Genomic DNA, 66,809 nt, shown 5'->3' on the forward strand with positions numbered 1-66,809 from the left:
AAAGACATTTATCTGACCTTCTTACAATAAAATAAAAAGGGCAAAAAAATTAGGTAACTATATCCTTATTAATCCCCAATATAAAGAGTCCTGACATATATCTAAGTATATTGGCAATACATTAACATCAGCAATGAAAAAGTAAAATGCAAACACACGTTTTCAAGTATACAATTTGTTTTTATTTACAATACCCTATAAAAATGTAAATTTAGAAACTTTTATTTTCATTAATTAGAACCAAACAAAAAGATAAAGCACAGGAAGGAAGAAATAGTAATCAAGTGTTCACTTGATCGGTTGTGAGGGGAAGGAGGGAAAGGCGCATGGTGGAAGTGGTCAGTAGGTGGCGTCACTGGGCTACAGAACAGAAGGAAGAGGAAAACGGACAGCTGGTTAGAACAGAGTCTGCTGTTGTACAATACATGTATGTGCAAAATGTTTATTCTCTTTAAGTATCATAGCCTGTCCCCCTGACTACATTCAAAAAGGTGAGAACAGCAGAGAGTAGATCAGGGTGGGAATATAAAACTCAAGGTTTTTATTTTCAGGACTATAATCACTAGGCAGCAAAACTCCTTATCCTGGTTGATTGCTGAATGGCAGAAGGGTAAATAAGTTTAAGAAAAGAAAATGGCAGGCTGCCCCTGCTGAGATTCAAACCCAGGCCCCTGGCTGCCTGTGTGAATGGGGCATGGGTGAGACTGAGCAGCTGGGTTGGTAGAGACTGAAGAGCAGAGCTGGCCAAGCGTAGCTTCCATGACTACGTTTGGGGGAGGGGGGGTTTCCTGCTTGATAATAAACAAAAAGGGGAAGAGAGAAGTACAAGCATGGCTTACTGAAGTCATCGCGGAAGACAGTGCCAGTGTTCAGAGTTACACTGCAGAAGCAGGCTGTTCGTGAGGACCCTCTTGGGTACTGTAAAATGCACTTGAGGGGACAGGCTCAAGCACGCCGTTTGTTCTACCAGGAACAGGCTTAACCGGGTGCTGTTTCCATTAAGGGGGTGGGGGAGGCAGAACAAAGGAAACAGGTGGGAGGAGCGAAAGGACTTCTCAGCCTAGAGCTGGGCATCAGCTGATGAATTCTGCCTTCATCAGATATGCTGTATACCCTGTATTTCTATGAAAACAAGTAGAACTCACCAAATTACAAGATGGAATAGAAACATTAAAAATATATCAGCTGGTTTGTATTTAGAAGGAGGTATATGTCAACTAAATATTTTTCAGTCTAAAGCTCATTCCTTAAGGACCCACTGGAGACCATGTAAAAGTATGCATAGGGTGATAGGGTGTGTGCATGTGTGTGTGTGTGTAAATGTGTATCTATATCTTGACTTCTACTTAATTGGCTCTCCTATAGTCATATTAATATGGGACAATAAAAGACTTCAGTGGGATGAGGGAAGAAATCCACTGGAAGGCTACGATCTACTTGAATTGGAGTAGTGGTGGTAGGATAAAGGGAGATCTTATATTTGTGTCTCTAGGGCAAAGAAAACGCAAAATTAAGAATTGAGTAAAGGCAGGACATGCAGAAGTGTTAACACAGAAGGTAAAGAAGAAACCAGCAGAAGTATCACCTGGCCAAATTTCATACAGCAGTGGGGAAACACCTGGCATCTGGAGACAACCCCCCCAACACAGGAATTGCTCCTACAGACTTTGCTTTGGGGAATAAGCTACCTTCCCTCCCTTATTAAAAACACTCCATTGGTGATGGCAGCAGTGCAGGTGGCAGCCAAAAGGAGGTACAGGACACAGCTGGAGATCATTTATCGTATCCCCTGAACCAGCCTGGGGATATAAAGAGAGAGAAATAAGCTTGTGTAAATAAAACAGCAATCTTCTGCATTAAAGTTACATCTTCATGAGAATTCCCAAAATAAAATGCCCAAGGTATTTCTCTCCTTTCAACATTATGTCCGCTTCTCTAAGGGCACTGTTATACAAGTTCTTTGAATCAGCAGAGGCACAGTATTTAATCCAAGTCTTCCACCTTTGCCATCCAAGTCAGTTCATCCTCCCCCGTGACTTTCCAAGTGCTACCTTCAGCAAAACATGGACTGCTCCGTTTAAACTTACTGCAGTTTTGTCTCTAGCAAGTTCAGTTTTTGCCGGTCAACATAGCGAGAGAAAAGGGACACTAGGTTGGTGGGTATAGAGATTGGCTTGGCCAGGGCGGCTTGGGGAATCTGCAGAAGTTCTCGGGTTGCCATGAACATCATCTCTGTCCTGGTAAGGAAAAACCCCAAACAATAAGCAAACCAAAGCAAAGCTAAGGTTACCTAAAAGCAGGACAGAAATATAGTTAATACTAACCACTGGCTATTTTGCGTAGATTCTGTAGCAAGGTCTGAATTCTGTAGGTCTTCCCCACGGCTCAGTAGGACAAGGAGCAGTGACAGGCCAAACTGAAAGAGAAAAAGGGAATGCAGCCACCTCACTTCAGGAGATGGAATCCTGGCACTGGCTGGGAAGCAGATAGTCTCACTGCTGTACATTTCTGCGAAGCCTGGAGGAGATCGGACAGCCCTAGTCCTGTTCATAGTTTCTTTTTTTTTTCTTTTTTTGGTCATGGGGCTTGGGCGTTGTCCCTGCACTCTTCAGCTCAAGGTAAGTGCTCTACCGCTTGAGTTACAGCACCACTTCTGGTTTTCTAGTGGTTTATTGGAGATAAGAGTCTCACAGACTTTCCTGCCTGGCCTGGCTTTGAACCGTGATCCTCAGATCTCAGCCTCCTGAGTAGCTAGGATTACAGGCGTGAGCCACCGGTGCCTGGCTAGTGTCTTTCTTTAAGCTTGGCTTCTGGCACAGTAGCAACTAAGCACAGCCAGTGGAACTCAAAAGACAGAGCCCAATATTCCTCTGTACCCAACCTGAGGTGCAAAGATGTTTTTATCTCTCTGCCTGAGATCTGGTTTTTCTCCCATTTCCTAGAACCAAAATGATAGGAAAGCAGAAGTTCATAGAAAAACAAACTTTAAAAGCTCCAAGCATTATTTTCACTTCTACTGTATACACTGTGGCCCTTTTAACAAATACCCATTACGTATTAGGCCTTACCAAAACAAAACATAACAACCCCCCCTCCCCCCCACTCCCACCTGTTTCCATAGCAGCCACCATTTTGGTCTGTAATTCAAATTCAGAGGCCTCACAAAGTTCAGGGATGCGAAAGGCATGCTCACCTTGTTCTGAAGCACAGCAGTGAGGTGAGGGTTGGAGGGTGCTGGTGCGGCTGCACTTTGAGGTAGGTTCATTAGCTGTTGCAGAAGGCTGGTGACAGTCACTGATGGAAGATGATAGAGGAGGAGAGAAAAGGGACTCAATAAACATGGCAGCACCTACAAGAAACACATAAAAACATTATGTTTTGTCTGGAAGGACGCTCAGTGGTATGCTCAACTGGGGCAAGATTTTAGAAGGAAAAAGTCTAGCAGATATGACTAGGGTCTCAACAATGGATTCAAAGGCATCTAACGGAAAACATTTTTACCTCAGTTTGCATTGGGAACTTCATGACTTGTGAACCAAGAGTTTAATATCAAAGACATACCAAGGTTCATAGTTAAACACCAATGTTAGCTCATACAAACATTTAAATGTCTATGAGCAAAGCACTATGGCTCAAATCAAAAGGTAAGCAGAACACGCTCCCAGGAAGCCACAGTGCAGCAGGGAAGACATAGCTGCAGTGGCAATTTCAATAAATTGTGAGAAGCACTCAAGTTCTGCTGCTACAGAAGTATTTTTGTTTTTTTTTTTTTTGGTCTGGTCGTGGGGCCTGAACTCTGGGCCTGGGCACTGTCCCTCAGCTCTTCAGCTCAAGGCTAGTGCTCTACCACTTGACCCACAGTGCCACTTCCAGCTTTTTTTTTTTTTTTCTGCTTATGTGGTGCTGAGGAATCGAACCCAGGGCTTCATGCATGCAAGGCAAGCGCTCTACCACTGAGCCACCTTCCCAGCCCTACAGAAGTAATTTTTAGAACCACTTGCATCTTATTTTCTCTTCATAGGAGCTCAGCAAAATAAGGAAGGATTAGGGAAGCTAAGAGATGGGAAATTCAGTGTTCAGAACGATACAGCTAATAGCTGTAAAGAGGAACTAATGATCTTAGCTTCTTGCCATCTGGCCCAAATTAGAAAGTCAATACTTTCTAATAAAAGCAGGCTATAAACACATAAGAATCTAAAGTACTTCACAGGCTACTCAATGTCTATGTTAAAAAATTAGTGGAATTATTAACTGAAATGTTGTCCAAGGATAGATACGTTACTTTTTGTGGTTCACCTCTTTAAGTTTTACCCTTGGCTATCTTCAATAGCCAAATAATCAACATTCTAATCTTACTGAATCTGTTTCTCTTGTGTATTGTATCATCCAATAATTGGATGATTAACATATCTCTCACAACATCACGCCTAACTTAATTAACAATACTTTCTTACTATTCCAAGTTCGAATTTCTTCATGTTTCAAAAATATCTTTTAGCCCATGTTTTGTTCATATCATAATTCAAACAAGATACATAGATTGCATTTGGTTGATACAATTTTAAAAACCACAATAGGTCTCCTGTCACTGTCCATTTCCTCTTCTCATGCCATTTATTTGTTGAAGAAACTATAGGCCATGTAGATCTGGCTGTCCCTGCTGCCAATAGGTTCTGCTGATAGTTGGAATAGTTAGAATTACATGTTTGATTACACTGGTTCAATAGGGAAGGGGTACGGAAAGGGCATGAAAGAAATCCTGATGGCTAGAGCTGCATGCTTTCTATTCCAAGAAGCACATAGTGCTTGGGTGTCCTGCTTGTACTGTGTTAATACTGCAACACTGGGTTCAGGTGTCAGTTTGCCCCAAACATTCTAATACTTTTCATCCACGTTTTACTTAAAAGCGTTTGGCAGCTAGGAATGACTGCTGTCTAGATTGCTTGTTTTTCTATGAAGACTTAAGAAGTGATTGTCTAATTTTATATCATTTCTTTTTCACTTGTTAGATAAAAATGATAAAGAAAAAAAAGAAAAAAAGATAAATAACGTATATTAAGAACTGATTAAGTGAAATTCATTTCAGTCTACTAGTAACTATGGTTTTTTTTTTGTTGTTGTTGTTGTTGGTTGTGGGGCTTGAACTCTGGGTCTGGGCGCTGTCCTTGAGCATTTCAGCCCAAGGTTAGCGCTCTACCACTTGAGCCACAGTGCCACTTCTGGTCTTTTGAGTGGTTTATTGGAGTAAGAGTTTCACAGACTTTCATGCCCGGGCTGGCTTTGAACCGTAATCCTCAGATCTCAGCCCCCTGAGTAGCTAGGATTACAGGCGTGTGCCACTGGTGCCCGGCTATAGTTTTTCTAATATAAATTATGATTTTACTTTTGGCCAGCCATCCTTTCAAGTTGGACTGTGCATCACAGCACTTACAATCTGCTAGCCTCCTCACTATTGGATACAAGACACTGCAGGATTATCTTGTACATTTCAAACCGCAGACTTGGAACTATCTATTACTTTAAGAATAGGGTTTTTAGAGATGTGATCTATTAACTCTATAATGCACATGACTAAACATGGACACTCTGAGATTTTTACCTGTTTCTCAGGAAAGTTCCACAAAGGCATGATTTTAATTCTAGCTCCTGCAACTGGCACTAAAGTAGTGCCAGGTACACTGAAGTACTTCATTAGTGTCTGCTGAATAGATAAAGCTCTCCCAAACCAGCCTTCCATTGTTGAGTTCCTGGGCTATTATGAGGACAGTGTGCCTGATGCCTCATTGTCTACAGTGTGTCTGCTGTAAAGTAGCTGGAACTTTTTAATCTGGTCTTCCATTTTCTAGGAAAAACCTTGTAGTCTTAAATTGTCCACCAAGCCATTTCATTATTGGAATGTTTCGTCTTGCCACAGAAAAAAATTTTTTCTAATGGTAACATCTAAGCACACTACTAAGTGTAAATGATGAGACCTAAATACCTACTATCTACATCTCATTTATTTCTGTAGATAGTAAATTTCAAAGATCTTAGAAGGAATAGTTTCCAACCCTTTCATGGTATACCACTTACAAGATACACTATCATCATTTGTTTCCTGCAGTAAATACCCACACAATAATTATTCAACTTGTAATCAACTTAAGTTCTTTTATTATTCTGAATCTTAGAAATTAGTTCTTTGTCTTAATTCTTTAATGTGATTAACTTACTAATACCATTCTAAATTTTGTTAATCTTTCAAGAGCTATTACATGGATAAACAGAAGAGTCTAATGAAAATTCAAACCTGATAGACTTATGTTCTAAAGTTTCAAGTCAGGTTTAAATCATGATAAAAATTATTTAAAAGCACTGGTCTGACTTCTTTGGGAGTCTATTCTATCACACTTAATATTGGCTAATATTGAGCTACTAGTAACAGCCCAACAATGATACTTCCAGAAGTTTTCAAATTTCTTTTCAAAGCATCCAACCCACCTACGGACCTGTTAAAACATACCAAAATTCTGATTTGGCTGCTATAAATTCTCAGGCAGAATTTTTAGGTAGGCTAATTATCTGCTTCCCAAGTAAACTGCACGCAGAACACATTTTCACAAGTAAGACAGAATTACTGATTTGTCTGTTTGGTCAAATATGGAATTAAAAAACAGCCTAGAGTACTTAAAAGTTTTGCATTAACGAATCCGATCATATTTGCCAAAGAGGACAAACAACATGGAAGGAAGGAGAGGAACAACAAAGGTGTGCAAGACACCTCCCAAGGCAGGTCACCTCATCTTGCGCATCCTTCTTGATAAGGAAAGGGAGGTTCCTGGCAGTTGTCATGAGAATGTCAGCTGCTTGCTCTGTGGACAGAAAAGGGAGAATGCGGGCAACCATTCTCTTCCCTTTTCGGATACACATGATCTGTACAAAGTGGTCATCGCTTGGCCTGCAAGGGAAGAAAAATGCCAAATTGTGTCAACAGCAGCACTTTAGGAGATCCTCATTTTTCCCCGTCTTAGATGTTACTGAATGAATACACTGTACTCATTTTCACTCTGCAAATATCTGCAGCAGAAAATACTGAGAATGATTTCTCCAACATTAATTGAACAAAAGGTAAAATTTCAAGTTTCACCAATGTAGAGAATCATCATTTCACAAATTATATGTGAAGGAAACATGGTTTAACTACATGCATGATTTTCCATTATTATTTTACTACTATTATTATTTTTTTGTGCTAGTCCTGGCTTGAACTCAGAGTCTGGGTGCTGTCCCTGAGTGTTTTTGTTCAAGGTAAGCACTGTATCACTTGAGCTCCACTTCTTCCACTGTTGAAATTTAAATAACTATATGAATAGCATATGGTTAATAAAGCAATCTGAGGGGCTGGGAAGGTGGCTCAGTGGTAGAGCGCTTGCCTTGCATGACTGAGGCCCTGGGTTCGATTCCTCAGCACCACATAAGTAAAAAGAAAAAAGCCAGAAGTGGCGCTGTGGTTCAAGTGGTAGAGTGCTAGCCTTGAGCTGAAGAGCTGAGGGACAGCGCCCAAGCCCAGAGTTCAGGCCCCATGACCGGACCCAAAAAAAAAAAAAAACAACAAAAAACAAAAAAAAATAAAGCAATCTGAAAAAAAGTAATCGAAAATAAAAAAAAATTTCAGTGTGGACTTTCTAAGTTTTAACATATTAAGGCAAAGACCTATCCTTTCTACTGTGTCTTATGTATTTTTTACTCCTTAAAAAATGTGCCCATGGGGGGCTGGGAAGGTGGCTCAGTGGTAAAGCGCTTGCCTTGCATGCCAGAGGCCCTGAGTTCGATTCCTCAGCACCACATAAGCAAAAAGAAAAAAGCCGGAAGTGGTGCTGTGGCTCAAGTTGTAGAGCACTAGCCTTGAGCTGAAGAGCTGAGGGACAGTGCCCAGGCCCAGAGTTCAGGCCCCACCACCGGACCCCAAAAAAACAACAACAACAAAAAAAGTGCCCAGGACTGGGTAAGGTAAGCCTCTAATCCTAGCTACTTGGGAGGCAGAAACCATGGGATTATGATTAGAGGTTAGGCAGGTAAAAAGTCTGAGACTCCATCTTAACCAATGGCTGGGTGAAGTGGCATTTATCATCCCAATTAATGAGGGAAGAATAATGGCTGGGCCTAGTGGCATATACCTGTCACCTAAAGACATGTTTACACAAACAGGATGACTGCAGTCAAGGCTAACACAGGCATAAATTGAGACCTTATCTAAAAAATAACCAATAGGATAGGTGCTAGCCTTTCTGAGTTTACACCTGTTGAACTCAAGAGCTCTGCTGCTCTCCTTCCACTATTCTTACTCTATCCTGGTGCTCTTACCACTTGAGTTGTACCCCCAGCCCAGCTTTTTGCTGGTTAGTTGGGGATGAAGTCTTCAAGACTTTTCTACATGGATTGATTTTGAACCTTGATCCTCCAGGCCTAGCCTCCAGAGTAGCCAGGATTACAGGTGTAATCATAAAGCATGGGGTGCAGGGGTTAATCTAATTTAAATACTGTATAATACATGTGTGAAATATTACCATGAAAGTTCTTTGAATAATCAGCATGCAGTAGAAAAAATGCAAACCATGCCCCAAAGAAGAATGGATACTAGTGCCAGTGTGAAGGAGGATAAATACTTTTATGTGTATCTATGTCAACAGAATAATAGAGTTTGTTGAGATTGGTTTGGGAAAAGAGGGAAGAAAAGGTACTAGAGAGGTTGACGCTGATAAAGGTAAATTATGTGCGTATACTGATATGTCAAACTTTTTTTTTTTCCCCCTTGGGTCTGGTCATGGGCCTGAACTCTGGGTCTGGGTGCTGTCCCTCAGCTCTTCAGCTCAAGGCTAGCTCTCTACCACTTGAGCCACAGCGCCACTTCCGGCTTTTTTTCTGCTTATGTGGTGCTGAGGAATTGAACCCAGGGCCTCATACATGCAAGGCAAGCACTCTACCACTGAGCCACCTTCCCAGCCCTCAAACTTCTTTTGGTCAGTTATGGGTCTTGAACTCAGGGCCTGGGTGCTGTCCCTGAGCTTTTTTCACTCAAGGCTAGAATTCTACTACTTTGAGCCACAGCACACTTCCTTGGATATGTCAAAATTTAACCTCCTTTGTACAACTAATTGATGCTAATAAAAAATGTGGGGGAAAAAAATCATAAACCAGAACAATCTTTAGGATCAAAACCAGATATCTAAAATGTTCTCACACCATCTCTATGGCACCCTGCACAATTTCTGGTAGATAATAAATATGTATTTGTTGAATAAATGATCTGTCAAAATAGAGCCTTTTCCCTGGTAGCCGGAAAGGATTATTAAATGTTTTATCTGAAGAAGCAGATATCCAAGTTTTTAGCCAAAAAGATTCTGAGCACCCAGGAGCTGGTGGCTCACGTTTGTAAGCCTAGCTACTCAGGAGGTTGAGATCTGAGGATCTTGGTTCAAAGCCAACCTAGGCAGGAAAAACTTTGAGACTCTTAAAACTAGAAGTGGTCCTATGACTCAAAGTGGTACAGTGCTAGCCTTGAACAGAGAAGCTCAGGGACCCCTTGACAGATTAAAGAGAGAGAGAGCAGGTGGGGTTAACTGAACCCAGGGCTTCATACATGCTAGGGAAGCACTACCACTAAGCCACATTCCCAGTCCTGCTCACCTCTCTTGTCCAGGCAATTTGCCCCTCAAGTTGTCATACATGCTACAAATTTTGTGCTTCCTTTCTTCAATCAGGACAGGCCGTTCTTCTTCTAGACTTAGGAGATAGCGCCTTTCATAATCCTCCACGTCAAGGAGTAAACTATAGGTCTATGGATGAGACAAAGCAGTCACAGCATGCTAGTTCAGGACCATAGGATATCAGATAAACAACCTTACACTTTAGATTATCTGGTCAAGATGTAAGAATTGAAATCTCATACAAAACCTGAGAAGGGGAGGGGAGATGCTCTTCAAAATGCAGATGAAACATTGTGAACGTATACAACTGTTCCAACATCATTCCTGGTCCCTCCCTGACCTCTAAATTAGCAGTAAAGATAATGAAATGATAGTACTTTCCAATGTTTTCAGCAGACACTAGACTGCAATAGAAACCTTTTATTGCCACTGGTCATCCTTTGTACCAACAAAAATGTTAATAGTTAACTTTACTACAGGGTATCAGTCACTGACTTAAGCACTGTGCATATATTCACTATCTGAATATACAACCCAATGAAGATACTACTATAATCACTCCACAAAGGTTACATAACTTGCGCCCAAGTCACTGCTTCAGGCAGAAATGGAAAAAGTATGCGCTGCATCCTGGACAATCTGTCCTCTGAACCACTATGTTCCACGGTCTTGCAATGTGATTATATATACTTTATAAACAATTTGTTTCTATATATTATTTCATTTTCCTTATACCAAGTGAGTGCCCAATAAATATCTGAAGTGAAAACCACAGGCAGACATATATATATGTATATATATATATACACACATGATGTGTGTATGTTTGTGAATACTTGTGTTTGTGTGTCCTTAACTCAGGATCTGGGTACTGTCCTTGACCATTTTTTTTCCCTCAAGGTTAGCACACTACCACTTGAGCCACAACTCTACTTCCAGGTTTTTGATAGTTAATTATAGGTAAGAGTCTGAAGTGGCTAAATATAGTAAGAGTCTGAAGGACTTTCCTGCTCAGGCTGGCTTCGAACCATGATACTCAGATCGCAGCCTCTTGAGTCCAGCTCAGAACAATGCAATTTTTATTCTAATTTTTCTGAGAATTTGGTAAGTGACCTACCCAAAGGTACTCAACTTAATAACTGGGTAAGTCTGGACAAAACCCAGTACTTCCAATTTCAACTGTGGTGTTCTCTCCATGATGCTACTGGCCAAGTATACTGAGATTGTTTCCATTGCGCTCTGGTAATTTAGGCACTTAAGAATATATTCTTAGCCAGGCGCTGGTGGCTCATGTTACTCAGGAGGCAGAGATCTGAGGATCCTGGTTCAAAGCCAGCCCCCGCAGGTAAGTCCATGAGACTCTTATCTCTAATAAACTACTCAGAAAAAGCTAGAAGTGGTGCTGTGGCTCAAGTAGTAGAGTGTTAGCCTTGAGCAGAGAGGCTCAGGGACAGAGGTCAAGCCATGAGTTCAAGCCACAAGATGAACAAAAAAAGAATATATTCTTTATTACAATCACAGAACACTGAGGGGAGGGTTTAAATATGAACAAAGTATATCATATATATTTATGAGAAGAGTATAATGAAATTTCACTGAAACTGTTAAGAAGGGGGGAAGAGGGACAGGTTAAGAGACAGTTAACACAGATGGAGTGAATTTGATCAGTGATCAAAATACATTCATGTATGCATGTAAACATCGCAATGAAACCCCTTTATATAATTAATGTCAATAAAAATTAAATACTGATTGCTCATTTTACTTTTTGTTTATACATATGGCAGTTTCCTATTTAAAACTATAGCAAAAAACTCTTAAAACGTACTTTTTCAATTATGACAAGGGTTTTCCTTCTTTTGTCTCGAACCTGTTTTTCTTTTGTCTCCTAAAAAAAAAAGACAATATCCAGTATAAATTCATTTCTGCTAAGAACAATTTACCCAGTATGTACCTATAATTTCACTTATGAAAATACTGTGACAAGAAAATCTTGACTCTCTTGATAATTAATAACGTAAAAAAGAGTTTGGACAAAGGTCCTAGAGTTGACTGAATCAGATCACACTAATGTCACAGGTAAAAGGTAATTATAGAATTCATAGAAGATGAAGATAGAGGAAAATTTGAAAAAAACGTAGTAAACAGTATTTTAAATAGCAAACTGGAGTGAATAGGTTCTGTCTATAGCTAGAGGTACCTGGTTAGATTTTTGCCCTCTAGTCCACAAAGCCTGATATCATCCCAGTGTCACAAAGAACTGGTGATAACCCAGATGTTCTTAAATACACAACTCTGATACTTACATCATCCTCACTCCGGGATGTCACAACAGCATCAATCATTTTTCGAGGATTGTTCACACTAGAGACAGTAAGCTTTCCCAAAGAGCCCTCAAACTGCACTGCAAGGACAAAATAATTTCAATAAAAAACTCAGCAGTATAAGCAGGAAACACTCAAAATTTGTTGTTTTGCTTCGTTCTTTACTCCTGGTTTAACAATTTATTGCAAAATAAAGTTTTTACATATAATTTAAAATAACACTTGTACTCCTCCCCCGCCCAACAAGGTCTTGCTTTGTATCCTAGGCTGGCTAGAAACTTGCAATCTCCTTGCCTCTACCTCCAGTGTGCTGTGGTTGCAAGCATGCTCCATGGTGCCTTCTTATCAGAATCTACCTTTTCTACTTTTTTCCTTAGTTTTTGGTGCTGGTCCTAGGGCTTGAACTCAGGGCCTGGCGTCTGTCCCTGAACTTTTTTGCTCAAGGCCAGCATTCTACCACTTGAACCACAGCTCCACTTCCAGCCTTTTTTTTTTTTTTTTAAGTGGTTAATTAGAAATAAAGCTTTTGGACTTTTTGCTCTGGCTAGCTTTAAACCACAACCTTTAGATCTCAGCCTCCTGAATACTTAGGATTACAGGCCTGAGCTACCAGCACCCAGCTTATTTATTTTTGTTACAATAGTTATCAAAAGAAAGATCTAAGTTGAAATCCCTTTGTACAACTACTTAAGGATAAAATAAATAAAAAAAAAAATCTGAAGTGTTTCGTCTGAGTAATCAAAATTGTAATAGGTTTAAAAAATTAGGAGTAGGAGCCGGGGTGCCGGTGGCTCACGCCTGTAATCCTAGCTACTCAGGAGGCTGATATCTGAGGATCGAGGTTCAAAGCCAGCCCGGGCAGGAGAGACTGTGAGACTCCTATCTCCAATAAACCACCAGAAAACCGGAAGTGGCACTGTAGCTCAAGTGGTAGAGCGCTCGCCTTGAGCTGAAGAGCTGAGGGACAGTGCCCAGGACCAGAGTTCAAGCCCCACGACTGACAAAAAAAAAAAAAAAAAAAAAAAAATTAGGAGTAGGAAAGGACTTAAAAGATAGCATCTGTCAGGTCATTCATATGCTAAACTTGTCATTTATTAAGGACAGTGGTCCTTTGTAAATCATTTTCAAGCATCTCTACCCATCCATCTATATAAATATATGTTTTTAAAAATCACATCACGTAAGCAGTCTCTCCAGTTCTACTTAGCATGGCCAGAGACCTTACCTGGCTTATAGGCATGCTCTAGCCTGGCCACCTGAGGGGTGATGAGCTTGGTGCGTTCCTTTTTAGGGCCATCCCCTTGCATGTCTTCAGCAGCAGATAGTTTCTCCAGTTTTTCGAAGTAATTCTAATACAAAAAGTGATTTTAGTTGGGAAGTCAAGCACAGACCATGAGTATTTTTTACCCTTAAAAATTTGTACCACTGGTAGTAATACAACTTCAAATCTAGAAACATACTGATCTCTCATTTATTAGGTTGCTACAAATGTACTTATTTAAAAAACAAAAAACCCCTAAAAAACCAGGGGCTGGGAATGTGGCTTAGTGGTAGAGTGCTTGCCTAGCATGCATGAAGCCCTGGGTTTGATTCCTCAGTACCACATAAACAGCAAAAGCTGCATGTGGCACTGTGGCTCAAGTGGTAGAGTGCTAGCCTTGAGCAAAAAACAGCTCAGAGATGGTGTCCAGGCCTTGAGTTCAAGCTCCAGGACTGGCAAAAAAAACCCAAAAACAGAAACAGAAAGAAAAAAAAACCAAACCTAACCTTTGGGCTAGGAATGTATCCCAAGGGTAGGATATATTCTTGGTGTGTTCAAGGGCTAGGGTTTCATCCCTCTGCCCCCAGCCAAACTTGCCAAGAAAAACCCCAATGTTTGACTTTCAAAAATGCTAATCAAGGAAACTGTCTTCAAAGGTAAAACACCAGTATTTGTAACTATAAAACCCAGGTTACTCTTGTCAAAATGAAAAATGTAGTCTGAGAACACAGAGTTTCAGTTTCTTGCATGAAAACAGGGTGGAGTCTGTTCAGTTGATTTTCATGCATTTGAAGATGAAAATCCTACCAATATTTAACTACATCAGTACTTAAGTATTTAACTACAGTATTTATACCAGTATTAAGTATTTAATTAGCTACTAGTTATTGTCCTTAAAAGCAGCACCAAGGATTTACCTGGTAATAAAAATCATCCAGGTAGGGGTCAGTGCTTTGCAGCTGCATCATCTGGATTTTAGAGACCCAATCCTTCTCTCGCTGCAACATGAGATTGGCATAGGGATCCTTTCGGAGATGATCTTGGTGACTATTCCGGTGACTTCCTCGATCTCCGGCACCATTGAGATTCCGATGCTGACTGGAAAACAAATGTGTGACTAGTTACTCCAAGGTGAATTAATCATTCTAGCAGAACAGGAATAAAAATGACAGTCAGGCAATACCTTCCTTTGCTTTACTACTACTACTACTACTACTGCTGCTGCTACTACTACTACTACCACCTACAACGATGACAACATAGTTATACAAAGAGGTTACAATTCCTCAAGCCAGGTTTAAGTACAATGCGTCTTGGTCAATGTCATCCTTGCATTCACTCTCCTCCTATTCCTACCCTCGTTACATAGTTTAATTTTTACATAATAAGATTTGATTATATGTCCGTTATATTTGCTCAGCCTTCTTCCCTCCATTCGTGTACCTCCTCATACCTTCCCCCATTGCAAATATGTTCCTGCTTCCTGGTATTCATTGATAAACAGTTTGCTAGTTCAGAGGAGTTCCACCTTTGGACTTCTCCTCTAAGTATACCATCCTTCAGTCAGTTTCTATGTATATTCATAAAATCCTTTGTATGTTATCATGTATGATTATATTTTAATCTAGTTTTTATTAAAAGAGTGAAAAAGAATCAAGTCTTAATAGAAGATAAAAGGGCTATATAATACATGATCAAATAAATAAAAACTAAAATTAGAAGACCTTAACATATGCTGTCCTTTCACCTATAGATTTCACTTAAACTACCTAACTTTTCTTCACTTAGGACAATAAACTGAGGCCAGGAGAGATGACAGGAATATTCCCGGTGACAGGAATTAACACAGGTCAATTTTTCTTTTTTCGGTTGGTCGTGGGGCTTGAACTCTGGGCTTGGGCGCTGTCTCTGTGCTCTTCAGCTCAAGGCGAGCACTCTACCGCTTGAGCCACAGCGCCACTACAGGTCAATTTTTCTTACAGTGCTGGGGATCAAACACAGTGTCTTGTCTGCTCAAGCCAAGCACGAGTAGCACTGAGCTGTATCCCAGTTAGAATACAGGTCAATTTGACTCTACAGTTTATATAATTTTTCTTTAGCTAATTGAAAATAACAAAACATTTCTAACAGATTAAAAATTCCAGCAGACATTACAATAACTAATTACGCACCATCTGGTCTTAATGAAAGACATTTTTTATTTGATTAAATTTTGATATTTAAAAAGTGCTATTAAAGATATTAAAGATACATTTGTAGGTGGCAGGCCCTCAGATATCCCTCTAGATCCCAGTTTCCAGACCCCTTTACATACAGGAAGCATTATTCTGCCTTTGGAATGACTCCTTCCCCAAATGTTTTTGCACTTGTACTACTGTGTATCTCTTTGAATATTATACAGTAGTATTCTGAATGCCTTTACATTATGTTAGTGGAAAGACATAGTATCCCATGCTTCTCCACTCAGTATTATGCTTTTCATATTTATCTGCACTGCTAATGTATTTTGGTATAAAATAAAAAGATCTGTTAGAACGTGGTAGTCACATTTTTAACCTATTATCTCCCAATTCTCATTCAAGAAGCTATACATATCATCCTTTCCTAAAACGACAGTGGTGAGAAACATCAAGTTTTCCTATCTGAATATTTAATCTTTATTTGCGTATTTCTAACACAAGTGAGCTTTGACATTTATTTTTCCCCCAAAGAGCCACTTGGGTTTCTTCTACTAACAATCGCATGTTTGGATACATTTTTTTGCTATATAGAGATTCCTTTCCCTACACTTTCTTTTCTTTGCCTCTGTCTCCAAAGTGCTGGGATTATAGGCATACATATACCATTATTCACAAGCAAATCGTAACACATCAAACACGTGAGTGTTTCTCTATACATTTTGTACTTTTAGGGTCTTGATTAGGAGTTTTACTAGTTTCTACCTTTTCTCCACATAAAAAGCACTCTGCAACATTTTTAAAAGTGAGATGGATGGGGGGGGGGGGGGAAGGAGAAGGATTGGGATTGGGGGGGAGCGGGGAGGCTGGGAAGGGATGTGAAGGGTAAACCAAAGGAGGAGGCTGCAATGCTTGGTAAGAAATGTATGCATTATCCTGCCCATGTAATTGTAACCCCTCTGTACAGTATGTTCACAAATAAAATAAAAATTAAAAAAAAAAAAGTGAGATGGAATTACACACACATAAAACAATAAAACATAGCTAAAAAAGTCCTCAGTTATAGTTTTCTTATTTTACACAGATGCATAATTATAGATCCATGAAGGTGGACACTTTGTCTATTCTCTTTTGAATAATCTTCAAAACCTAGCAGCTCCTGTACATGGCAGAAGTTGTGTGTGTATATACATATACTTATGTCTGAATGAGGACTGGATAATTTGAAGAAAAAAATAACAGCTGCTAAGTCTACTAAAATTCACATGCAAGGCTGACCACTGTACCTTAAAATTATTTCTGAGTTGAGAATGCAAAGAAAAGGTATGGTTAAGAACTTGGTAAGGAATCGAAATACTGGCTTAAAAAAAAATCAAGAGCTCAACTTTAATTCTTAGAATCAAAAAATTATAATAAGTTAGAAATTCACTGATAACACCTTGTCATTTAAGCTAGTGGATTGAAGACGTAAAATGAAAGTATTTATGATAACTTTATCAGTAAAATAAGCTCCACACAAAGTAAACTAAGTAAAAAAAAAACCCCATTACTAGTTACACTGTTCAGGAAATCATCCATCAAGGATTAGGAAGAATACTTACTTCCTATTCTGTTGCTGTCTCTGGTGTAAGAGTCGCCGATGCTGTGGATGAAGGTGAGTTGTATCTGGTCTAAACATTGGGGCCTGAGATCTAAGAAAAAGGAGAGAAGATCCTCAGTGCTCTTATCCTACTGACTTGAAGTTCTCAGTACTGGATAACTTCACATGGTTTCATTCAAGGGACTAAAAATTGTCTACTGTAGACAGACTGAGCCGTATTTCTCATGACTTCCCCCAAAACCAATTCTCAGCTAGTGAGAAGATGATTATGAAGTTTCATTGAATTAGTAGTTCAAAAAGAAAAAGAATGTAGAAGAGACTTCTTTAAATTGGTTTAAGGTATTCAGCTTTAACTATGCAGGAATGACATAAAATATATGTGTAATGGTCCATTTTATCTATTTAGTAGGCTAGGGTACCCAGTTATTTGATTAAATCTTGCTTTCAATGTCAAGGTACAAACAAGATGTGATTAATAACCAGCTGACTTTAAGACGACGAGTTTATTTACTGTAACAGGAGTGTTCCTTACCCATCCAGGTTTAAGGCCTAAAAAGCCCAATCAGAAAACTCCCAAAAAATTTGGATCAAGACTACAATAAAGAAGCTCTGTCTTTGTCTCCAGCTTTGTGGCCCATATATTTCAAACTATGTATATCAAACTTTTTCTCTTTTTGTGCTGATCCTTAGGCTTGAACTCACTGTCCTTGTGCTTTTGTGCTGAAGGCTAATGCTCTATCACTGGCTTTGGCATTGTTAATTGGAGTTAGGAATCTCAAACTTTCTTGAGCCTCTATCCTCAGATCTCAACCTCCTGCGTAGCTAATATTATAGGCAGGAGCCACCAGCAGCTGGCCTCTTTTTTTTTTTTTAAGGTATTTGAAAGCTTAACATATGGAATTTGTTAAGTGGTTGTGGTAAAATGGAAAAATAATTAAAAGGAATCACTATGGCAACAGGGTTGGTACTGTAGGAACCAGCTACCATGCCATGGTTTGGGAGCACAGGGACAAGAGCTAGAATGTATATTCAACTCTTACTGAGTTTCTGGCCTGCTGGCTTGACATATGGAATTTTGACTTTCTACCCTCTACAATCAGGAGTCAATTCCTTAAAATTTGCTAAGCAAGCAAGCACTTTACCACTCGAGCCATAGCTCTAGTACTAACTCTTGAGAATTCTTGAAAGTTCTCTTGAGAACTTTGATATAGTATATGTATTAGAAGTTTTACCAAAGCAAGAACTAAAATCCTCTTGTTATAAAACAGAAAGAGGGCAGAAGCAAGCAATTTAGCTAATGATGAGATTATCTAACTTCTCACCATTTCTTTTTCTATTATTTCTTCATGCTAATCCTTAAATCACCAGCACTGTGTATCTTAGTTTGAAAAAGGCAATTAATTTATAATGTACAAATGAATCATAATGCTTTGAGGGTAATGTAAGAAAACCTGGAGACTATCAGATATTTGTTTGTCAACTTGAGGGCTGAGTAATACTTTAAAATATTTGGCTCAGCAATTATCAGGAGACTTTTGCATTATAAAGAGCCTTGCTTGACAATGGATACACATTAGAATGTTTTCTGTACCTTAGGTTTTGCAGGTGAGGTCCAGGGCCAGGAGGATGCTGCTGTGGAGGGGGTGTAGCAGTGGGTGGAGCATTAAAGAAGGCACGGAAGCCTGGTGCTGGGGGAAGCATCTGCCCAACTCGCCCTTGCAGCAGCTTTGGATTCATGGCAGCCAGTGGGCTACCTACAAACCCAGGGACTCGTGCAAACTGGCTGGGAGACATTCGTCCAGGCTGTAACTATAAAGAGGGATAAGATCTTAGATACAGTAAATCAGAGAATCCCTTGCTTTTTATTCACAGAAAAGTGAACACTGCTTCCATCAATAAGTTGGAAAAAAAGAAAAGGTAGCAGTGGGTAATGGTAAAGGAAGGAGGTGTCATTAATGAACTTTAGCACAGTAAGAAACAATGAGTCCTGTATGCAGAGCTAATCACATGCTTACCTGTGCTCCTCCAAGAAGCTGTGCTCTCTGGAGGGGGCTGAAAACAGGGGGAACGCTAGGAGGAAAAGGGTGACCCAAGAGGGAAGAGTTCTAAGGAGAAAAAAAAATGGGGAAGGGGATGAAAATGACACTCATGTTATGAAACCATTAAGTCAATATAATAAGAAAACTCACTGGAAATGTAGTATAAACTTGGGTGTAAAAACTCTCCAACTATAGAGTTTTCCATTTAAGGAGTATAAAGAAGAGTAACTCTAGAAATTATAAAACGCTATAGCCACTGAAAAGGATAAAGAAAGCAGCACTAGTAAGAGCTGAAGTAGCAAGAAATCAGATAATAATAACCACCTGAGATTTTTAAACGAAAGCGAGCTAAGAAGTGAGCCATGTCTTTCTTCTCTTGGGATCCTAAAAGTTCCAGAAGTTCAAAGATAGAGACTATACATGATATGTATAATTTAGGGGATGTTATTAGCATTTAAATGATAGGATCATTTAAATAGTAATCATTTTGTTAGGCTGTAAAGTGACATACCGGGACACCACAGAGCTGGTTTGGAGACATCCTCTCACCATAGGGAGCAGGATAACGCGGTGGCATCGGGGGCCGAACATGGACAGGCTTCGGACACAAGATCTATTAGGACAAACATACACACAACTACACTCAATGAAATCAGTTTTTCTTCCACCTACACTCCCTCCCCTCAAGTACTAGCAGAGACACAGAACTCTACATAAAGCCCTACTTCTAAGCAAGTTGCTATGTCTATGGGTTTAACACAGTACCTTTGGTCAATTCCTCTTACAAATCAAGCCATGTGTCACTTTAGTAAGGAAGACTTAGCTAATTCTCCAGTTATCCCCACCCTTCTGTGCTATCTGAGGGAGGTACCAGCAGACAATGTGACTTGCGAATTTTCTCCAAGAGGAAATATTTTGGCAGTAGTGAGGGAGAAGGAATGATAAGAAAGCTGGAGGATTAACTAAGTCCTATTCTGAAGCCTCTGTGATATGGCCGCCATGCTCAGCAATGTTGTGGTACATTGTGACTCCACCATTTCATAGGATATTGAGCCTAACTAGGCCATACCAACACCACCCTCCCCCCATACCTTCCAAATTGGCCTTCCTTTTCAGCTGCTGGTTTCAGGTGGAGGAAAGTCTATGGAACAGGACTGCACAGGCTCTAGGGAAAGCAGGGATATCTTAAAGGTAAAAAGGGATGTGGACAGTGCTGTGTGTTCCCATCCCCCCCAGCTTTCAGTTATCTCTCTGCCCATGTATTAGGCAGCCAGCAAAACACTGAAAAAGGATAAATGCACTATATGTGGTACACTACTCTTTTCTCCCCCAGTTAAAAGGCAGCAGCAGCAACAGCAGCAGCAAAGGTATTAGGGAAGGTGTCTCTTATTTGCACTAACTTCTCTCTAACTATTTTTCTAATGCCTACCCAAAACTTCCACCCTCCTCCCAGCAATCACTGATTCCCCAGTAATGTTGCCCAGATTCCCAGTATCTTGGGCTGAGTGCCTGTTGATGAGAGGTACCTGTTGGTTGAAGCTGGGTACAGCCATCTGCTTAGGTGGTGTGCCTATGGGGACAGCTCTAACAGGAGGACTCCCAATGACAGGTGAAGTTGATCTTCTTGGTAACGCGCGCTCAGAAAGATCCCGGTCATCTTCTGGGCCCTGGGGGAGCCTCTGAGGCAAGGCATATTCTAAGACAGACACTGTCGGCATTTCCTAGTTGAAGAAGAGTGGTTCCGAAAATAAAATGTCTGAATAATTTCTTGGGCTACCAAAGATATCTTGAAAAATTACTTTAACAATGTTTATCTTTTAAGAATTTGTATTAGGTAAGAGTCACTCTTTGGTATGCAGTTCTGATTTTTGGTTAAGTACACAGAATGGAACTGTCACCCCCAATGAAGCTACAGAACAGTTTACCATTAACTCAAATTCCTTTGTATTGTCACTTCATAGTCAACCCCTTTTGCTATACTCAACCACTGCCAAAAACTCATGCCTAGGCTTTTTAAGGAACATGTAGCATACACTGACCTATGTCAAGCTTTTCCCTAGGGTGTGAGAAAGGGTACATCAACAGGTTCAGCAACGTAAGTGCTGGATATAGCAGTCCATACCATGTGGGGAAGTAATAAATACCTATACATATACATTCTTAAGACTATGGTAAGAGTATGGTAACAGGAACAGTATGGCAAAGGATGGTAACAGGGAGTAAATTAAAACCTGAGGATATGAGAGATTTTATAAAAAGGAAAAATGTTAATACCTGAGCAAGTAGTGGTCCTCGGATTCGCCTCAGAACTTCAGATCCATCCCAGATACTGGAATTCAGGCTTCCCGGCTGAGGCTATCAAAAAACAAACACATCAAGCCTGGAATAGTGTGGTTCTCTGGGTGACTAATTTGCTATGGAGGAACAAGGAGCCTCCACAATAGGGCTGGGATGTAGCTCAGTGGCAAAGTATTTGCCTAGCAAGTACAACGTGCTGGGTTTGATCCCCAGTACAAACAAAACAACGATCCAAATAAAAGTCTCAACTACTTGGGAATAACATAGTATAGTGCTCTAGAATTCACATTATTCCTTCATCAGAATTGCCATCATCAGGCAATATATATAATTGATGGCATATATAATTCTCTTATGAAATAGATGAAATAACAAGGTGAAGTTCAATCCTTGATTTTGTCTATTATTAGCTGAACCATTATTAAAGATCCCAAATCAGAATAACTTACTCACTTGTAAAACTGGCCTTGTCTGCACTGCTCTCATGATAGCTGGATCTTCAAGTTCATTTTCAATCACCATCTTACTGAGTCTTTCTGCCAGATTCTCTTCATGGTCACCCAACAAGTCCATTTCATCCCTCTCTCCATTGCCTGTTTGTTCATTAACGGCCACTGGCAGCTTTTCTTCCAACTCGGCCAGCCGCTCATGTGCTTCCTGCCAGTCGTCATCTGTAAGATGAAACCATTCATGTTAGAAATATAGCTCCTATAAAAATACAAGAATTTTGTGACATTCTTCTCTTAACCAAATGATCAATCCAGCTACAGAACATAGGTAGAAAGTTAAGTTTCCATCTAGAGACATGAAATAAAGTTTAAACCAGGAGACACAGAACATGGTCTTTTCATTATTATGAGGAAGTAACACTGTACTAGGAAATTCAAATGTTTGGATTAACAACTTAACACATTATCAGTGGTGTCTAATCTGAAACCAATTTCTATCCTAGTGATAAATGTATATTATTATGTTTTGGTTTCAAAGAAAAATAAAACCCCACAGCACTAGCATAGAACTTTTTCTTAACTTGTAACTGCCATGTTTATTATAAACTGTTTATTTCATCCATTCATTTCGTTCAGTTTTAGGTACATGGAATCAGTGGTACAATATAGTCAGGGCTTCCACTCTCAGGGAGCCATCATTCAAGCAGGGAAGAGATAGAAAATCACAACCAACAAAAGTCAATGATATACCATACTACAGAGGAAAATTCTGTAAGTTCTGGAGGAAGAAAGGCAGATTGGGAAGGATTGTGTAATGGTATGAGGAGGAGGGGATACTACAAGAGAAGGGAGGCAAAGAGGGAAGATAAAAGTTTATTTAGGGTCTTCTGAGCCATTCAAATTGATATGGGGACAGGCTCATGGAAGTTTAAATGTGGTTTTACCTTTTGAAACAATCACTTTGGCTACAGTGTTGAAAACAGTTTGGAGAGGGGGAAGCGCCAAGCCAATTATGCAGCTACTGAAGTAAACCAAGGGAGACGACTTGTACCAGGGTCAAGCTGTCCTTTATGGCTTTGCTATTCTACTAATAACCTTACTGATACAGCAATAAGAGTTCCATTGTAGCATACATTAAAGTCGTCAGAATCCTTCATCAGCTTTCTACCTAGACTTACTTCTATCATACCTCACATTGCAGTTCCTATTATTCCACTTTGCTTTCTTAAAAACTTATAATCCTGCTTCTTTCATCATTGAACTGCAGTAATTTCTCCCTCTTCTCAGAAATTCTCCCTAAATAATTCTTTCACGTTCCTTCTAACTTTATCTCATCTAAACATATGCTTTTTTTTAATGAACAAAAAAGTATTCTTCTGTGTATGTTATATATTTGTTCTTACATTACTTAAAAAATTTTAATTCTACAAAATCCAGACAGGAATAAGTAACAGAAACATTCTGGTTACAAAGAAAATACAAATTTGTTTTTAAAAAAATCTAAGCATTAAATATTTTGTGATGCTTACAAAATATGTCACTTAGAATATAAACGTTTCTCATGTTCACTATGTTAAACTGGCAGAGTTTAACATGTTTCTTTCCTCACCGCCCCCACCTCACTTTTGTAGTACTGATATTAAACTCAAGACCTTGCAATGTGCTAGACAAGCATTTTATCACCTGAGATAGCCGTCATTTCTATTTATTGTGCTGGACCTGAGGCTTGAACTCAGGGTCTAGGCACTGTCCCTGAGCTTCTTTTGCTCAGGCCTACCAATTGAGCCTGCTTTAATATGGACTTTCCTGCTTGGGCTGCCTTCAAAACATTGATCCTCAGATCTCAGCCTTTTGAGTCACTAGGATTACAGGTGTGAGCCAACAAACAGTGCCCAGCTGTTTCTCTTTATTTAAACAGTATAACTACTGATAATATTATCTTTTTTTTTTTTTTAAAGAACTATGATTCTATTCTATTAATAAACCACAATTCAGCTTATTCCACAGTGAAAAATCTGGATATTTCTGAGTTAAAACAAAATAGAAATAGAAGTTTTTAAATTTATTTTTGTTCGTCGTGGGGCCTGAACTCTGGGCCCCAGTGCTGTCCCTCAGCTCTTTAGCTCAAAGCTAGCACTCTACCACTTGAGCCACAGCACCACTTCTGGCTTTTTTCCGCTTATATGGTGCTGAGGAATTGAACTCAGGGCCTCATGCATGCAAGGTAAGCACTCTACCACTGAGCCACCTTCCCAGCCCCCAGTTTAAAAATTTTTTTTTTTTTAATGGCAATCTCAGCCCCTAAAAATTATGGTAGCTTTAATAAAGGAAAGAGAAACAGAAAGAGCAGTAATCCTTCCAAGTAGGTGTGGGTTTCTAAAGATTCACCAGACTGTTGTGACATATTGCTAAGTTTACACATTTATACTTCTCTTTCAGTTACTCTGTTCCTCATCTGTTAAGGATAACAACAGTACCTAACTCACAAGCCTGATGTGAGGACAAATATGGAAAATTTAGAATGGTGCCTAGCACGTCATAAGCACCAGGTAAATGTAAGCCTTTATTTTAGAGAATGAGTTGGGACTACCTTAATCCCATTTATTGAGATGGTGCAATTGTTATTATTTTTTAATTTTAAGAAAGATGATATGAGAGCACTCTTACCTAAAATATTCCCTATGTGAAGTTATTATTCCAGTTGCCCACTCTGCAAATTCCAAAGAATCAAACCAAAGCTAAGTATGACATTTCCCCTACTGGCTTACGTTCTCTTTACCAGTTATATATGTGCCTGCTGACTAAGAAAGCAATTTGCTTTTCATAATATTTAAACCAAGATGTTATGAGGAAATACAATGTTCACTTTAAAGCCAGGCATTAGTGGCTCACACATTAATCCTAGATCCTTATTAAGTTGAGATCTAAGGACTGTGGTTTGAAGCCAGTCCAGGCAGGAAAATGTCTGGGATGGCTTCAAACTCTCAAGTAGAATAACTATCTCCTTAACAAGTAAAAAGTCAGAAGTAAAGGTGTGGCTCAAGTAGTAGAGTACCAGCCTGAGTAACAAAGCTAAGGGACAGCACCCAGGCCCTTTGTTCAAGCTCCAATATTGGCACAAACACACATTTTACTTTACAATTCAAGTATACTACATTCTCAATGGAAAGAACTCACCTTTGGAAATGTTTTCTCTATTATGAACTTTGTTGACAAAAGAAGTCCTCCTTAATCACACTTCTGCTTCATGGTAAAGAATAAGCTAACTATATACTACTTTGTTGCCTTTAATATTTACTATCTGTGCTGTGTGTATGTGTGTGTATGTGTGCATATGTGTGTGTATATGTGTGTGTGTGTGCGCGCGCCCTGGGGCTTAAACTCAGGGCTTGGGTGCTGTCCCTGACCCTTTTCTGCTCAAGGCTAGTGCTCTACCACATCAGCTCCACTTCCAGCTTTTGATAGTTCATTGGAGATACAAGTCTCACAGACTATCTTTCCTGCCTGGCTGGCTTGGAACCACAATTTTCAGATCTCAGCCTCAAGCCACTAGTGCCCAGCTACTACCTGTACTTTTACTGCACACTGCTAAAACATTTCAACTTGTATTTCTTTTCTATCACATACAATACAGTTCCATATACTTTAATATCCTTTTAATGGCAGTATTCCAATCTTGTAGGGGAAAAAAAAGGAACGTTGGGTGAACAGGGAGACTTCCCACAGAACTTAAGACTTGAATGAGAAGGCAAGATCTCTTCTGTCCAGAATCAAAACTGAGGGCAGCTATGCTGTCTATATCTTAGTTTATTATCTATAAATCAGTTTCACTAACTTTACTCAAATACTAAAAAATTTGTTGAAAATGACATTCTCTACAGCATTTTAACAGAAAGATCTAGAAACAAGTACACAGTGCTGGTAGCTTCTATTTTATTCAATAGGTTATTACTGAACTATCTTCTTTAAGTACAATTTGCATGCACAGAAGTTCCATGTGTTTGTAATTCTAGTTTATGCAGCTTTCCCTGTGATCTCCATGAAGAAAGACAAATAGTATTTTCTCATGCCATGCTCCTGGACAACCTCATCTCCTAACCCATGGCTATATTCCAAAAGGTCTTAACTCCCTTCTCTAGTGAGTCTTGCTTCTACTTTCAACATTTCTCTTGCTGCAAAGTTTTAGTTCTGTAGTGAATTTTGTAAATGGCTAACAACAGTAAACTTTTTTCATTTTTGTCAGCTCATTCAACTCTGCAATTTTTACCATAAACTTAAGTTGTTGAAAACCACTATCCTTTATGACATTTTAAGACTTTTATTTGGTCTTGACATAGAACATCTTGGGATTACCCACTACTGCTAAATTTCTTCTCCTTTATTAAACTTGGAACATTTGGACAAAAGTGCTGCAGTTCCAAAGAAATCACACATATTAACACACCTCAACGTAAGCACTATTGTTGCTTTCAAAAATCTGACAGCTAAAGCAAGAATATCTCCACTGACTTTATGCAGATATTTATATATGTATACTCTTCATTTTTTTTTATTGTGAAAATACCATACAGAGGGGTTACAATTACATGGGTAAGGTAATGAATACATTTCTTTTTTTTTTGGTTATTCGTGGGGCTTGAACTACATGCTTGGGTGCTGTGCCTGTGCTCTTTAGCTCAAGGTGAGTGCTCTACCGCTTAAGCCACAGTGCCACTTCCAGTTTTCTAGTGGTTTTTATTGGAGATAAGAGTCTCACGGATTTTCCTGCCTAGGCTGGCTTTGAACCGCGATCCTCAGATCTCAGCCTCCTGAGTAGCTAGGATTACAGATGTGAGCCACCATTGCCCGGCTATGAGTACATTTCTTATCGAACATTGTTGCCTCCTCCTTTGTTTCCCCTACTCTTCATTTTTTAAAAGTACAAAACTTACGCTAATACTTCACTTGCTTTAAACTTCTTCTAAAGCTTGTTCTCAAACTGATTACATAAGATGGCTTCCTAAATTTTTGGTCTTGGGCTTTACAACTCCATGGCTATAAGTTTAGTTTGGCTCTTTTATATTTTCAATTCCTGCAATATTTATATGTAGGAGTGGAAAAAATTTCCATTTGTGCACAATACTTCCCTAACTTATAAAGACTATCACCAATATACTTGGAATAAAAAAGCCTTTTTAAAAAGCTAATGTAGATAAGACAATAGAAATGGTTATACATTCAGTGACTATACTCTGTACCTTTGTAACAGTAAAAAAATTAAAAATACATCTACATACTAGAATCTGATTTGTCTTCTAATTCCTTAGTTTCCCTTACATTGCATGTCTTGCAAACAAAATTTCCCTCATCTAGATTATTTTAAAACTCTGTTAAATGTCTACTTCTCCAAACATTTGAATTCTACTTCTCCAAACATTTGAATTTCTTATAATGGCAACCAGGAACCACAAAGTCATATAGCAGGATGAGACAAGGCTTAAAGAATACCTGTTTTTATAGGTGAGACAAAAAGATCAGCAAGGGGCTGGGAAGGTGGCTCAGTGGTAGAGCGCTTGCCTTGCATGCATGAGGCCCTGGGTTCAATTCCTCAGCACCACATAAGCAAAAAGAAAAAAGCCAGAAGTGGCGCTGTGGCTCAAGTGGTAGAGTGCTAGCCTTGAGCTGAAGAGCTGAGGGACAGCGCCCAGGCCCAGAGTTCAGGCCCAAGACTGGACTCAAAAAAAAAAAAAGATCAGCAAGATGAACTATTCTGACTGAAGGATGCACTCACTGTTCTATTAAGAAGATTATGGTGTTACCCCTAGCAAAGCAAGGTGATACCATGAAAGAAGTCACTTACCAACTGCACCTGACCCAAATGTATCATCATTGAATTGATCAATCTCCTCATCTTCCTCTCCCAGGCCTTGAAATGCATCATCATCTTCATCCAGAGGACAATCTTCCAGAGACTGAACAAAGAGAAAGGAATTGAGCTTTTCATCAAACTTATATGCTCATTTTCAAAGGCCTAAAAATGTCTACCTTGCCTTTGTAAAGGTAAGCTTTTTGTTTTTGTTGGTCATGGGGCTTGAACTCAGGGCCTGGGCACTGTCCCTGTGTTTTTCTGCTCAAGGCTACTGCTCTACTACTTTGAGCCACAGTGTCACTTCTGGTTTCCTGGTGGTTAATTGGAGATAAAGAGTCTCAGGGACCTTCCTCCCAGGGCTGACTTTGAACCTTGATCATCATCTCAGCTTCCTGAAGAGCTAGAATTACAGGCGTGAGCTACCAGCACCTGGTAAGATTTTTTTTTTCCTATCCAATTTTCCTGGCAGTTGGGAGATTTCACTATCTTCTTTCTGTTTCTATTTTCTATTCCTTGTTTCATTTATTTTATCCTCCACTTCTAAAACATGTCCAGTTTCCCTATTTAATAAAAATCCAACAATAGCATATCGTCATGCACTCATTAAATTAGGCACACACATTCTTCCCACCGCTGGCTGGAATACTGATTACAAGTAAAAAAGGAACACTGTTATCTTGCTTGTGTTTCATGTAACTTTCTCAACAAAACTCATACTTGCCTCCTTACATTTTAATGCTTTCTCTTAACTTTCTGTCTCCCCTTCTGTTTCTTGTAGTTCTAAACTCTCACTGAAAGCTAAGTTCTCTACCACTTATGTGGGAAGAGCTCTGATACATCAAGCTCCACTCTTACAAGTATTGTAAACATGGGTAACTCGTGTGTGTGTGTGTGTGTGTGTGTGTGTGTGTGTGTGTGTGTGTGTGTGTGTGTGTGTGTGTGTGTGTGCCAGTCCTGGGGCTTGAACTAGGGCCTGGGAATTGTCCTTGAGCATTTGTGTTCAAGGCTGGAGCTCTACCACTAAAGCCACACACAGTTCCACTTCTGGCTTTTTTGGTAACGGGAGTAAGAGTTTCACATACTTTCCTACCCAGGCTGGCTTCAAACTGCTTTCCTTAATCTCAGCCTCTGGAGTAGCCAGATTTAGAGGTATGAGCCACCTGGGCCCAGCACAATCAATTTTCTTGATTAACTGATCAGTGCCTTTTGAAGATCTGTTGTGTCTGGAGGCTTGTACTATGTTAGGCTCTGGTCCTCAGTTTCTTAAATCGTATTTCAGTGGTACACATCACTTAATTCAGTTTGTTGTGAGGATTAAACAAGTCAAAGATTGTAGACAGCTGAATATAAACATCTTAAGTGTGTTCTACTTTATTTTCAGGTACAGTGTCTGAGCATGTAGCCAAGGCTGGCCTTGAACTCATGACTGCTACCTCAGCCTCCACAGTGCTGGAATTACAGGTTTGTGTATTTTAAACATTTCCCTCCTCCACCTTATTTTTTATTAATTGACTTATTCTTCCAAGTATTCTTTTCTCTCAACAACTTCTTCCCACTGTATCTCATCGTTCTTTCTCCCCACTTACTAGACATTATGGTAGCGGCTCAGCTATCATGTATAAAAGTCCTAATTCCACACTCTTAGTATGGACTGGTTTGTGATAGACCTTGCCTGGCTAGAGCCTTTCTACCCATCCTACCAATCTCTCATGCTAACAGAAAGCAGACGTGGGACTGGTCCCTAAATCAGAGGCCACTAGCAGCCTTATACTCTTCCAAACCATAAAGATCTACCTAACCAAATCACTGCTCTCAAAACCAAACCCAAAAGCCTGAAATGACTCAGGGATAAACCGAGAGCCGTCCCTAATGATTTTGCCAACGGAGAAAACTTTCACGTTCAGAGATTCAGCGTCACTCAAGGTCACAGAGTCTCGGTGACAGGGTCAAGAACCCGCTGCCTTCCCAAGGACAGCACCCCAAAAAAAACCCCTCACATCTTCCCTGGTCCTGAAGGAACTTCTCCTGGACACGCCCCCTCCCAACCCTTCAGCTCGCCAGCCGTCTAGCCCGAGAGTCAAAGGACACCCCAGCCCACCCCGCAGGCCTCCTGGGTGTGTGGGCGTGCGCGTGGGCGTGCGCGGGGAGCTGGGGAGGGGGTGTCCGGGCACTGGGCGGGAAACGGAGCGACGGGCATCCAGGTAAGGTCTCCCTCAAGGAACGCCACCGGGCAGGAGCCCGCGTCGGCCGCGGGCCGGCCGGCCCCGCTCCGAGGGAGGGCGTGGTGCGGTGTGTGGCCGGACCGTGGCACTTAACGGGCCCCGCGCACCCCAACACCGAGGCCAACTTTCCCCAGCCACAGCCGCTCCGCCCGGCGGTCCCGCCACCTGCAGACCGCTCGCCGGCTCCGCGGACCGTCAGCCCCAGGCCGGCGTCGCCCCCCGCGCTCCCCCGGTTCCCACGGGCCCCGGCCTCTCTCCGTACCGCTCCCCCCCCCCCACCCCACGCACGCCCGGAGCACGGGACCGGCGCGCCCGCGGGCAGGAGAGGCAAAGGGGCGCGTGAGGAGGGAGGGAGGGGCCACTTCCGGTCGCCACACTCACCTCGTAGCGGAACATTCTTGGGGAAGGGGGGAGGGAGCGGGGAGGGGAGCGGGGGGGAGGGAGGGGAGAAGCGCCGACGCTCCGGTCTCCTCGGCGCGCGCGGGTCCTCCACCGGCTCGCGACCCCTGGCCGCCGCCGTACGCCGGAGCGTGCGTGGGAACGTGCGCAGGCGCAGTTCGGGGAGGGCGGCCGTCCCGTTTGGCGCCTGACGACGGCGGCGGCGGCAAGGACAGCAGCGGAGGCTGCGCGGGGGACAGATTTGGCGTGCGGCTTCCTAGAGTCCGCGGCGAGAAGGAGGTCCCGTGGAGAGCGACGGCGCATGCGCGCCCGCGGGTGGTGGGGAGGGGGCGGGCGCGGGAGGCGTCCCGGCTCCGGGAACCTCGCAGCTCCGCCTTCCGGCTGCTCCCTCCGCCCTCCGCCCGCCGCCCGCCGGGCGCCGGGCTGCGAGTCGCCCGGCCAGTCACGAGTTCTCCGTCATCGCCGGGGCGGGGAGAAGCCCGGGGCCGGTCCCACGCGGTGCGCTGCGGGGTCCGGGCTGAGCCGGGCGCGGGAGCCCTGGGCGGCTCTCGGGGTTGTTTCCTCTCTGGCGCTCACGTCCCGCACTGCTGTCCGTGGTACCGGGGGGGGGGGGGGGGTCGGCACCCGAGGCTCCTGGCGGGGAAAGCACACACATCCCACGTCGGGCGCAGCCTGCGTCGGGTGGCAGGTGACCGCGCCGGGACCGGGGCAGGTGGCCGCTGTTCCGCCCCGGGCCCGGCCCGGCGGGGCTGTGACTCACCCGCCTCCCAGCCGCGCCCAGCCCGCTTCGTGCTGTGTTCGGTGCTAACCCGAAGGCCCGGGCCGGGAGGTATTTTTAGGCCCCCGGCGCCCCGAGGCCCGGGCTGGGCGGGGACCTCAGCCGGGGTGCGCCCCCGCGTGACCCCACCTTTGTACCGTGACTTTGCCCCGGGGTGCCAACCTCTACACCCCAGTGGCTGAAGTTCTGGTGGTGGGTCACCTCCTGGAACATCGCGCGTCCTCCCAAGCGGGTTTGACCCCACTGAACCCCCCCCCTCACCCCCTCCAGCCTCCTTCCTCCCTCTCTTCCCTCTCTTCTCTCCCTTCTCTTCTCTTCCCTTTTCTCTCCATTCCTCTTCTCTCCCTTTTAAATTGTGCAAGCAGAAAGTATTCCTTTTATTTTTCCTTAATTTTCTGACCTTTTTAGTTATCTTTAGTTGTAATGAGGCCATTCAACATGCCACTTTGAATTCAGTGCATCTGGATCAGTAGCACCCCCCCCCCCCTTTTTAAAAAAATCATTCCCATCCCCCCCCTCCATCTCAGCCCCTGGCATAGCTATATGCCTTGAGGACAGTGACTGTATTCTTCCCCTCCCCACCTCCAAGAAGTTATTCTTAGGAGTTCCACTACCCCTTCTCTCCCCCCCCCTCCCCCCCCCCCCCCCGTGTGTGAAAAATGCAGCCTCGCCTAAGAACGGCATACTGTAAATTCCTCACGTGTCAGTGTGAGTGCATTCATCAGGGCTTGCGTAGTGGAAACGCAGGATTTGAAAATAGAAAGTCTGGATGGCAAGCAGTGGGTTGTCCACTGGTAGTGAGGCATCCGCTAGGTCACTGGGACTTAGTGTCTTTGGGAAAGTGGGCGTAGTTACATCTGCCTCATGGAACAGAGTGATTCGGAGATATTGCTGCTAATAATGATGGTAATGATTGCAAGCTAAATCATTCCTTACAACTCACCCGGAGAGGTAGGCACTAATACTTTCTCCAGTTTATAGAAGAGGAACCTGAGTGTTGGACACCTTAAATAATTTGCTTTAAGTCAATGGCAAATGGCGAAGTTGACAGGACTTTCTAAAACCCAATCTCTTAATCACAGTGACAAAGTACAAAAAGCTAATAATTGCGTGGTTCAGTCTTCAGCTTTAAAGAATGGAGCAGGTCAGGGATGAGATGATTATTTTTCAAGTATGTGTGCAATATAAGAAATATCAGAGCGGGGCGCCAGTGACTCACGCCTGTAATCCTAGCCACTCAGGAGGCTGAGATCTGAATTTCACAGTTCAAAGCCAGCTTATCTTATCTCCAGTGAACCAGCAGAAAACCGGAAATGAAGCTGTGGCTCCAGCGGGAGAGCACTAGCCTTGAGCTGAAGAGCTCAGGGACAGTGCTCAGGCCGAGTCAGGTGCTGGGTGGCATCCTCAACGTTTTTTTTTTAACCATCACCTAAGTATTAATGTCTTGTAGACCAGGAGTTGACAAACCATGGCCCACAGGTGCATCTGGCCCAGCCATCTATTTTTATAAGGCAATATATTCACGGTTTATTTACACATTGTGTTTGGTTGCTATGTATTAAGTTACTTTTGCATCTCTGTGACCAAAGTACCGGAGAGAACTGAAAAGAAGGAAAGATGTGTATTAAAACTTACAGTTTCAGAGGGCTCAGTCCGTGCGTGGTCTCGTGCTGGGATAGATTTTCCTGGGGGGCAGTGGGGAGGACAGTGCAGTGGAGGCAGTTCTTCACCCCAAAGACAACTAGAAGCAGAGCAAAAAGTAAATGCAGGGAGAGGCTGGGGCAATAAATAGCCCCCAAAGCCACACCCTCAGTGACCTACTTCCTCCCACTAGGCTCCGCCTCCTGACCTTTTCCCACTTCCTGTTTTAATTTTTATGATTCTGGTCCTAGGGCTTGAACTCAGGGTCTGGGTGTTGCCCTTGAGCCACAGCTCCACTTCCAACTTTTTTTGGGTGGTTAGTCTCATGGACTTTTGCGCCTGGGCTGGCTTTGAACTGTGATCTTCAATCTCTGTCTCCTGAGTGGTAGTAGTGGTATAAACATGCATAGGTACTCAGGCTTTTCCCACCTTCTAATGAAGCCCTCATCTGTTGACTAGGCCAGAGCCCTATCTAATTAGGTTTCTAGAGGAGTGTGTTGCTTATCTCTTAAATGTTTCTTAATTTTTCAGGTTGCCAAGATGCCCTCATGTATTAAAAGACAAGAGTTGGTAATTACAAATTAGTAGCTTGCTAAGTGTGAGAAATACTTAGTATCTGGCCCTTCACAGGAAGAATTGGCTCAACCGGTTGAGCCATATTTTCTGATCATTATGTTAGAAGTAATCAGTCAAATAAATACATAAAATATGATTTTAGCTATGGGAGGAAGGTGAGAGGAATGAAGAAAAAATTCATTACAGCCAGATGTGACACGCCATAGGGAATTTCAGAGCAGTTGGGGAGCAGGAAAAGACAAGGTAATAGAGGGGGTTATTCTGATAAAAACATACTGGGCCAGGTACCCGTGGCCCATGCCTGTATTTTTATCTACTCAGGAGGCTGAGGTCTGAGGATTGAGGTTCAAAGCCAGTCTGGGTAGAAAAGTTTGTGAGACTCTTATTGACCATCAAAAAGTTGGAATGTGGCTCAAGTAATGGAGTGCTGACCTTGAGCTAAAAACCTCAGGGACAGCTAAGCACTGGTGGCTCATACCTGTAATCCTAGCTATTGAGGAGGATCTCGGTTCAAAACCAGCCCAGGCAGATAAGTCTGTGAGACTCTCATCTTCAGTTTACACCCAAAAAGATAAAGTGGAGCAGTGGCTCAAGTGGTAAAGTGCTAGCCTTGAGGAGAAAAGCTCAGGGAGTATCCAGGCCCTGAGTTCAAGCCCAAGTATCTGTGCACGCGCACATACACACACAATACAAGCGCATCTGAAATACTGCGCTTACTATAGTTGACAATACACACTGAAAAACAATGAATGAAAGGAAAGTATAACAGGAGTGTAGAAGGTGAATGATGAGGAATATAGTTGAAGTAGTTTATTTGGATGGATGAAAATAGAACAATAAAACCTATTAAGATGGTCTTTGAAATGGGGAGAGAAGTAAGGGAGTGAGGGAGTTTATTGAGATACATTGTATGCATTTATGGAAATGTCACAATCCTACCTTGTATAACTAATATGTGTTAGTCATTTAAGAAACAATTTCATATTTTTCAGAAATTGAAAATCACCATCCAATGTTTTTTTATTTTATTTTTTATTTTTGGGTCTGGTCGTGGGGCCTGAATTCTGGGCCTGGGCACTGTCCCTCAGCTCTTCAGCTCAAGGCTAGGGCCTGGGCGCTGTCCCTCAGCTCTTCAGCTCAAGGCTAGCACTCTACCACTTGAGCCACAGCGCCACTTCCAGCTTTTTTTTTTTTTTTTTTGCTTATGTGGTGCTGAGGAATTGAACCCAGGAATTGAACTCAGCCATGCAAGGCAAGCGCTCTACCACTGAGCCACCTTCCCAACCCCCACCATCCAATGTTTTATCCCAAAAGCAATCAAATTAAGAGAACAGTGGAAAGCAGAAAATATTTTGAACTGAATGATCAACATTTTAATGTATCAAGACTAATATACCTAGAGCAGTTTATATCAAAGTCAGTACTACTGTATATAAATGAGTTATAAAGCCAGGTGCCAATGGCTCACACCTGTCATCCTGGGTACTCAGGAGTTTGAGATCTGAGGATTGAGGTTTGAAGCCAGCCCAGGCAGGAAACTCCATGAGACTCTTATCTGTAATTAATCACAGAAAAAAGTTGGAAGCAGAGCTGTGGCTCAAATAGTAGAACTCTACCTTTGAAAACAGAAACTCAGGGACAGCTCCCAGGCTCAGAGTTCAAGTCCCAGGAGTGGCAAAAAAGCCACAAAAAACAAATGAATTAGAAAATAAGCTTGGGGGAAGTATAAGGAATCATTGCAGAGCAGACATAAACATAAAACAAAGTGTAATAGGCAGTATAAAACAAATTCCCTTCTGATACAATATTTTTGGGAGGGAGATTGAGTGTTTTTTTTAAGGATCAGAAAACTGGTACTTCAAGGTTGCAGGGCGGGGGTAAGTGTTAAAGGAGAGTTGATGAAGAGAGGAAGGGGGAAAAGGCACTTACACTATTCAAGCTTTATGCCGCTTCTTTTCCTTGTCTGCTCTCTCCAGTTGGAAATAACCAACCATAGGTTCTGACTACACATTCTTTTTCTTTTTTCCACATGTGGAAAGCACATGTGCCATGGCTCAGGTGGTAGAGCTCCTGTGTTACATGCATGAGGCCCTGAGTTCAAACCCTACCACTGCCAAAACAAGCAAGCAAAACCAAACTGACACAGAGCCACTGAAAAACCACAGAGCTGATGGTTGTCAGTTTGACTGGATTAATAAATACCCAGGAGATGAACAAAGTACAGTTACAGGAGTATCTGCCAGGGAATTTCCAGAGACAATTAGACTATACCCTCAGCCCTTTTTGCCTTTTTTTGTTTTCTTGGGCAGCCTGGACCATAATCCTCATACGTAGGCTTCCCATATATCTGGAATGACAGGTGTGTGTCAACATACCCAGCTGTTTGCCAGGGCTGGCCTTGGACCCCAATCATCTCCATATCTGCCTCCAGAGTAGATGAGATTAGAGGCAAGAGCCACAGTGCCTGGCCGCCTTCATAGTTCCTGCTTTAGTCTTTTGATTTGGCTTCATTGTCTTGCTGAGCTTGCTCAATGAGATACACAAATCTTTGTTACTCATGATTTATTGAAAATAAAAGAATATTTTAATTTTGGGAAAATTTTATTTTGAGAAGCTATTATTTATATTAAATATTTTCCAGGTATTTCATATGTATTTCTGAAGAATCTCTTACACAGGTTGAGAATGTATTATGTAAAAAGTCATGAGTATGGCCTAAGTAGTTCTTTAGGGATGAGTTAAAGTTCTAATGTATGGACTGTTTGATCTCTTTTGCTGCCGTAACAAATTTCTATAAGCTTAGTGTCTGAAAGCATCAAAGATTTATTCTCTGCTAGGGCTAGAGGTGAGAAGCTTAAAGTAGACCGTAGTACCATGTTCTTCTGGAAGCTTGGGGATTTTTGTTTTTGTCTTTGTTTTTTGTGGTTAGCTTTGATGGTGTTTTTCTTTTTTACCTTTCTTTTTTTTTTGGGTCCGGTCGTGGAGCCTGAACTCTGGGCCTGGGCGCTGTCCCTCAGCTCTTCAGCTCAAGGCTAGCACTCTACCACTTGAGCCACAGTGCCACTTCTGGCTTTTTTTCTTTTTGCTTATGTGGTGCTGAGCAATCGAACCCAGGGTCTCAGGCATGCACGGCCTGAGCCACTCTACCACTGAGCCACCTTCCCAGCCCCTCTTTTTTACCTTTCAAGAAGGTATGTTGTCCTATCTTCCATTCTCAAAGCCCAGCATGTCTGTCTGTCTGTCTGTCTGTCTGTCTGTCTGCCTGCCTGCCTGCCTGCCTGCCTGCCTGCCTGCCTGCCTGCCTGCCTGCCTGCCTGCCTCCCTCTCCCTTCCTTATTGTCACATTTTCTTACCCACTCTTCTGAAAAAGCCAGGTGCCCCGGGTCCCATCTATAATCCTAGCTACTCAGGAGGCTGAGATCTGGGGATAGTGATTTGAAGCCAGCCTGGACAGAAAAAAGTCTCAAGACTTATCTCTAGTTAACCAGCAAACTGCTGGATTATAGGTATGGCTCAAGTGGTAGAGCACCAGGTATGGGTGAAAAAGCTGAGTAAAAGGCTTGGAGTTCAAGCCCCGGTACCAGCACAAAAGGAAAAAAAAATCCTATGAAAGCTAGGTGTGGACACATATGTCTGTTATTCCTGCACTCAGGATCTGAGGTAGGAGGATCATGAGTTCCAGGTCATCCTAGCCTATAGAGTAAGACTGTTTACAACAACAGTAACAACTACTACTGCTACAACTACAACCAGACAAACATAAAGGATCCTATGATAACATTAGGTGCACCAGAATAACCCAAGATAAGCCTTCTATTTCAATATCCTTAAATCACGTCTTCAAAATCCTTTTATGATGTAAAGTAACATATTCATTAAGTTCTAGGAATTAGGACATCTTTGGGGAGCTATTTTTCAGCCTACTACTTGTGGTATGGAATGAATCATTGGGATTTCATTTAAGGTGAATTTTGGTAGTGTATAATGAGAAGAAGGTTTTTGAAGTTTCAAAAATGGAAGCTGTACCTAGGTGAACTAACGACAGACTAGAAAGATAGCAGTAATGGAGTGGGAAAACATACAGATCCGTACTGCACAGAGCCATAGAAGAGGTAGCACAGGCTTGGCAGTAGGAATGAGGTATAGAGACTCCTTCCTGTGTTATTTGGCTGAATGTCATTTAGAGGTCAGGAATATAGTGGTTTTCCAGGATAGGTCATGGCATTGGGAGATGAGTGAAAAGTAATTTTGTTCCTGTATTAGCTGCTGAACTGGCAAGAGAAAGGGGAACTTTCACTGCCATTGTTTCCATTATGCCCTTGAACCCTGCTTAGTTCCTGGTGGTTAGAGGAATGATTGATTCCCATGTCACTTAGGCAGCCCAGGAAAACATAATGATGCCTTCCCTCCTGGACCCCTTCCCAATAAGGAACTATATAGTTCTTGCTTTGTATATTATTCTCACTGTAACATGTGTCTTTGCACTTAGTCCTAAATGATCAAACAGAAATGTCCGAAATGAACAAAACCACTCTACCTCACTGGCTCATAAGAATGCAATGGTTCATACCATTTCACTTGTGATTTGTACCTACAGGATGAGTGAAAATGGAACTGGATCATTCCAGTTTGGTTTACATCCTCCATAAAAGAGCCATAGTGGGTTTTCTATGAAAAAAAACTTTTCTGTTTTTAGCAGTTGGTGGCTAGTATCAACTGGGGCTTCCAGCCGATACTAGGCAATGGTACCGTTAGATCACCTACAGACTTAATCATTTTGAAGATGATTTTATGATCTGCAGGCCACTCTTTATGTTTTTCATCTCATTTTCAAGAGATTTGGTTCAGTTAACCAGAAAGTTTATGATCATGAATGAGTTAATTTGCTCCATGTGTTGAGCTGAAGACATTGATTTCATTTTTGTTTTGTAAAAATCAGCTGAAATAATAACACTGTGTGCACGTGCATACACATACATGTGTGTGTGTGTGTGTGTGTGTGTATGTGTGTGTATGTGTGTTACTGGGGTTTGAACTCAGGGCCTCAAACTTCTGTTTTACTTTTTCACTGAAGGATGGCACTTTACCACTTGGATCACAGCTTCACATCTGGCTTTTGGGTGGTCCACTGGAGATAGGAGTATGTAGGCATATTCTGCCTGAGCTGGCTTTGAACTGCCATTGTCAGATATCAGCCTCCTGCATAGACAGAATTACAGGTGTGAGCTCATCAGTGCTAGGCAACCCCTGCATTTTGGAATTTATGTACTATCCCGAGATAATCTTCTGGGCATTATCTGTGAAGTCATAGTAATCCTGATTTCATATAGTAGCCCTGTAACATACATCAGGGTCATTGTCTCCTTTAAAGAGTAGTCTCTTGGAGCTGGGAAGGTGGCTCAGTGGTAGAGTGCTTGCCTTGCATGCCTGAGGCCCTGGGTTCGATTCCTCAGCACCACATAAGCAAAAAGAAAAAAGCTGGAAGTGGTGCTGTGGCTCAAGTGGTAGAGCGCTAGCCTTGAGCTGTACTGCTGAGGGACAGCACCCAGGCCCAGAGTTCAGGCCCCACGACTGGACACCCCCCCCCCCCAAAAAAAAAAAGAGTAGTCTCTTTTTTTTTCTGAAGGATTTCTCTACCTAAAGATAGAGATCAGCTGTGACAACACAGCGATGCCAAGTTATGAGTCCATTGTTGGTTTGTGGTTAAGTCAGCCCAGGACATCTAATATACTGCCTTGTAGCTGAAACATCCTCACACATTTTATAAACTTTACACTCATAACCAAGAGTCAAGAAAAGCATAGCAGTTGTATAAAAAGTAGCATTATGCACATCTAGCTTTAAAAGTTTATGCACATTTTTCTCATCATAATTGGTTGTAAGGGGTTTAAATTCAACATGTCTGTGAGTACAACGCATTTTGATCAGTGTCATCATTCTGTCACTCCTAACTCTACCCATGCCCTAAAATTCTTATGGTAGAAAACAAGTATAGTACTTGTGTACATTTTTTCTTTGGTGTGTAGGGGGTATGTGCCATCTCTGTGTGTGTGTGTGTGTGTGTGTGTGTGTGTGTGTGTGCGTGTGAGAGAGAGAGAGAGAGAGAGAGAGAGAGAGAGGGAGAAAGAGAGAGAGAGGGAGAAAGAGAGAGAGAGAGGGAGAGAGAGAGAGAGAACTGGGGCCTGAACACAGGGCCTGGGAACTGCCCCTGAGCTTTTTTGCTCAAGGCAGGGGCTCTATAACCTGGGCTACAGCTTCACTTCTAGCCTTTTGGTGGTTGATTGGAGACAAGAGTCTCGTGGACTTTCCTGCTTTGACTGGGTTTGAACTGTGATTCCTTCCTCAATTCTTTCTCTTTACCTTCCTTTGCTTTTCGTTCTTTCCTTTCTCCCTCCCCTTTCTTTTCTTTTACATTTTCTTTTACTTTCTTTCATCCACTTGATGGTTTTACAATGGCAGCTATTTATCTTGTTTGTATATATTCACTAATTGATCTTTTCATAAGTTATACAGCTATTTGTAGGTTTTTTTTTTGGTTGGTCATGAGGCTTGAACTCTGGGCCTGGGTGCTGTCCCTCAGCTCTTCAGCTCAAGGCGAGCGCTCTACCACTTGAGCTACAGCGCCACTTCCGGTTTTCTGAAGGTTTATTGGAGATAGGAGTCTCATGGTCTTTCCTGCCCAGGCTGGCTTTGAACTATGATCCTCAGATCTCAGCCTGCTGAGTAGCTAGGATTACAGGTGTGAGCCACCAGCGCCCGGCCTTGTAGGTATTTTGATGCTCTTTAAAGATGGTTTAAATTTTAAGATTAAGTTCTAAGTTTTTGGGTTCTGTGTCAACAGTTCCTGTAGTATTTGTAGAAAATAGTTTGAAGAGCATCAGTGATTATATATATTTATATATGTTTATCACTAGGGAATTCTGAATTTGAAATTTTGCTTTGTGATTTTCCATTTTGATATAAACATATTCTGAAATTTTGTTCTGAAATCATGTCCATATTTTGTTCTGGCTGATTTCTCTTTAACATTTTTTACATAGAATTTCCCAAGCATGGTGATGCATACCTGTAACCCCAGAACTTGGAAGATAAAGACAAGAAGATTACTATTAGTGTTGCCTGGGCTACATAGTAAGATACCATTTTTTTTTCCACAAAGGCAAATAAAACAAGATTTTACATGAGGTTTATTTACCATTCTGGAATTTATTCTGTTGTATACTATGCTATGGGTATTTGGCTTTTCTCCCTAAGTGACTAATTACTTCACTATACTTTTCAAATCCTATTTCCTTTATTCACTAAATTCAGATGTCCTTTTTTTAAAACCATATGTTATTATGGCTTTTTTTTTTTTTTTTCGGCCAGCCATGGGGCTTGAACTCTGGGCCTGGGCACTGTCCCTCAGCTCTTCAGCTCAAGTCTAGCACTCTACCACTTGAGCCACAGCACCATTTCCAGTTTTCTGATGGTTAATTGGCGATAAGAGTTTCACGGACTTTCCTGTCCGGCCTGGCTTTGAACTGTAATCCTCAGACCTCAGCCTCCTGAGTAGCTGGGATTACAGGTATGAGCCACCTGTACCTGGCTATGGTTTGAATCTTAAATGTCCACCCGAGGGTCCATGTATAAATATTGGTAGCTATGTTCAAAAGTGGTAGTTTTGGGAAGTGATTGGATTATAAGGGCTCTGACCTCATTAGTGGATTATCCAAGGATAGGTTCATAATTTGGTGGGCTATTGGGAGTGATAGTTTAGGAGATGGGATCTCATTGAAGCAAGTGAGTCTTTGGGACCATGCCTGCAGCTGTAAATATATCTTGTAAACAGCTCCTTTTCTTTCTTTCTTCCTAGCTGCTATGAGATGATCGATATCTTCCTTCATGCCCTCCTGAACCATGATATTCTAACTCACTTTAAGCCGAAAGCAATGAAACCAGCCAGCTAGACTGAAGCCTCTGAAATTGAGCCAAAATAACTTTTCTCTTTTTAAGTTGTCTTTCTCAAAAATTTTATCACTGGAAAGCTTACTAACATGTCTATTAAATGGCTATTTAATCATTTTCCTGGTTACTTACTCTGTTACATAATGTCAGTATACTTTTGCATGAATACCACATGATTTGTATCATGGTTATTGATAATCATTTGCAATACAACATTAGAATCAGTTTATCCACCCCAGAATATTTGCCATGATTGAATTGTCTGGAGTTTGCCTTTTAGTGGTGGTTTGAAAGTATGTCCACATATCTCTATTTTTTTTCCAGATCAATACTTTGACAAGATGGAGCTCAATTCTCTCTCTCAGATCTAGTGAAGGCAAGAACATCTATCATTCTATTCAACATAGTTCTTCTACCTGAAGAAGACATGCAAATTTTAACAGGTATATGAAATAATATCCAACATCACCAATATCTGAGAAATGTAAGTTAAAACCACATTGAGATATTACCTTGCAGCTATTAGGATAGCCGTGAACTAAAGAACAATAGGTATCAGAAATTACTGAGGTTGGAGAAAAGAGAAGACCTATGCTGTTGCGGAGAATGGAAATTATAGTTACTATGGAAAACAACATGGAGATTTCTCAAAAAATTAAAAAAAAAAGTACTGTGTGATCCAGGAATCCTACTTCTGGGTATATAGCTAAGCTAAAGGAAGTGACATCACATAGATACCAGTTGCAGAAATAGGAGTGTATTTCTTCTGATGAATGAATTAAGAAAATTATCTCTCTTTGTTTTTCTGTCTCTCTCTCTTTCCACCATGGATAACTTGAAAGGTGAGTGAAAAAGTGAGACAGAGAGAAACATACTGCATGTTTATGTGCGTGAAATCTAAAGAAGACAAGTATAGGCACTTCCCTCTCTAGGACTCCACTGGAGGGATGTCCGGCTCCCAGAGCGCCAAGACACAGAGGCCTTCCTTGTCCTTGTCCTTGTCAGAGGGTTGGGGTATGTCTGAACAAAGTAAAGACCCGGGTAAATCCAAATTTGCTGCTGAGATCCCTAACTCTGAAGTGCACAGTACCCACACTACTTCCTCCCAAGTCTTAGGCCTCAATTCTCACGAGGCTACTGGCCCTTTGGTAGCCTTATGACCCTCACCACAGGCATCTTCCCAGTCTCAAATCAACAGGAGCAACCTTCCTAGAAGGTTCAGAGCAGCTGAAGCTTCCAGGAGAGATACAGGTCACTATAATGACCACCACCCCTTGTACAACTAACATGATTTAAAAAAGACAGCGAAACATCAGTACAGAATGACCTAAACCCATAAAGGATACAAATTGCCTTTCTCTCTAAAAGAATAGGGTTCAGGGATCAGAGTTACTGCCAAAGTTACTTGGAGTTTTCCTGGGGCAATTGTTACTGATTGTGGCTATGCCACGATAAGATGACTGAATTTTGGAGAAAGTAAGATTAGTTCCAAACATAGGAGCCTTGTCAACTGATATAGCTCCTGACAGAAGAGTAACTTTGTTTAATGTCTGTCCTCTTCCTTCCTCCTTCCTTCCTTCCTTCCTTCCTTCCTTCCTTCCTTCCTTCCTTCCTTCCTTCCTTCCTTCCTCTCTCTCTTTCTTTCTTTCTTTCTCTCTCTCTTTGTTTCTTTCTTTCTTTCCATCTTTCTCTCAAATGCTGCAATAATAGGTATGAGGCACCACAACTGGCTCAATGTCTTTTTTTTTTTTCTTTTTTACTTTAAGAAGTAGTCAAGCCATGTGCTGGTGGCTCATGCTTACAATCCTAGCTGTTCAGGAGGTTAAAATCTGGAATATCTCTGTTCAAAGCCAGCCAGGGAAGAAAAGTCTGCTAGATATCATCTCTTAAATAACTACCAAAAGTAAGGCTAGAGGCATGGTTCAAATGGTAAAAAGAAAACTGAACAAGTTCAAGTTCTAACTTAAAAATGTCAAGAAAGCAACTGAAGCTGGTTACTATAGCCATCAGCATGGTTTTACCTACCAAGTCAATCTGTAGTTGGGCAATAGTCACTAAATTGTCAGTAAGAAATCTAGCTTTCACATATGAGGGAAAACGTGTTGTTTGTCTCTTTGGGCATGGCTTGCCTCATTTAACATGATTATTTCTAGGTCCATCTTTCCTTGAAAATGACAGAATATATTCTTTCTAATGGATGAGTAAAATTTTATTGTGTATATGTACCACATTTTTGAACCACTCATCTATTATAGGGCATATGAGCTGTTTCCATAACACATCCCCCAAACTGGGTACCAGTGGCTCACACCTGTAATGCTAGCTACTCAGGAGGCTGAGATCTGATTACCGTTCAAAGCCAGCTGGAGCAGGAAAGTCTGTGAAATTATCTCCAATAAACTATCTCTCCTCCCACCCCCAATACTACTGGAAGTGGAGCTGTGGCTCAAGTGGTAGAGCACTAGCTTTGAACAAAAGAGGTTAAGGGACAGGGCCCAGACTCTTAGTTCAAGTCCCAGGACTCACCAAAAAACTCCAAACAAATGAGCAAAACCCCCCCACATTGTCCAAAAAGAAATATAGTCTTTACCTGACTTGTGTAACTATAAACCCTTCTGTACATTACCTTTATAATAACAATAAAACAAAAAACCCACCCAAACCAACCACCCAACCAAACAACAACAACAACAAACATTCCAAAAACTAGGAATTGACCTAAGTGATGTACTACCTTCCAGTGTTTCACATGACAACCTAGCCCCTCGGGGTGACAAACTAGGTCCTAGGGGGAACGTAAGTGGGATGTGTCTGAAGATCACAGCAAAGGTGTTAACATTTTGGAAAACATCTCCATCTCTGTCTTTGTCTGCCTCTTTTTTCTCTCCGGCCCCCCGGCCCCCCCCATCCTCTCTACACACACACACACACACACACACACACACACACACACACACACACACACACACACACACACACACACACACACACACTCTCTTTCCTTCCTCTCACTTCTCTTCTGTGCTCCTTTACTTTTCATTCTCTTCTATTTGCTTTGTTTTTAGAAATTAGTATGTGTAGTATTGGAAAAGTGTATGTAATCTCTTTAGACTCTTTAGAAAAAACATTGCTCCTTTTCCTCCCTCCTTTTCTTCCTCCTTCATCCTTTTCCCTTCTACATTTTAGTCCCTCCTTTTAAAAAGTGAATACAATAGTAACGAAATATAGTTGGAACTTTCATCAGAATGATGACTCTGGATACAATTCTTCAAATAGTTACCAGTTGTCATCACTTTGCACACTGGGTCATTGTTTCTTATAGGTAACTCAAATACATTTTGTCCTGTGTAGCTGCCACTTAACTGCTGAAGTTTCTGTGTGAGTAGTGTGTCTATGCATAGGACATGGTGATTAATTTCCAGGACTGAAAATAGATAGACCACTAGTTGGAAATCAAATCAAAGGGCCCTCTTCTTTTCACCCCAGTTGCCCATAGGACCCGATCAAGCCTCTATAGTACTTAAAAAAAAATTTCATTTGTTTTACAATTTTTAGTAGGACATTAAAAAATTCCCAATATTTTATTACCCTCTATACTTGTGTGTGTGTGTGTGTGTGTGTGTGTGTGTGTGTGTGTGTGTAAGCCAGTCTTGCGGCTTGAACTCAGGGACTGGGCACTATGTCTGACGTTTTTTGCTCAAGGCTAGTGTACACAGCTCTACTTCCAGCTTTTTGGTGTTCAATTTGAGAACTTTCCTTCTCAGGCTAGCTTTGAACAGCATTCCTCAGATCTCAGCATCCGAGTAGCTAAGATTTCTATTTCTGTTTCATGAATCACTGGTGTCTGTCTCCTCTAAACTCCTTTTGTCATTGGGATGTGGGGAGAGACAACTTGAGAAAGGTAACGGATATCTATAGTAATATATTTATATTATCTATTATATAATACATTTTATTATATATATATATATATATTTCCCATCCAAACCATGTCACATACCTCTTAAAATCCTTGGAATTTCCAAAATGACAAGTGATCTTTTGTAAGTTCATGAGAAGAAGGTAGCTGGAGACAACTGGATAGTCTGAGGATATTTTCCCAAAAGCATTTGTTGATACTCACTATCTTGCCCATGTAATTGTAACCCTTCTGTATGGAATTTTCACAATAATAATAAAAAAAGAAAAAAAAGCATTTGTTGAGGAGATACTTTTACCCCCATTATATAATCATTATGGTACTTTCAAAAATTAGTTGACCAAATATGCTGTGATTTCTTTTTAGGCTTTGTATTCTAATACATTGGACTTTATTGTGTAATTCCCTTTTACTCCTAGTTTGCTAATAATTGTTTTTTTAGTTCATGAGATGATGATGAAGTTTGTCAAATGATGTTCTTGTAATTTTCTATTGTGATATCACATAGTTTTAGTTCTTGATTCTGTGAATGTGATATGTGATATTATATCATTTCTGTATATTTAATCATATTAGCATCCTAGAGATAAATTCCACTTTATGCTTTCTATTCTATTTAGTTAAGTTCATTACTCTTTTGTTGAAGATTTTTAGACCTATTTTTATCTAGGATATTGCTGTTTAATAGTTACAACCCCTATCATTTCTGTTAACAAAACAAAAAAATATAAAAACCAGCTGATTTTTATATTGCTAACTGGAAAGTCTATTTTATTTTATTTTATTGTGAAAATACTGTACAGAGGGGTTACAATTACATGGGCAAGATAATGAGTATATTTCTTATTAAGCATTGTAGCCTCCTCCTTTGTTTCCCCTTCCCATCCCTTCCCATCCTCCCCCTGTCCCCCCTCCCAGCCAATCCTCCCCGCTCCCCCTTCCCCCCACCAAAGTTGTAAAGTTCGTTTTCGACATAACGACTTGTTAAAGTCTATTTTATTTTTATTCTACTACTACTTCTACTACTATTTTCCACAGGTTGGAGTTGGCCAATATTCAGAACATAATATATGATCTCTGCAAGAACATTGGAATCTCTAATTCAGCCCTGCTTTTTCAGAAATAAGAACTCTGGATCCCAGAGAGATGAAGAGACTTGCCCGTAGTTACATACACTCCCATTGCAGAACAAGCCCTGAATCAGGAGGAAGGAATTGTGTGAAGGGAGATCAGACTTTAGATTTCTAAATATGTGGTATCCTCATCCTGGATATGTCCATGTTAGCCACTTGAGTTTTCTGAAAATTTAATATGATGCTATTTTGCATTAAGTAGATAATCCATAAAAAGTACTCGTATTTTGTAGTTGCCCAATAAATTATGACTTGCCTTTCTTCACTCATCCCCAGGATTATCTTTTCTTATGTGAGATAGCTTTTAGTATTAATTTCTTCTGGAAGTCTCTCAACATCAGGCCACATAGCTTTTTAAGGACATTCCTGGCTTATGCATGTCAAACAACAACAACAACAACAACAATAATAATGTATTTAAATCTCACCAAGTAGCCCAGGCTGGCCTTGAATTCATGAACCTCTTACTTCCGGCTTCTGAATGCTGGGATTACAGGTATGCACCATCATGCCTGGCCCCAGGGTAATTGACATCATTACATTTTACTCAGAAGTGCCCAGATTTAAATACATCACGGAAGCATCCTGCCTAGAACTTTCTCAGTGCCTTCTTTAGAGCATCTTTCAGTTCCTTGTTTCTCATACTATAGATCAGGGGGTTTAAAATGGGAGTGATGAAAGTGTAGACCACAGATACCATCCTGCCCATCTCGGGAGAGTAGCGGGAACTGGGAGATAAATAGATGAAGCTGGTACAGCCGTACTGCAGCAGGACCACTAGGAAGTGAGAGGAGCAGGTGGAGAAAGCCCGGTGGCGTCCTTCTGCTGACCGCATCCGTACAATGGCCGCGATGATGAAGACATAGGAGATGGAGATGAGCGAGAGTGGGATGCTCAGGACAATGAAGCTGATGACATACAAAGCCATCTTGTGAACCCGTGTGTCCGCACAGGCCAGCCGCATGACCGCGGGCATGTCGCAGTAGAAGTGGTAGATCTCGTTGTTGTGGCAGAATGGGAGATTGAAGATTAAAATGGTCAGTGGTAGCGACAGCAGGAAGCCCAGCACCAGTGACCCTACCGACAGCTTCACACACAGGGACCAGCTCATGATGAGGGTGTATCTCAGAGGGTAGCAGATTGCTACAAACCGGTCGTAAGCCATGACTGCCAGCAGGACACAATCAGCCCCACCCAAGAAGACGAAGAAAAACATCTGGGTGCCACAACCTGTGATAGTAACGGGAGTTTTTCCCATCGAAAGAAGATTGGCCAGGGCCAGTGGAGCAATGGAAGATGTATAGAAGATTTCCAGAATGGCCAGGTTTGCTAAGAAAAAGTACATGGGGGTGTGGAGGGAGTAGTTCATGTGGACAATGGCAGCAATTGTGGCATTTCCACCGAGGCTGGTCAGGTACATCGCCAAAAAGGCCACAAAAATCACCAACTGGATCTCAGGGCTGGGCGAGAATGGGCGGAAGAAGAATTGTATCTTGGCAGTTTTATTTATTCCTTCCATAAGTAGTGTACTGGACCTATGAAAAGAAAAGACAATGTGAGTGTCACAGCATCTCACTTAGTAAATGGTACTTTCCCAGTGTCTCCAATGTTTGAGCACATTCTGAGCTACCTCAGCAATGATAAGCATCTCTTCATTTTATACAAGTTCTTTTTTTTTTTTTTTTTTTGGGTCCGGTTGTAGGCCCTGAACTCTGGGCCTGGGCACTGTCCCTCAGCTCTTCACTCAAGGCTAGCGCTCTACCACTTGAGCCACAGTGCCACTTCTGGCTTTTTTCTTTTTTGCTTATGTGGTGCTGAGGAATCGAACCCAGGGCCTCAGGCATGCAAGGCAAGTGCTCTACCACTGAGCCACTTCTGGCCTTTTCTGTTTAGGTGGTACTGAGGAATGGAACCCAGGGCTTCATGCATGCTAGGCAAGCACTCTACCACTAAGCCACATTCCCAGCCTGCTTCTTATACTTGTATTCTTCTTCCAATTAGAAATAATGTCTCCTATCTTTTGCCTACCATAAAACCAAACCCACTTTTCAAATTCTAGGGTATGTTCTTTCTTAAGATCTTAAGCCACACAAGCTTAAACCTCTCTTTTTTTTTTGTCTGAAATTCTATGCTGCTCAATATTATTTTAGAATTCATGGCATCTTTCTTGGGATCAGCATGTTTTGTTACCAGTTACATTTTGGTTCTCCAAAGATAGGGGCTAAGTTGCTGAGGACAGGGTATTATTCTCATGCCAAATTATCATCTTTTGTGTTAAGTACTGGGCATACAGAAAACATGATTCACAATGTATTAGCTCATCTAATCAATAAAATTATTTAGTGGAATAGTAAAGGGCACATATTTGACTGGAGCACTATACAGGTAAATATCACAATGAAACCGCTTGTACAACTAATAGATACAAATAAAAATGGAAAAGAAAGAACATCGCCATACCAAAACCACTTTGGTAGGGATGTGCAATCATTCACCCTGCTTAACAGATGAAGACAAATCAGCTTCCAGAGATTTGGAAAGTCTCTGCAGGGGCTGGGAATGTAGCTAAGTGATAGAGTGCTTGCCTAGCATGCATGCAGTCCTGGCTTCAGTTCTTCAGTACCACATACTCAAGTGGTAGAGTGCTAGCCTTGAGCAAAAGTAGTTCAAGCCCCAGGGAGAAAAAAAGCCTCTGCGATCACATAACCAGAAAGTGAAAGAGTCAGGATTTGAACAGTGTGATGCAGAACACTTTGGTTTAAGCTCAGGTTATATTTATACTGCCTTGCTCTACACGTATAATTTTCCTGTCTCTTTGTTATGAATAGACTAGATGGTGAACTCTAGGGGGTCTACTGGATAAAAAAACACCTAAGTTCTCAGACAAAAAGTGTTAGAGAACAGTATTCCAGACCTAAGATACATAATCATAATTAAGACTTGGGGTACAGTCAAGACTGGCCTATTAAGTGCTGTCCTGCCAAATGCAGCAAGTATCATTCCCCCTCCCTCCTTAGGGAACAGGAGGAGGGGAGGGAGAGGAAAGAGGTGAGGCAGGGTGAGCCTGACTCTTCATTTTTCCTTCATAAGACATAGAATAAAAACAGAGAAGGAAGAATCTTCTCTGAGATAGTCTTCTTTGTTGCCCCAAGAGTTTTCATTAGGTGGCTACAGCTTTACGCTCTTGTCTTCTGGTGGCAAAGGATTTAATCCCAAAACAAGGACAGTAGCTTGAGATGGAACCAAGCCTAGATATAGTCAACGCAAAATGAATCACTCAGTTATAAGGACTCTAGAGATTAAAAAAAAATCCCACTGATGCCTTCTTTTCATGTTCTTTTCAGCCTTGTTAGGATCAGAAAGTCCACTTTTCCCCCCTAGGAATAAATCTATCTACTCTTCTCACAGGAATTGTGTCTCAGTAGAGTACATAACTACCGTTTTATGATAAGGTCTAGAAAAGAGTAGAAATCAACCATGAAGAAATGCTGTGCAATTCAGGGTATTGCAAACAAATCTGTCATGATCATTTAAGTATCAGCCTATAACTACCATCTTAATTTCTTTTTACGTATCATCTTGTGATCTTCTCCCACTACATGCTAACACAGTAAAGAAGATATATGTCTGGGACCTATGTCAGTTATGGAGTATTTCACAAAGTACTTTTGCCATTGCAGTAAGGATACTAGCTAGATGCAATTTTTGGAAGATGATCTGGAAGGCTCAGATACATCCATGGGTTGACAGAATGTGGACATGATGGAAACAAATAGCTACAAGCATTGATGATGACTCCATTCTTTATAATCTCAAGGTGATAGTGGTTATTTGGATCTGTGGATGCTTTTTAAACTAAGGGTAGATCTAAGGGCAGAAAGCTGTATCTTGGGGAGAAAGTAAGGTTCTAGGATGAACATGGCACAGTGTCTTTAAGGATTAAATTTAAGGATTAAATTTAACTTGAGAAATTTGGATCAATTACATCATGGAATTTGTGTAAAGTAGGAGGAAAAATTGTCACGAATTTTGGAGGGATAAAAAACATAAGAAACAGTTTTCTTATGCCTGATCATTAAGTCCTTGGGAATGCCAACTGTCTCATAATAATTAGAGCACTTAAATTAAAAAAAAGTTTTAGATGTGTTGATTTAGGCCATAGATGGGCTATTACTCAATGGGAAAACAACTCCTGAAAGTCCCCAAGTCTAACATCTTAATTTGAAACATCTCCTCCCTTATTACTATTCCAAAGTAAACAGCTAATGTAGCAGCCAGTTTCTTCTAAGTTAGGTATAGGGTAGAGAAAAATTCCCAGAACATCTTCTCTGTACTTCTTTTATTTTTTTTAAACAAATGTCTTTGGAAACATAGTTTATCATCTCTTGAAAGTGTCCCCATCATGCAACCAAGACCAACGTTCCACAAGTTCACTGTACTTCATATAATCGCTGCACCAGTTGGCTGGCTGGCCAATGGCCATAGAAGTGTGAACAAGTGTCATAGTTTCACAGAGTCAGTGTCGGGTTGCCTTAGTCCCTTCCAAAGGAAGTACCTGATTTGATCCAAGGTTGCAGAAGTGGGCCAATTAAAAAGGTCAATAAACACATAAGGTGCCATATGCAGCCAGGATAAAAGCGATGTCTTCTACTCTATGAGATCAATGAGGTAAGGCCGCCAGCCATGATTCTCTTTTAACGCCTTTGTAAACAACCCTCCCCTATCCCCAAGTTTGTCACTTGCTCCTAGTATAGAGTTATAAACAACATTTAATGACAGTGAGAAAAATGTAAGAAACTTTAGTTTGTCAAATAACGGCAAGGAAAGGAATGAGAGTCTAGGTTACTTTCTGGCTAAGTCATTTAAACTTTTCTCTTTGGTTACACAACCAGATTTTAGGTGTGTGTGTGTGTCATATACACAGCCATGACACTATAAACAACTGAAGTTTGGGGGAGAATAATGCTTCCAGGGAAGCAGGCTATGGTGAAATTAATCTTGCAGGGTCACTTCCCTCTTTTAAGTCCCCATTTGCTCAGATGAATACTACTTTATAAGATGATTGTGATGTACAAATTAAATAACATCCATGAAAGAATCTACTAGGATGCCTGGCACATACTAGTTTCTCAAAGTATTTAGATTCATCAGTTCCTTTATGCTTTTTCCTGAGACACAGCATGTCCATCTAATATTTTCTGGAAGAGATCATCTGTCATATTTAGTGCCATTACTAGTTGCCTTCATCCCCTTTTTCTTCAGAAACCCTCCTTAGAGTGAAAAATAACCACTCTTTCATCTACTTACAACCTACTTGTCACAGCTAACTGTTAGTCTGTGTAAAGATCTTGACTTTAGGCGTGTTTTCATGGTCTCATTGACCTACCTGGTAAAACCATTAGCATAAATTTGGGCTCATCTGAAGAGGAGAATATAGTCTTAATTTGGGACTTTTGGTTATTGAGATGAGCAGTGAAGGAAGGAAGAAGTTGTAGTCATTCACAGAGCAAAAGCTCTGCTCGGAGTGGAGGCTTTGTGGCTTCTGGTGATTCACATACTGACACTAGCAGTGTCAGGGAAGATCTGTTGATACCTGTTCAAAGAACATGTTCCAATAACTGTCCTTGTAAGATGTTCTTGGACAATAGTTATATATGTTTAATGAGCCTCTACTGTAGTTTCTAGATGAAACTCCTTTGAATGTTTTTAGACAACAGACTTTAGAAAGGAGAGATAAGACAGGCACTGGTGGCTCACGCCTGTAATCCTAGCTACTCAGGAGGCTGAGATCTGAGGATCTTGGTTCAAAGCCAGCCCAGGCAAGAAAGTACCTGTGAGACTCTTATCTCTAATTAACCACCAGAAAACTGGAAGTGGTGCTGTGGCTCAAAGTGGTAGAGAGCTAACCTTGAATGAAAGAGCTCAGGGACAGCACCCAGGCCCTGAGTTCAAGCCCCATGACCACCACCACTAAAAAAAACGAGAGCCACAGGTGGATCTTTCACTGCTACCATGTTGAATTATATGACATTTATTTCTGATAGTCAACATGATCTAACATGGTACTTTTTGTTTGCTTGTTGTTGGTCAACTTTATTGAGTACTTACTAAGATTTATATACTGTGCTAGATTCTCTACAGGTGCCATTTCACTTCATGTAGCCTTTCAATCCTATGTAATAGGTAACTTATTGTTCTTACTTTTTCAGAAAAAGAAGTTGAGGCTTAGGGATTTAACAAATTTGTCCACTGGTAAATGACAGAGTGGGAATTAATTTTTAGATTGGGCTGGAATCAAGTTCTCTCATTAAACTGTGACATTGAGTGATGTTCCAGGTACAAGAATGAATGATAGATATCCTGAAGAGCTAAAAATATGTTCAATTGCCCTTTATCAATAAGCTATATCACTCACTATAAAGTAATAGACCACAAGCATCCCTTAGATCATTACAAAAATACCTTGATTTGTAAGCTTTCTCTCTCTTTCCTTTATGCATCTCTTGTTCTTCTTTTACCATCTACTTACTTAGTCATTATTTTGATAAATTACTTTAATGAACATTCTTAAAGCCCTGCTTTATATAAGGTATTACTTCAGTTTCTGGGAAAAGAGGGAGAAGAGTGGAAAACAAAAATGCTCAAAATTGAATGAGATATAGTAATAAAAAATAATATATCAATTCCACTTAAAGATGTTCAGAAGCACAAGCATCTCTTTCTTTGCAATAATTCTGTAATCACAGTTACAATCATTGAGATCATACAATTTTGATCATTTTATGCATTAAGGATTATCAAATAAAAGAAAATTCTTAGATTCCTTTCAGATAGTAGATATTTTCTAATTTTTCCATTCAGTGAATTTGAAATTTGGAATCATGGATATTTTTTAAAATGGAAGATCCCTTGGGAGTACTCAAAGCTCTGTTATTTAGGGTTCATTCGTGTTGAGCTTATTACCTGATTTAGAATGTGCTCCCTTGACCTGCAGAAACAGACTTTTCTCTTTGCCTTTCATCAGTTTTGTAGAACATGGGTTTCACAGTATGCATTCCTGAATTCTTTTTAAGCCACCTGATATGAAACACTGCTTTTGAAGAATGAGACTGTCTCATCTATAGGAAAAGGAAAGGAATTGGAGATCATTATGTTAAGTGAATATGTCAGACTCAGAAAGACAAATATTTTCATGTTTTCTCTTGTGTGTGAAAACTGGGCCTAAAAAAAAATGACATGAATATAAAATGAGGATTGTATGTGTACATCCCCTAAGGAGGAGGTTGACAGGGAAAGGTTGAGGGAGGTGAATACGGCCAAAGTACATTTTACGCATATGAAAATAAAAGAATACAACCATTAAAATTGTTTAAAAATGAAGGATGGGGGCCATGGAGGGATAGGGGAGTTAGAAAACATATTAGTGGGTAGATATGATCACAGTATATTATATGAATGAATGGACACTCATTATGAAACTCCCTTGTTTAAGTAGTATCCATAATAATGTTAATTTAAAAGCAACAATGAAAAAAACCCACACTACTTCTGAGTGAAAACTGGGTTTAATCTCTTTCTGTGGAACGTCGTCTATTTCTCAAGGTTTCACCTAAATTATAGATCCTGGATATTTCTCATGTGAAATCTAGATTCTTACCTTTTATTGGACTCATGTGGACTTCGAGTTATTGCAGATTTACTTGGCTCCTTGGTTGACACCGAGGTATTCAGGAGTCTGTCTCAGAATCTTATTGTGCTTAGAGCATGGTATGTGACCACTTCTAGATCACATTGCTTACTGACTCAGGGTACAGTGTTGAAACACCTCTTAAATGAGACCTTATTCCTATCAGACCAATTCTCTCACTGAAGGCGAGAGTGTGTTCTATTCTACCCCTTTCTTTGTATAAGGTGACAACAGCATTTTACTTATCACACATCTGTAGATTAGAACTTAGCGTTGACGTTGCTCTGGTATTTATCATCAAGTAATGGCGATTAGAACTAAGCTGGCTAACAAGTTATTGTTGTTCCCCTGAGATGACTGAGGTCTACTCATGAATGCATACATAGATCAACAGCATTAAATATAGTATACCTGAGAGTTACAATTGCATCAGGATTATTCCATGGGTACACCTTCCCTTGGGACCACATATTAGCAACTTGTTCCTGTTTTCAATGAGGTCAGTTGGGGGTAAGAAGCATTATTGCTTTCATTGACTTACCTAGAAATCTTTTTTTTTTTTTCTGTTGTTGTTGTTCCCATACTGGGACTTGAACCTAGGGTTTTGACCTCTGGCTTTTTTTTGGCACTCTACCACATGAGCCATGCCTCCTGTCCCTATTTTTTTTTGGGTCCGGTCGTGGGGCCTGAACTCTGGGCCTGGGCGCTGTCCCTCAGCTCTTCAGCTCAAGGCTAGCGCTCTACCACTTGAGCCACAGCGCCACTTCTGGCTTTTTTCTTTTTCTTTTTTTTTTTTTGCTTATGTGGTGCTGAGGAATGGAACCCAGGGCCTCATGTTTGCAAGGCAAGCACTCTACCACTGAGCCACCTTCCTAGCCCCTGTCCCTATATTTGTTTTAAAAAGATAACTTGCGTATACATTTTTTATGTTGTATTTCACAGTATTTCCTATCATCTTTGCTTTTGGGAAATAATTTCCTCCTAATTTTATGCCTATCACTCAGAAATTCCTTCTTAAAGTACTTAGCTGGCTCGTATTTTCCTAATTTCTGCCTGAGCTGGGTCTTGGTCCTAGATCCTTCTTTGTCTTTATATATTTTTCTTTATATATTTTGTAGATGATCCAATTTAGTTGTTTGACATAACAGAAGCAATATGCTGATAACTCTCAGATGTGTGTCTTTGCATTCTTGAACTCCAGATTTGTATATGAACTTGTCTACCTGAGATCTCTATTTGAGAGATTGGTAAGTATCTCATATAAAATATACATAAAGCAGAATTTTTGCCCATCATCCCTTAGAGAATTATATATTAGATTAAACAGACTACATTTTAGAACTAGAGGATTTAATGTAATCTGAACAAATGATTGAAAGAGCAGGGCTGAATTCAGGTAGACTTACATTTAAACCTTGGCTCAGTCACCCTCCCTGGATGTAGGCTTCTGAGTGAGTTAATTGTGCAATTCTTAGTTTCCTGATCTTTGGTCCTGATAAGCAAAACAAAAGACACAGCAGTCTTGACAGAGTTTCCGAGCTGTATTTGTCTAAAATTTGCATTCTTCTCACGCACCTGAATGACTGAATCAGTAATAGAAACCCATGCCACCTGTTCTCAAGGGTAAAGTTCAGGAGAAATATTTCAATGGATTCCTTTACCCAGGAGAAAAGTAAAGAAAATTTATCTTGATTTGCCTATTTTCTAAAGATCAAACCAATAAGGATTTTATATGTTGATATTCATTTGTTAGATCTTCTTTTCTGTACTCCATTCTCTCTGATATGATGTCTAACTTTCCTTATAGTCACAGCTAAAGAACCAGCCAACCATAGAGTAGAACCATTGAGCTTTATTCTTTATTCTTTATTCCTTTAAGTTGATTATTTTTCATGTATTTGTTGCAGAGATGGTTAAGGTAGGCTAGGTTAGGCTGTAATGTTAGATCAGTTAGTTCCAACTTATGATATTTTCAACTTATAATGGATTTATCAGGATGTAAACCCATCATAATTTCAGGGGCATTTGTGTATACCATTGAGATAGTGACTTCAAATATCCTGACCCTATTCTTAGCCTCAACTCACCAGCATTAGCTTCCTGGAACTTGGTTTCAATATCCATCAAATGCTAGTAACCAGCTGTCCCCTTCAAAATGCTTCATTTTCATTTATTTAGTAAATATTTTTTGTGAATAGTGGAATCATCTAGAGGCAAAAAAAAAAAAACAAAAAAAAAATCCTAGCCGGTGAGGTTTAAGTCTTTATAAACAAATTTTCTCTTAAACCTTAAACCTTCTCTTAAACCTTAAGGCAAAGACATCTTAGGCTAGAAAAACAAAGCATTCTTTCTATGTGATTAGGTATAAAAGAATGGATGTGACAAATTTTTACTCTTTAGTAAAGTTTTTAGCTTTTGTAAAGCAACTTGACCCACTTTTGTGTTCCTTTTAATGAATTCTCTGTATAAATACATACACTTACACATTCAGAGAGTAACATCGTTAAGATTGTAGAGCAAGACTTCTCCAGAATCACTTTTTCTCACAGAAATCTAATTAGCAACTCTACACAGACAAGAATACCATGCTGATATTCCAGAAGTTAAACCTGGGGATAATATATCCATTTGGACTGCAAAACTGAGAAAAGTCATGGACAAATTATACCAATACAAATGCTATCAATGCATGATAAACATCACAAACAATCAGGAAATATTTTGTCCATTGTATTGTACCAAAGGAAAAAAAGAAGGTGCCACTGACTGACTCTACAGATAAGGGATGAATGAATGGCCTGACAAATTATCTGAAATACTAACTGCCATGACAGCTTAGTGAACTTCAAGAAAATTCAAGGTCACAAATTTATAAGAGAAATTTAACCAAGATCAAAATGTTTTTGCTTACTCAGGGTTAAATTTATTAAGAAGCATATATATATATATATGAACAGTTGCTTTCTACAATCAGTTATTATCTTAAAATAATCTAGTATTACTATAATATGACAACAGATACTAGATACAAAAAAAAATTAATGATAGGCTGGGAAGGTAGCTCAGTGGTAGAATGCTTGCCTTGCATGCATAAGGTCCTGGGTTCTATTCCTCAGCACCACATAAGCAGAGAAAGCTGGAAGTGGTGCTATGGCTCAGGTGGTAGAGCACTAACCTTGAGCTGAAGAGCTGAGGAACAGCATCCAGGCCCAGAGTTCAGGCCCCAGGACCAACAAAAAAAAAAAATCAATGAATCAATACATAGTATTAGAGGGATACTACTTTCCCATAAAGTCTAACAATAAGAGAGAAAGAAGGAAAGTAAAGAATGGATAGCTAGAAACCAACTTTAAAATGGCAGTAGTATATCCTGATCTCTCAATAATTACCATAAATGTAAATATACATAATTCTCCAAGCAAGATGTAGAGTGGATAGATAAAAAATACCTAATTGTATTCTGTCTGTAAGTGTTTTGTTTTACATATAGGCTGAAAATGAAGAGAAGAAAAAGATAGTCTTTGCAATTAGAAATCAAAGAGAGCAGTGGTTGTTATTTCAAATAAAATAGACTAAACATTGTGACAGAGCCACAGATTATATTATATAATGATAAAGAAGTCAGTTCAGAGAGAAGATAAAACAATTATGAAAATGTATGCACCCAGCATTTGATTACCTACATACATAAATACTAATATATTTGAACACAGAGAGAGCTTATGTTGTAATGATAATCAGAGGCTTCAACACCCCACTTTTAGATCACTTTTGTTTTTCATTAGTGTATAAGTATCCTTTAGACTTTTAATTAGTTTTAAAAGCAGTTTGTACTTTTACTCTACTTGGATAGATCATCTAGTCAGAAAATCAACAAAGAAATATGGACTTCATCTACTCTGTAGACCAAGAGGATTGATGAACTACATCTGACCACATACTATTATAGCATATTATACCATGAAACAAGTCTTAACAAATTGAGGAAAATAGAAATTGTATCAAGTATACACAATAATATAAAATAGAAATCAACCGGGACTCTTACCTCTAATTAACCACCAAAACACTGGAAGTAGAGCTATGGCTCAAGTGGTAGAGTGCTAGCCTTGAGGAAAAAAAAATAAAGTTCAAGGACAGAGTCTAGGCCCCAAGTTTAAGCTCCAGGACCAGTACATGCACACACATGAAAAAGTAGAAATCATAAGCAGGGGGAACTTCAGAAAGTTATAATCACAAGGAAATTAAACATGCTCTTGAGAAACTAGTGCCAGTGAGGAAAAAGCAGGAAAATTAATTTCTTTTGATAACCAGAACTGGAGACATAACATGCCCAAACCTATAGGATACAGCAAAAACAGTACCATGAGAAACTTTTATAGTAATAAATGCCTAAATTAAAACCAGAAAAAATAACCTAACAAAGAAACTTAAGGAACTAGAAACCAACTCCAGATAAGCAGAAGGGAAATGAGTTATTTTTTTTAAATCAATATGCAAGTTTGTTTACAATTAGGAAATTCACCAAAATGTACTGTATCAACAAACTTTTAGAATAAAATACCACTTCATCTTAAGAGGTGTCATATATTGTAGTAGAGATTCTTCATAAAAGCTCTGGACGAGTAGAAATAAGCTGCTTAAACATATAATGGTTAACTTATAGTCAGTTGGTTCTGTGCTTGTTGTGTTCCAGGAACTGGAAGTACAAAGGTGAATGAGAAAAGATTGCTGCTCTTGTGTTCACATTATCTAATGCTTCTACAAAGTGAGGACTCTCCAAAATAGGTCATATGCATCTTTTAATTTCCACGATTATGTTATCATTCTTCAGATAAGGAAAATAGATGATGCGAAGTAACTTGCCTCCAGTCACACCACTAGTAAGCAATAGAATGAACAATTAAAAGCTACTCTGTTCTACTCTCAAGCAGGAATGAACAAAGTACAGCTTCCAGGCCAATTCTACAAGTGCTTGCTTTTGTAATGTTTTAGTGGAACACTGACCCAGTCATTCTTTTACCTGTTTCCATGGCTACTTCTATTTACAAGGAAGTAGGTTCAGACATTTATGAACCTAAAATATTTATTCTGTGGATTCTTAAATAGATCACTCATATTTTATTTGCTCGTAGTTTCTCATTCTTGTATAAATAAGATGATACAGATAGCCATTCTTCCTTCCTTCCTTCTTTCTTTCCTTCCTTTCTCCCTTCTTCCTCTCCTCTTTCCACCTCTCTCTTCTCCCTTCCTCCCTCCTTTCTTTTTCTTTTTCCTTTCTTCCTCCCTTCCTTCCTCCTTCCCTATTTTCCTCTCTCTCCTTCCTTCCTTTCCTTCTTCCTGTCTCTCTTTCTCTTCCTTCCTCCCTTTCTCTTCCTCCCCCCTTCCTCCCTCCCTCCCTCCCTTCTTTCCTTCTTTCCTTCCTTCCTTCCTTCCTTCCTTCCTTCCTTCCTTCCTTCCTCCCTCCCTCCCTCCTTTCCTTCCTTTCTTCCTTCCTTCCTTCCTTCCTTTCTTCCTTCCTTCCTTCCTTCCTTCCTTCCTTCCTTCCTTCTTTCTTCTTTCTTATACTTATGATCAACCCAGGGCTTGCACTTTCTAGATAAGCTCTTTGCCACTGAATTACATTCCAGCCCAGTGTTCTCTTTTTAAAAAAATTATTGAGATTAAGTGATTACATAAATTTCACAGTATTGTGAAATAGTGATACTTAAAGTCACAAACACATTTTAGCTTTCACAAGGCAAATTGTCATTATCATGGTCCACAAATTTTGTGTGTTCTTTGAGTTTTGACAATACAACGATTTCTTCCACATTGGGTGATATGTGCATTCCTTTCCTTTTGCTTAGCGTAAGCTGTTCCCTTTTCTCCTCTCATTCCCTCCCTCCCATTGCTGCCCTTGAGTTCATTTTCATCAATCTCCAGTGCAGCTGATGGGCCCCTCTGTTGTATATTTTCCCTCTGATTCTGTGCCCTCCCCTAGTTTCCCTCAGATGTGCACACACACACACACATATACACACACACCATATATATGGTCAAGTACATGGATCATTTAGAAATGATATGACAAATTGAGTGGAGGTCCTTTGTTTCTTGAATCCTGTTTTCTTTGTCATATCTCCTTCCATTTTAGATTTAACATCCACATATCAGGGAGACCATGTGCCATTTGTCTCTCTGCTCTTGACTTACCTCACTCAAAATGTTCTCTTCTTTTTATAGATTAAAAGATTATATTTTGTTGTTTTTAAGTAGCTGTATGAAGAAGTTGGCATTCAACAAATCAGTTTATGCACCCCTTTCGTCCCTTTCCCCACCCCTCCCAACCCAACTCTTCCCTTTAACTTTCTTATTCCATAGCATATGTATTGAATGTCCTTTCTTCATTTCTTTACCTACCTCCTCTTGATCTCTTCCACAAATCCTAGTTTCCTGGTATCAATTTGGTTGGACTGAGTTTGAATTCTCCACTGCAAATACCTATACTTCTGTTGATTTAATTGTGTACACTGCATACAACCCCATATATGTTTACTTATATATATATTATAAAATTAGTTCTAGCCTTTACTTATGAGAAAAAAACATGTGTCTCTTGTCTCTTTGGGCCTGAATTACTTCATTTAATATATTTTTTCCAGGTCCATCCATTTCTTTGTACACCATGTAATGTCATTCTTATGTACAGATTTTTCATCTGAGAATGCCTATATATTTTAAGCCTCATCGCAGTTATCACTTTCAATGCTGAAATCACCAAGTCACTATCCCCTATCCCTTCTAACTCAACCTCTCCCCTTAATTTTTTCATTTCTTAGGGTATGTGTTGCTTATAAAATGTCAGGAACTAGGTAGGATCATGATTAGTCAGCACTTTTGGAGAATCTAAATAATACAATTAAGACAAGGAAAGAAAACAATTGGCCTCACACAATAAAATTTTATTCCTAGAAACTAAGGGATTTTAACTAAAAGCAAACATATTTATGAATACAAGTAGGTAGGTCTGAGGTAAAGCCTGAGATTCTGCACATGGAACCAGCCCCCAGCTGATCCCAGCTCTGTCAGTTCCCATACCATCCTTTGACTAGAAAGAGTGGCCATCGCAAATACCCAGCATGTCCCAGAGAGATGTTTCTGGAGATTGCAAGAACTCTGCCTCTGACTCCCCAGATGAGATAGCATGTTGCCAAAGCTCAGAGGGAAAGAACAGTTTGAAAAGCATCTGATAACCTCATAGTGAGTTTTCCATCAGCTGGAGGAAGGTGTGGCTTTTGTCAGGAAAACACTCTCTCCCAGTCCAGGTATTTAAGGCTGAAACTTGAAAAGGTGAAAAAGGTAGGGAGGTGGTTATGACAAGTCAACATGGAGCCCAGTAAGTGTGTGTACTCTGCCATCCTTTGGCTGTAAAGCAAGTTGCTATTACTCTAACACCTACCTCATCGGTTTATTTTGAGGATTAAATGGCTTAAGTGGTCAGCATTGTTCTCAACATGCAACAAATCTGAGTCGTTATTAATTGTAATCTATGTAACATTCGCATGCATTTCCATTCGCTTTAGCTAATATGATTTTTTTGGCGGTTTTCTCCATGGACTTTTGTTGAGCTGATGGTACTATGGAAACAAAATTGAGTTATTATGCAAGTGCTGCGTGTGTGTGTGTGTGTGTGTGTGTGTGTGTGTGTGTGTGTGTGTGTGTGTGTGTAAAGACAAAATGGAAAAACTGTCCTCAAGGAAGCTAGAAGTGTATTGGAAGTATATAGCAAGGAGGATGGATGGACATATAGTCAAGTATGTCAAGGGTGGCTGAGGTAGAATGTAAGAGGATATGTTAACCAGATTTAGAGTATGAAATTGCCTAACATCCCAGCATTTTCATGAGAGATACATGATGATTCTGGCAATGATGTGTTTTTTTTAGGGAGTTTCTATACATGACATTATGTGTAGGTGGTATTGCTTTGTTATAGGTATTAAAGGAAAGCAGGATGCCTAGAAAAATAAATATCAATTACCTTTCAAGGCTGATTGGTGATAAGCTATGTGAATTCAAGCGATGACACTTTTCTTACTAATATAATCCTCGGCTGTGACTAGTAGAACACTTTTCTTGAAGGGTTTGGTATATGTGGTTTAGTTTGCTCTGAAGATTTGCAAACTGCTTCACAGTTTAAGGACAATGCTTCTTGTTTCTCTTCACCATGCTACACTGGTAATTAATTAGAAGGATGAGTATTGGTGCTCATTAAAGAACATTAAAAATAAAAAGTAAGAAAAATGTTGAGGTTTATCATTTGAAGTCTTGATTCTGTTTACAATGTGAAAATCAAACTCTTTTATCTCATTTTTTTTTTTTAGGTGCGGTCGTGGGGCCTGAACTCTGGGCCTGGGCGCTGTCCCTCAGCTCTTCAGCTCAAGGCTAGCACTCTACAACTTGAGCCACAGAGCCACTCCCGGCTTTTTTCTTTTTGCTTATGTGGTGCTGAGGAATCGAACCCAGGGCCTCAGGCATGCAAGGCAAGCGCTCTACCACTGAGCCACCTTCCCAGCCCCTTATCTCATTTTTATCATTCTGTCATAAATAGGTTGATGTTATTTCACTGTCTTTATAAACATAATTTAAAACACTCACATAGTATTTCACCAGTTTAACCTAGTATTCTATATTAGGTTTTTTGTATTTTTATTTATTTTTATCTCCAAATAGTTTCACAATAGTTTTAGTTTATCATGTACATTTACATGTACAACAAATCATTATCAGATTCACTATTCACCATTCTTCCCACAAATCTGTCCTTTTCCCCACCAATCTTATCGAGATTTTCTTAGTTTTTAAGTTGTTTTTATTATTCCCTAGTAAATGTCTGCTGTAATTTTTATGTTGAATCGAAAGGTTTATGTCATTCTTGTCATTGTTAAATTTTTAGATTCATTTCTTTTTTTTAATTTAATTTTTTTTATTGTGAAAATACCATATAGAGGGGTTACAATTACATGGGCAAGATAATGAGTACATTTTAGATTCATTTCTAAGTTTAGACATTCAGTGTTTAATGAGTATATTTAAACTAAAAAATGTTTTGGGGACTTTTCATATTTTTTACTGTTTAAATTTTTTTTTTTTTTGGGTCCGGTCATGGGGCCTGAACTCTGGGCCTGGGCACTGTCCCTCAGCTCTTCAGCTCAGGGCTAGCACTCTACCACTTGAGCCACAGCGCCACTTCCGGCTTTTTTCTTTTTTCTTATGTGGTGCTGAGGAATCAAACCCAGGGCCTCATGCATGCAAGGCAAGCGCTCTACCACTGAGCCACCTTCCCAGCCCTGTTTAAATTTTTTTATTTATTATTTTTGTGCTGGTCCTGGGGCTTGAACTCAGGGCCTGGGTGCTATATTATTGCTTAGAGATAGTGTTTCATTGGGTGGCCTAGGCTGGCCTGGATTTCCCTGTCTGTTTCCAGTTTCCAAATGTTGTCATTATAGGCTAAGCCATTATGCCTGGCAACATTTTAAGTTTTTATTTGCAAAATCTCAAACCTATACATATAAAAATAGATACTGTAATAAATGTTTATGTAAACACTACTCAGCTTGGAAAATTTTCAGTATTTTGACACTAGAGGAGCATTTAAATATTAATTTATTTTCCTAAAGCTTTAGAGTCTTTCTCTCCATCAGCAGGCTTGTGAATGTTTATTTCTCTACTACTTTACCAGCACTGAAAGTCGTTTAACAACAACAATCCCAAACCAGACATAATATTAAAATTTGGCTCAGTTGGTAAATAAATGATGAACAGTTTAATTTTACTATTTATTTGTGTATACTTTTTTTTTTTGTCAGTCTTGGGGCCTGAACTCTCGGCCTGGGCACTGTCCCTCAGCTCTTCAGCTTAAGGCTAGCACCACTTCCAGCTTTTTCTGCTTATGTGGTGCTGAGGAATTGAACCCAGGGCCTCATGCATGCAAGGCAAGCGCTCTACCACTGAGCCACCTTCCCAGCCACTGTGTATACTTTTTATTGTTATCATCAGGGTGATGTGCAGAGGGATTACCATTTCATAAGTCAGGTAATGAGCTCATTTCTTTTTGGACAATGTCACCCCTTCCTTTGTTCTTTCCCAGTTTTCCCCACCCACAAGTTTATGGTTCATTTTCAACAAAGTGTCTGTTGAGTACCACTGCTGCATTTGTTCATCCTTTGTCCCTCCATTTCTGTTTCCTCCCTACCCCCATAAAAAAACAGATAAATGAGTAGCTTTGATTACAGGTGTGAGCCACCAGCGTTTGGCTCTTCTACTTTTTATTTTATTTTATTTTTTGGGTCTGGTCGTGGGGCCTGAACTCTGGGCCTGGGCACTGTCCCAAAGCTCTTCAGCTCAAGGCTAGCACTCTACCACTTGAGCCACCGCGCCACTTCTGGCTTTTTTCTTTTTGCTTATGTGGTGCTGAGGAATTGAACCCAGGGCCCTCGGGCATGCAAGGCAAGCACTCTACCACTGAGCCACCTTCCCAGCCCCCTCTTCTACTTTTTATTAGATGCAAATGATGAAAGTATTGGATTGGGTTCTGCCACCTTAAACATCCTTCCTTTTCTCCTTTAAGGGTTAGGCTACAGACTGGCACAGCAAAGTGAGAAATGAGGAGAAGGGATAAATGGACCATTAGACTGGTGGCGACAGGCAATTGAGTGGAGGCCACCCTGCCCCCTCTTTTAAGGCATGCAGATGAAGTGGATGGACACATACAAATTTCTAATCAATCTTTCTCCTTGTTATGTAAGAGTCACACTGCCTTAATAATAAAAATCTATTTGACCACTCTTCCAAAAAGAAAGCTATCTTTCTTTATTTGCTAACTTTTACTTGTGTGTGTGTGTGTGTGTGTGTGTGTGCGCGCACATGTGTGTGTGCCAGTCCTGGGTCTTGAACTCAGGGCCAAAACACTGTCCTTGAGCTTCTTTTGCTTAACGTTAGTGTTCTACTACTTGAGGCTCAATGCTGTTTCTGGCTTTTTCTGAGTGGTTTATTGCAGATAAGACTCCCATGGACTTTTCATCCTGGGCTGGCTTCGAACTATGTTCCTCGGATCTCAGTTTCCTAAGTAGCTAGAATTATAGGTGTGAGCCACCAATGCCAGGCTGCTTGCCTGCCTGCCTGCCTACCTGCCTGCCTGCCTTCCTTCCTTCCTTCCTTCCTTCTTTCTTTCTTTCTTTCTTTCTCTCTCTTTCTCTCTCTCTCTTTCCTTCCAACATTGAGTTTAATATGTGTTGGTATTACTTTTATAGTGTTTTAAAAGGTCCGTTGGGAAATAAGAAATGGCTTTTGCTTTCTTTGTATTTCCTCACTCAGTGCTAGGCTCATGGTAAGTATTTAGCTATAGGATCCAGAGCACAAACTTGAGCAGAAACTTGAGCCCTAAGCTTTTCCTTGTGTTAAAATGGGTACTAATGACAGCGCTCCTACCTCAAGTGATTGAGAGGATAGTCAAATGAGATGATGGGTATATTAAAAAATATAATAGGAAAAGTACACAATAAATGATTCTCTTTTTGTAAATATATGCATATTTCTATGGATCCAGTTGTATTCCCAACTACTTGAGGCAGAAAGATTGCTTAAGGTAAGTTTTTAAGACCAGTTGGCACCTGCAACACACACACACACACACACACACACGCACACACACACACACACACACACATAACACACAGTGAGACTCTTCCAAGAGTAAGTCACTGAAGAAGTCTTCAGTGACTTACCAGTGAGCACTCTATGTTTCCTGCCTTCCCACTTTTCACACCAGTTGTTCCCACAGTAGTAGCGTTAGCTGCCTCGTAATAAGATGTAAGATCTTGGGTCCTGTAACTTTGGGAAATAAATTCCCAAATCATAGTAAGCCATGAGAAGATTTGCTATGGAGATTGGTAGAGGGGGCCAGATACCCATCTTGGTAGTAGGGAAAAATATTATCAGGACAATCTTTCTTAAAAACATAAACAGCAAGTCTATGATGGTGGCTCACACCTATAATCCTAGCTACTCAGAGACTGAGATCTGAGGATCAAGGTTCAAAACCAACTTAGGGCCCCATGCCAGTAGTTTACACCTTGTAATCCTAGCTACTCAAGAGGCTGAGATCTGAGGATCACAATTCAAAGCCAGCCTGGGCAGGAAAGTTTGTCAGACTCTTATCTCCAATTAATCACCAGAAGACTGGAAGTGGTGCTGTGGCTCAAGTGGTAGAGTGCTAGCCTTGAGCTGGAGAGCTCAGGGGCAGTGCCCAGGCCCTGAGTTCAAGCCCTACGACCAAACAAACAAAAAACAACAACAAAAAACTTAGGCAGGGAAGTCCTTGAGACTTTTCTTTTCAGTTAAGCACCAAAAAAACCTGAAGTTGGAGCTGTGGCTCAAGTGATAGAGTGCTAGACTTGAGCAAAAAAACTCAGGGAGAGCGCCCAGGCCCTGAGTCCAAGCCCCAGAATCTGCTGCACACACACACATACATACACACACACACACACACACACACACACGCACACACAGAAATGAGCATTTTCTTAGCACTATAAAGTACAAAACACATTAAGTTAAGCAAATATAAAACCATAGGAGTGTAGGAAAAATTAGAAAATGAAGAGAAAAGGGGGAGAAAGAAGGAGAGGCAGAAAGAGAGAAAAAAAAGAAAAAGCTGACAACAAAGAAATTGATACAATAACTAAAATTAATAAATTAATAAAGTAAAAATGAAATTCCTACAATGAATTACATAGAAATCAATCAATACAATAATAAAGAATTATAATAGACACTAGAAGTTAA

At 40.5% G+C, this 66,809-nt stretch overlaps 2 protein-coding genes and 1 long non-coding RNA gene across 3 annotated transcripts; 1 reads left to right on the forward strand and 2 right to left on the reverse strand.

The window, feature by feature from the left end:
• Positions 1-204: 204 nt before the first annotated feature.
• Patl1 (PAT1 homolog 1, processing body mRNA decay factor) lies at positions 205-30,459 on the reverse strand. The gene is made up of 19 exons (XM_042676166.1): positions 30,286-30,459; positions 27,674-27,785; positions 21,839-22,056; positions 21,362-21,442; positions 20,614-20,808; positions 19,599-19,700; positions 19,064-19,153; positions 18,640-18,857; positions 17,050-17,139; positions 14,189-14,369; positions 13,236-13,359; positions 11,993-12,090; positions 11,515-11,574; positions 9,667-9,815; positions 6,778-6,937; positions 3,194-3,349; positions 2,325-2,416; positions 2,088-2,237; positions 205-1,799 (listed from the first exon to the last, which is right to left on the reverse strand). Exons 1-19 carry the CDS (start codon positions 30,298-30,300, stop codon positions 1,778-1,780), a joined length of 2,313 nt encoding a protein of 770 aa, XP_042532100.1. The 5' UTR covers positions 30,301-30,459; the 3' UTR covers positions 205-1,777.
• Positions 30,460-30,510: 51 nt separating this feature from the next.
• On the forward strand, positions 30,511-46,566 carry LOC122105066. The gene is made up of 4 exons (XR_006147001.1): positions 30,511-30,582; positions 40,339-40,429; positions 41,570-41,688; positions 46,203-46,566. It is a non-coding gene; the product is annotated as an uncharacterized LOC122105066 (long non-coding RNA).
• Positions 46,567-46,886: 320 nt separating this feature from the next.
• On the reverse strand, positions 46,887-47,855 carry LOC122105329 (olfactory receptor 10V1). The gene has a single exon (XM_042676540.1). It carries the CDS (start codon positions 47,814-47,816, stop codon positions 46,887-46,889), a length of 930 nt encoding a protein of 309 aa, XP_042532474.1. The 5' UTR covers positions 47,817-47,855.
• Between the last annotated feature and the right edge of the window lie 18,954 nt (positions 47,856-66,809).

The sequence above is a fragment of the Dipodomys spectabilis genome, unplaced genomic scaffold, assembly GCF_019054845.1.
Source record: "Dipodomys spectabilis isolate Male_0828 unplaced genomic scaffold, ASM1905484v1 ptg000030l, whole genome shotgun sequence".
Lineage (NCBI taxonomy): Eukaryota > Metazoa > Chordata > Mammalia > Rodentia > Heteromyidae > Dipodomys > Dipodomys spectabilis.

Bases quoted from the DNA above. Each gene is read 5' to 3' on its own strand.
- Patl1 (XM_042676166.1), bottom strand. The intron at 2,417-3,193 runs GTGAGCATGCCT...TTTCTCTTTCAG, and splicing joins CTGCTGTGCTTCAGAACAAG to TTTGGCCTGTCACTGCTCCT. The intron at 2,238-2,324 runs GTTAGTATTAAC...TTTCCTTACCAG, and splicing joins TCTACGCAAAATAGCCAGTG to GACAGAGATGATGTTCATGG.
- LOC122105329 (XM_042676540.1), bottom strand. From the start codon at position 47,816: ATGGAAGGAATAAATAAAACTGCCAAGATACAATTCTTCTTCCGCCCA.